This window comes from Muscardinus avellanarius (genome assembly GCF_963383645.1).
Source record: "Muscardinus avellanarius genome assembly, chromosome: 7".
NCBI classification, from domain to species: Eukaryota; Metazoa; Chordata; class Mammalia; order Rodentia; family Gliridae; genus Muscardinus; species Muscardinus avellanarius.
The window spans coordinates 26,401,955-26,474,043 of NC_137793.1; the positions used below are offsets into that span (position 1 = coordinate 26,401,955).

The 72,089-nt window shown below is 43.0% G+C and overlaps 4 protein-coding genes across 4 annotated transcripts; 2 read left to right on the forward strand and 2 right to left on the reverse strand.

Annotated features, from left to right (window-relative positions):
- Nucleotides 1-5,118: 5,118 nt before the first annotated feature.
- Nucleotides 5,119-14,705, reverse strand: LOC308265011 (olfactory receptor 2T27-like; the record flags this gene model as incomplete). The annotated part of the gene is made up of 2 exons (XM_080698642.1): nucleotides 5,119-6,085; nucleotides 14,677-14,705. 2 exons carry the CDS (start codon nucleotides 14,703-14,705, stop codon nucleotides 5,119-5,121), a joined length of 996 nt encoding a protein of 331 aa, XP_080554768.1.
- A 10,409-nt stretch (nucleotides 14,706-25,114) lies between these two features.
- LOC308265012 (olfactory receptor 2T29-like) lies at nucleotides 25,115-26,050 on the reverse strand (the record flags this gene model as incomplete). The annotated part of the gene is made up of 1 exon (XM_080698643.1): nucleotides 25,115-26,050. The coding sequence occupies one exon, from the start codon at nucleotides 26,048-26,050 to the stop codon at nucleotides 25,115-25,117; it is 936 nt and encodes a 311-aa protein (XP_080554769.1).
- A 1,558-nt stretch (nucleotides 26,051-27,608) lies between these two features.
- LOC308265013 (olfactory receptor 2T3-like) lies at nucleotides 27,609-49,025 on the forward strand (the record flags this gene model as incomplete). Its single annotated transcript, XM_080698644.1, has 5 exons — nucleotides 27,609-27,642; nucleotides 33,118-33,252; nucleotides 33,842-33,982; nucleotides 43,947-44,928; nucleotides 48,746-49,025. The coding sequence occupies 5 exons, from the start codon at nucleotides 27,609-27,611 to the stop codon at nucleotides 49,023-49,025; spliced, it is 1,572 nt and encodes a 523-aa protein (XP_080554770.1).
- A 4,960-nt stretch (nucleotides 49,026-53,985) lies between these two features.
- On the forward strand, nucleotides 53,986-54,927 carry LOC308264779 (olfactory receptor 2T29-like; the record flags this gene model as incomplete). Its single annotated transcript, XM_080698277.1, has 1 exon — nucleotides 53,986-54,927. The coding sequence occupies one exon, from the start codon at nucleotides 53,986-53,988 to the stop codon at nucleotides 54,925-54,927; it is 942 nt and encodes a 313-aa protein (XP_080554403.1).
- Between the last annotated feature and the right edge of the window lie 17,162 nt (nucleotides 54,928-72,089).

Sequence of the window (72,089 nt, forward strand, 5' to 3'; positions counted from 1 at the left end):
CTTACATCGATTGGAGGGGCTTGAAACATAAATACCCACAGACATCGGCAACTGATTCAAAAAAGATTGTGCATGCCTGTCGATCCTGCCAATGTTTCCTTCAAATAACCCCCCTACAAATCTCGGGCAGCAACCCTCGAGGATTGTGCCCCAACAATGTTTGGCAAATTGATGTTACCCATTATTCCCCCTTTGGCAGACTAAAATATATCTTTGTTTCAGTTGATACCTTCTCCTGGGCATGTTGGGCATCAGCCCATGCTGGGAAAAAGACCAAACATGCTATTAGTCATATGCTACAATGTTTTGCCACCGTTGGGTTGCCTGACCAGATAACGGACCATGTTTTATGGGCAAGGCCTTTGCTGTTTTCCTCCAAACCTGGAATATCTCCCACACTATGGGCATTCCTTATAATCCTAGAGGACAGGCCATTGTACAAAGATTTAATCATACCTTAAAGGTTGAATTACAAAAACAAAGGGAGGACTCATTACCCCCACTTAATCAGCTTAGAATATTAAATTTTTCAAAATACAGCCCAAAACTTTCACCATTCCAAAAACATTGGTCGTCCTCAATCACATATACATCTGTCTTGGTGAAATGTAAAGACACACTCAAGGGCATATGGAGAGGGCCAGATCCATTGATTATGGCTGGAAGGGGATTTGGATGCGTCTTCCCTCTAGATGAAAAAAGACCCCTGTGGGTGCCAGCAAGGGACATTAAATATCTTCCTCCATGCACTAATAATTGTGATTCCAGGGGAAAAGAGATCCCTGATATTAGCTCTCTCTTCTTAATTACAAAAAGAGAGATGAAAATCCTCATCAGTCTAATCCTATTAGCACAAATAAGGGATGGTATACAAGGATTTGGAGCCTCAGGTAAGGCAAGAGAGATCCTTCATAAAAGGATGGGGCAGCCTTGTGATTGTGGAGGGGGTAACTTCCCAGTACTCCCAGTAGATGGACAGGCTGTCCATCCATTTTACAAGCCACCTTTAGACTCCCTTGCAGAGGTAGTGTTACAAAACCAGAAAGGATTAGACTTATTAATGGCCGAAAAGGGAGGCATATGCTTGTTTTTACAGGAAAAATGCTGTTTTTAACCTTAAAAAACGCCAGCAAGATCTACAAGACAACTCATTATGGACAAGCTTCAATGGACTTTTTGCCTTATTTTTTCCCTCTATTGGGCCCCCCTGTATCTCTCCTGATTGTTTGTACCCTAGGTCCCTGTATCCTCAGTAGATTAGTTCAGTTTGTAGGAAAATACATCAAGTAGAGATCCAATATCAAAGCTTACTGAGAGAGAGCCCAATCAGTATGACTGGCATTCTATGAACATCCCTCCTCTGCTCCCCATGTACCCAATGACGGGTAAGATCCTCAGAAGAGGACAACTTAAGACAGGGACCATGCATTTCGCCCTCATATATAAAAAAAGAAAGGGGGAGATGTTGGAGTCTGCTCAAATTGCCTGACAGAACTTCCGATGAATTAGCTACATGTAGCGCCAAGTGCATTGACATCTGCACAACCGCCTGACAGACTTCCAATGAATCAGCTACATGTAGCATCTAACGCAGGTCTGCACAACTGCCTGAACTTCCGATGAATGAATCTGCAACATGTAGTGCCAAACGGATATGGAGGGCGTAACAACTCTCCTTGCCCCCACTAGCCCAATTTGGTAATGTTGAGCCTTATTGGCTCAAATAATGCTTCCATGCTTGTGAACCGTTCGTGCATTGGATAATGATTGGCTACAAGTTATGTGCTTTGCACATGCAAGGGTGACCTTTAGCTTGATAGGCTAGAATAGTTTCCTGTTGGAAATCCCCCTTGCGGTTTTTTGCTTTAAATTGGGTTGCCTGAGAGAAAGAAATGAGATCCTGCTTGACATGTCTCCTGGCTCCGTGTGGTTTTGTTCGGGGCTGTTGGCACTCATTTTTCTTCTCAGCCCCACCGCTGATGGGCTGGACCCATCACTATCTTTCTAATAAACTTCTTTAAATCTTCAGCAACTGTCCAAGCTATGCATATTTATTCTTAGCTTAGGCAAGAACCCATGGTAATTTTCTGGTTTTGGTCATTTTGGGTTTTGTTATGGGTTGGGGATAAGTGTGTCCGGGACCCTAGCAGGGGTTCCCAGGGAACAGTTTCCCAAACCATATTCTCCCAATCCGTAACAGTTGTGATATGGTGTCGCAGTGAGTTCTTCTTCAGCTAATTTAGAAGAAGCTGGGAAACTTGCAGAGACTCAAACAAAATTTTATTATTACGGAGAGAAAGGGGGAAAAAGAATGGGACAGAAAGAGACTGCTGCAGAAAGGTGTTGTGTCAGTGTTCTGAACACAAAGAAGAAGCCCTGATTTAAATAGGTTTCCACTGCTTTCCTTATATAGTTGTGGCTTATTTTCTCACACAGGCAAGTACAGGGTTATTTTGTCTTCTAAGTGTTTGAGGTGGGGGGAAAGGAGGAGAAATACTGTCAGGCCTCTATGTGTATAATCTCTCTCTGCCTAAAAGCAGCCTCATCTGTTTTACAGGCTGTGTGTCTGTGTGTAATCTCCCTGCTTGAAAACAGCTTTTGTAGAGACCTCTTGTGATTTCTGCTTCAAGGACAGTGCAGCCTGCACACTGGCACACAGGGCTTTTCACTCTTTAAGTACTGAAATGCAGCTGCCTAAATATAACAAGAGGGGCTCTATATACATTTGTTCTTTTAGTAATTAATGCAGAATCAATTCCTATCAAGATTGTACATCTTCTGGAATGTATTTTTATTTACTAAAATAGCAATAGTAGTCGCCGGGCATGGTGCACACTTGTAATCCCCGCACTTGGGAGGTTGAGACAGGAGAATTGCATGGGTTTGAAGCCAGCCTCAGCTACTTAGTGAGGCTCTCAGCAACTTAGTGAGACCCTGTTTCCAAATAAAATGTAAAAAAGGTCTGGGAGTATAGCCCGGAAGTATAAAGTCTCTGGGTTCCACCCCCAGTACCACAAATAAAATAAAATAAAATAGCAATAATAATGAAAAATAAAAGACTCCTTTGCACCATTTCCTTCATTCTTTGTGGTAGATCCACCGGCCATTTGTTTGGGCTTCCTTGAAGACATAATACCTACAATAAAATGGGAAAGATGTGCAGGGGATATTAAATACAAGGGAACAGCAACATCCCAGGAGGAGAAGAAACTCTGCTGATGGCCTGAAAGACGGATGAGGTCAAGAAGGCTGGACACTAAAGGGTTTTGTAGAAGATGAAAAATATTCTTTTATCTCAGGAGCATTCATGTAGGTATTCTTCAGTGTTTAATACATGCATCTCATGTGTCAAGTGCAAGGACAAAAACAACTATGCTCTTGGAGCTTAATTTGAAGCAGAATACAGACAGTAAACAATGTAATTAATTAAATCACATCATATACTAGATGGTGATACAGGGTCCAAGCAGTGTGAATTACTAAAGGATAAAGGATAAAGGGGTTTAAAAGAAGGTGAAAGTATAGGGTTGGTTCATATATTTTGATTTATGTTTAGAAAGTCTTTTGGCTAAACATTATAAAACAATCTGTGACATATGTGTGTGAGTATAGGGCAAGAAAGGGTTCCAAGAAATCAGAAATTCTTGTATCACATAGGTGAGGGATGATTCTATCAGGAAATTCCTATGTCACTCAGGTGAGGAATGGCTGTATTAGATTCCTGTATCACCCAGGTGGGGGATGACTAAATTAGGAAATTCTTGAATCGTCCAGGTGAGGGATGATTATATTAGAGAATTTCTACATTGACCAGGTAAGGGATCTTTGGGCCACAGGGGTGACAGATATGACCCTGAAGAATTTACCCTGTTGAAAGGCTTGGTGTGGGATTGGTTGTGGTGGTGATGGAGAGCCATTAACCTTGTGGGACATTAACTCAGTTACCAACCTTGGGAGAGGCTCAGGCTTCAAGTGGGATCAGAATTTTGTTTCCTGGCATGGTGAACTTGAGATGCCTTTGTAACACTCAGTGTAGGTGTTGAGGTAGAGTTGGGTTGTAATGAGGAGCTTGGAGATGTCTGGCTGGTCTGTAAGTATGTATGGCTGACTTTGGTGTCAGGTGGTACCTGAAGCCACAGCTTTTATTGAGGGTGACAAGAAAGAATCTGGGCCAAGAAGAGAAGGCTCTAGCACCTTCATAATTTAATGGAAAGGAATGGGTCAGATGTAGTAGGAAAAATAGGAATGTGGTATCATTGCCAGGAGAAGACCAATCTTCAAGAAGGAAGAGCTAGAAATAAAACCACACTGATGAGATTGGGTAATAACATATTCTTTGAATCTATTTGTCCAGTAGTACTTATTGATTGACTCCATATGCCAGGAAATCTAGGAGTTGATACAGTATTAAAAAGTAAAAGTCTTTGCCTTCCTGATCTTCACATTCTCTTGAGAAAAAAAGAAGTATCAAACATGCAAATGGGATTAGAGGATGATAGTGGGATGAGCTGGGAATGCTGCTGTGGACAGGGCAATCAGTGCAGGTATTTCTGATATGCCACACATGAGCACTTTCTAAATTAAATGAAGGAGACATCCAAGGAAAAAGGTGAGGAAAAGCCCCCAGATGTGGGGACTCTGCATTGGAGGACCCGGAGGCAGGACTGTACTTAGCAGTTTTGAGGGATAGCAAAGAGGCAGTGTAACTGGAGGGAGTGAAGGAGAGGGTGCTGACAAAGAAGACTGGGGGAACAGGAGAGGGTTAAAGGGCTTTGTGGGGCCATTGGCATCTACCGGGATGGGAAAAGGAGGCCTTAGACATTCAACAACACAGAGGTGATGGGCTGTTGCTGCAACCACAAAGGAAGGCTGGAAAGAGAGTGGGGAGTTGAACAATCTAGACAACTCTCTGAAGAAGGAGAGGGGCAGTAACTGGGGGTTTCTCCTTTCACTTATCTGTATGTAGATCGGGACTTGACTTTTTTTGCCCCAGAAGGGAACACTAGAATGAGGGAATTCTATAACCACAGAATAGACAAGTCCTCTGCTTCTCAACCCCCGTGCCTTATTGCATATGACTAAACTAAGTTCCGGTGTCTGCAGTCCCCTCTCCTGGTCTCAGGCACTTCTACTGGATCCACACCTTCCTATGACCTTCTTCATTGCCCCTGTCACCTCCTTGTTCCTGAGGCTGTATATGACAGGGTTAAGCATGGGTGTGAGAACGGTGTAAAAGACAGACACTACATCATCCTGTCCAGGAGAGTGGTAGGATGCAGGTAACATGTAGGTGTAGACAAGTGGTCCATAGAAGAGGTTGACGACTGTCAGGTGGGAGGAACAGGTGCCCAGGGCCTTCCGACGGCCCTCCACGGAGTGCATCCGGAGCACAGTCAGCAGGATGAGTGCATAGGAGGTGGTGATAAAAGTTATGGGCACTAGGAGGACCACCACACCGGTCAGGAAGAGCACCCGCTCGTAAGCTTCTGTGTCTGCACAGGCCAGTGCCAGCAGCGAGGGCACTTCGCAGAAGAAGTGAGAGATCTTCCGTGAGCCACAATAGGGGAACTGAAGGGTCAGTGAGGTCTGGATGGAAGCATTGAGGGACCCTCCCAGCCAGGAGGCCACCACCATGAGCAGGCAAACCCGGTGGCTCATGAGCACTGGGTAGCGCAGAGGATTGCAGATGGCCACATAGCGGTCGTAGGCCATGAGGGCCAGCAGGAGGCACTCTGCAGCTCCCAGGAACATGAAGAAAAACATCTGTGCCCCGCATCCTGCAAAGGAGATGCTCGTCCAACCAAAGAGGAAACCGACTATCATCTTGGGAACTGTGACTGAAGTAAAGAAGATGTCCAGAAAGGACAGCTGGCTGAGAAGGAAGTACATGGGCGAGTGCAGGCGGACATCAGCCCAGATCAGGAGGACCATGGCAGTGTTGCCGGCCATGGCGAGGACATAGACCATCACCACCATGCTGAACAGGAACAGGTGTGTTGGGCTCCGGTTAAAAAGGCTAGTGAGAACAAAACCAGTGCTGGAGGAATGGTTCCAGTGCCCTCCACCAGCCTCCTGCAGGGCCTCACTGTGGGGAGGAAAGTGAATCAGCTCATCAGGGGTGCAAAACCACTCAGAGAGAGAAGAAAGGGTAACAAAAGAACATCAACTGGGGAGGTCAAAAGGACAGCGGGAGTTCTTTGTAGGATTTTTTGCAAAGTTTTGTAGGGTATTATTTCATGATAAAAATTATTATTAAATATGTAACATGCAGCCAAAGCAGTATTCAGGGGTAAAATTATGACCCCAAATGTGTATATCAGAAAAGAAGAAACACAAATTATCTGAGTTCCCATCTCAAAAAACTAAAAAAAGAGCAATACATTACAATGCTCTCCCCGTTAATAAAATACACAGAGTTGTCATCATTTCCCTTGGGAATGATTTGGAGCCCGACAGGCTTCCTTTCCAAAATTACATGGATTCAGGTGAGGTAAAATCTCAGGGAACATCAAGATAAGCTATGATGGTAAAGAAGTCACCTAAAGGAATTTTAGGAGGTGTGGAGGATGGGTGAGGTCAGCCCAAGTACTGTGCCTGTGGATGAGGCTGTTAGGGAGCTGGTGAACACCTGCTCATCAGGTAGATGCTCCCAGTCATAACAGAACATTGGAACCCTTGTCCCTGCATCCTGAGTCTGAGGCAATGCCCTATACTCTAGCTTATTTCTGGGCTTGGGTCTGATAGCAAAGGGAGCAAAGGGAGCAATTGAAGGGAAATAAAATGAACTGCCCAGTGTTCTATGACGAAGTTGAGAATGTGAGAGAATGCTGGTGCTGGAGGGCACCACTGTGTCACTGGGACAGTGTGAGAAGTCAACAGAGTGTCTTGGAGGCATGCCAGGATGTGACAGACAATACCCAAATCCTGCTTGCCTGCTACAGTCACCAGTTGGGGGGTGAACCTGTTTTCTATTTCCCTGATTCTAGCCTCTGAGGGTAGCCTGCAGGAACCTGTGCTGCTCAGTACCTCCACACTGTGCTGATGGGTGGTCTGTGCTGAAACCCACTGGCCAGAGCACTGTTCACTTCTCATCATCTTACAGTAGAAGGTGAAGCTGGGATTGGCCTTGGATCCCACAGCTAGATAGCAGGAGCCTTCCAGGAAGCAACTCCCTTGTTGCGCTCCTCCAACTGTGCCAGAAGTCTCCTATAACTGCAGCCTTTAATGCCTACCATGCCTAAGCTGCTCACTCTGGGCATGCAGGTTTCTTAGATCTTAATCAAATAAATCCAAAGCCTGAATATCTTAGGGGCTCAGAGTCCATTCCCAAAGCCTGTCACAAACACTGTTAAATCCAAGCATTCTACCCGGGCCTCCAGTTGAAGATGTGACAGTTCATCTATTTTCTATACTTACGATGTTTTGACATCTTAAAGTCTTGAGGACCTGGAGGGGCCTGCACCTCCCAGGGTTAGTTAAATTCTAGAGACAGCAAATCACTCACCTGCCAGCATGCCTTTGAGATGCAAACTATGCAATGTAGAGTCTAGACCCCTATCTACCTTTTTTTAATCCAAGCTCCTACAGTTTGAAACAGTATCTTTCTGTCCTATAGAATAAAGAACCAAATTCTAACAATTAGAGACCACACCATAACACAGAGCCTGCTAAATTTATTCAAGTTATCCAATCTAACACCTGCATAATTACTCACCCTTCCCACAAGAAGCCCATTGAAGGTTTCACTTCTGTATTCTCACTGCTGCCTCCTGACCCATCATCCCCAGTGCCTCCCCATGTGGCATGCTTCCTGTGCTTGAGAACTGTAACAATCATCAGCACTATGGCCACGGTCTTCTGATCTGCTGGCCTTACCCTACCTGAGTAAAAATGAAGTCTCAGATACATTTTTTTTTTTTTTTTGCATGTCTGGGGTTGAAACCCAGGGGCATTTGACCTCCAAGCTACACCTCTTGCCCTACTTTTTATTCTTTATTTTGAAACAGGGTCTCACTAAGTTGCAAAGGGCCTCAATAAATAGCTGAGGCTGTCCGTGAGCTACAATCCTCCCATCTCAGCCTCTCAAATAACTGGGATTACAAGTGTGCGCCACCATGCCTGACCTCAGATAAATTTAAAAACCTTACCCCTAGAGATAATTTTCTTACATTGTCCCTGGCTTAGGTGCAACTTGGGTCTCAAACGTCTCAAAACCACTAGATTTTTGCACCTGGAAGGAAGCAATTTCAACATTTTATTGGTGAGCAGTATGGACCTTGCTTGGACCACAAACTTTACCTTCCAGACCACATATGAAACCCTCATACCATTTCTTTTTTTTTTTTTTTTTTTTTTTTTTTTTTAGATTTTATTTTATTTTTTTTAATTAATTTATTTTTTAAATTGGTGCATTGTAGTCATATATCAATCACATTGGAGTACAAGACTTGAGAGGATATACAAGCACACATCATCCAATTAGCCCTCCTCCAGCCCCCATCCCATTCCCTCCCCCTCCCTCCATCCCACACTTCTTTGGTGATTTACTTTGATACATTTGTTTATGTACCTCCTGCATTTTAAAGAGGCTCCGTCCTCCAGTATTACATACCCTCTGATTGATCACATTAGTTGCTTCACTATAGGGCCCTTTCTATAGCTCAACCTCTTCCTGTTGCCCTTTTCCTCCTAGTTATTGCTGATTAAGAGAAGCGTCTGATTTATATTTTCTGCGATATTTCTCTGTGCATGCTGCGTTGCAAGTACCAATCCCACTCTTGATGGTCCCAGTAGTGGCCTGGCTACTCAGTGGACTGATCCAGACCTCGCTGGCTCACGCAGAGGCCTTGCCTCATGGGAGGACCCAGTTCTGGTCTCGCTGGCCCCTGAACCGGTCAAACCCCTAAGCTGGCTTTGGTCCCGACCTTGGAGGCCGCAGGAGTGAACTTGCCTCACGCCAGGCTCCGATGCTGGCCATTGGCCCCTGCACCGGTCTAACCCCTTGGCAGGATTCCAATCCCGGCCTCGGAGGCCCCAACACTGGTAATGCCTCACGGCAGGCTCCGATGCCGGCCTCACTGGCCCCAGCACCGGCCTAACCCCATGACAGGCTCTTATCCTGGCCTCAGAGGCCCCAGTACCGGCCTTGCCTCACGGCAGGCTCCGATGCCGGCCTCACTGGCCCCAGCACCGGCCTAACCCCTCGGCAGGCTCTTATCCTGGCCTCGGAGGCCCCAGCACCGGCCTAACCCCTCGGCATGCTCCGATCCCGGCCTCGGAGGCCCCAGGACTGGTCATGCCTCACGGCAGGCTCCGCTGCCGGCCTCGTTGGCCCCAGCACCGGCCTAACCTCTCGGCAAGCTCTTATCCTGGCCTCGGAGGCCCCAGTACCGGCCTTGCCTCACGGCAGGCTCCGATGCCGGCCTCGCTGGCCCCAGCACCGGCCTAACCCCTCGGCAGGCTCTTATCCTGGTCTCGAGGCCCCAGTACCGGCCTTGCCTCAAGGCAGGCTCCGATGCCGGCCTCGCTGGCCCCAGCACCAGCCTAACCCCTCAGCAGGCTCTTATCCTGGCCTCGGAGGCCCCAGTACCGGCCTTGCCTCACGGCAGGCTCCGATGCTGGCCTCACTGGCCCCAGCAGCGGCCTAACCCCTAGGCAGGCTCCGATCCCGGCCTCAGAGGCCCCAGTACCGGCCTTGCCTCAAGGCAGGCTCCGATGCCGGCCTCGCTGGCCCCAGGACCGGCCTAACCCCTCGGCAGGCTCTTGTCCTGGCCTCGGAGGCCCCAGTACCGGCCTTGCCTCACGGCAGGCTCCGATGCTGGCCTCGCTGGCCCCAGCAGCGGCCTAACCCCTCGGCATGCTCCGATCCCGGCCTCGGAGGCCCCAGCACTGGTCATGCCTCACGGCAGGCTCCGCTGCCGGCCTCGTTGGCCCCAGCACAGGCCTAACCCCTCGGCAAGCTCTTATCCTGGCCTCGGAGGCCCCAGTACCGGCCTTGCCTCACGGCAGGCTCCGATGCCGGCCTCGCTGGCCCCAGCACCGGCCTAACCCCTCGGCAGGCTCTTGTCCTGGCCTCGGAGGCCCCAGTACCGGCCTTGCCTCACGGCAGGCTCCGATGCCGGCCTCGCTGGCCCCAGCACCGGCCTAACCCCTCGGCAGGCTCCGATCCCGGCCTCGGAGGCCCCAGCACTGGTCATGCCTCAAGGCAGGCTCCGATGCCGGCCTCGCTGGCCCCAGCACCGGCCTAACCCCTTGGCAGGCTCTTATCCTGGCCTCGGAGGCCCCAGTACTGGCCTTGCCTCACGGCAGGCTCCGATGCCGGCCTCGCTGGCCCCAGCACCGGCCTAACCCCTCGGCATGCTCCGATCCCGGCCTCGGAGGCCCCAGCACTGGTCATGCCTCACGGCAGGCTCCGCTGCCGGCCTCGTTGGCCCCAGCACCGGCCTAACCCCTCGGCAAGCTCTTATCCTGGCCTCGGAGGCCCCAGTACCGGCCTTGCCTCACGGCAGGCTCCGATGCCGGCCTCGCTGGCCCCAGCACCGGCCTAACCCCTTCGCAGGCTCTTATCCTGGCCTAGAGGCCCCAGTACCGGCCTTGCCTCAAGGCAGGCTCCGATGCCGGCCTCAATGGCCCCAGCACCGGCCTAACCCCTCAGCAGGCTCTTATCCTGGCCTCGGAGGCCCCAGTACCGGCCTTGCCTCACGGCAGGCTCCGATGCCGGCCTCGCTGGCCCCAGCAGCGGCCTAACCCCTCGGCAGGCTCCGATCCCAGCCTCGGAGGCCCCAGCACTGGTCATGCCTCAAGGCAGGCTCCGATGCCGGCCTCGCTGGCCCCAGCACCGGCCTAGCCCCTCGGCAGGCTCTTATCCTGGCCTCGGAGGCCCCAGTACCGGCCTTGCCTCACGGCAGGCTCCGATGCCGGCCTCGCTGGCCCCAGCACCGGCCTAACCCCTCGGCAAGCTCTTATCCTGGCCTCGGAGGCCCCAGTACCGGCCTTGCCTCACGGCAGGCTCCGATGCCGGCCTCGCTGGCCCCAGCACCGGCCTAACCCCTCGGCAAGCTCTTATCCTGGCCTCGGAGGCCCCAGTACCGGCCTTGCCTCACGGCAGGCTCCGATGCCGGCCTCGCTGGCCCCAGCACCGGCCTAACCCCTCGGCAGGCTCTTATCCTGGCCTCGAGGCCCCAGTACCGGCCTTGCCTCAAGGCAGGCTCCGATGCCGGCCTCGCTGGCCCCAGCACCGGCCTAACCCCTCAGCAGGCTCTTATCCTGGCCTCGGAGGCCCCAGTACCGGCCTTGCCTCACGGCAGGCTCCGATGCCGGCCTCACTGGCCCCAGCAGCGGCCTAACCCCTCGGCAGGCTCCGATCCCGGCCTCAGAGGCCCCAGTACCGGCCTTGCCTCAAGGCAGGCTCCGATGCCGGCCTCGCTGGCCCCAGCAGCGCCCTAACCCCTCGGCAGGCTCCGATCCCGGCCTCGGAGGCCCCAGCACTGGTCATGCCTCAAGGCAGGCTCCGATGCCGGCCTCGCTGGCCCCAGCACCAGCCTAACCCCTCGGCAGGCTCTTGTCCTGGCCTCGGAGGCCCCAGTACCGGCCTTGCCTCAAGGCAGGCTCCGATGCCGGCCTCGCTGGCCCCAGCACCGGTCTAACCCCTCAGCAGGCTCTTATCCTGGCCTCGGAGGCCCCAGCACCGGCCTAACCCCTCGGCAGGCTCTTATCCTGGCCTCGGAGGCCCAAGTACCGGCCTTGCCTCATGGCAGGCTCTGATGCCAGCCTCGCTGGCCCCAGCACCGGCCTAACCCCTCAGCAGGCTCCAGTCCCGTCCTCGGGGGCCCCAACACTGGCCTTGCCTCACGGCAGGCTCCGATGCCGGCCTCGCTGACCCCAGCACCGGCCTAACCCCTCAGCAAGTTCCGGACCCGACCTCGGAGGCCCTAGCACAAGCCTTGCATCATTGCAGGCTCCAATGCCGGCCTCGCTGGCCCCAGCATCGGTCTAACCCCTCTGCAGGTTCCAATCCCGGCCACGGAGGCCTCAGTAGTGGCCCTGCCTCACAGCAAGCTCCAATGTCGGCCACTGGCCCCGGCGCCCGCCTAGCCCCTCAGCAGGTTCCGATCACTGTCTCTGTGGTTAGTATTTCAAAGGTTCCAGTTGTAATGTATCAGATCTCTGCCTCCCCCAAATATTGGCCACTGGCATTGCCACTGCCTCCACCGTTTCAAATCCTTCCCAGGCTCTTTTTCCACTCTGAATGTTGTCCAGTGTTCCTAAGCATGCGTGATGGTAGCATTCGACATTTGGTGTAATTTCTCCAAAAAAATAAAGTTGGTAAGATCCGGTTTCTGCTTCTCCTGAATACAAGTCTCTACCACCATCGCGAAGAACTCTTTCAACACCGCATTTCTCCTTGGTCTCCGCTAAACTCTCTCCTTATATGTGATGTCTGAGATTCTTAACAATATAGAGAAATAGCAGTCCTCTTTCACGGCGAATTTTTCCATAAGTTCCAGTGCATTTAGATAAGTTTTGTCTGCATCTCCAGTGTCCTGGCATCCATAACGGCTTTCTTACCACCTCTCCGATATTTTTCTTTATCTTTTTCTGTTCTGGGCCCGGTTTCTCCAGGGGTCTGGCGTGCTACTCGCAGTTCGGCCTGGGGCCCAGAGTCCCGCGACCCGGGCCCCATCTGGCGTGCCCAGCCCGCGACCCCTGCCCAGAACCCAGCGTCTTACTGGGTCTGGTTTCTCCAGGGGTCTGGCGTGCTACGCGCAGTTCGGCAGGGGCCCAGAGTCCCGCGACCCGGGCCCCATCTGGCGTGCCCAGCCCGCGACCCCCGCCCAGAACCCAGCGTCTTACTGGGTCCGGTTTCTCCAGGGGTCTGGCGTGCTACCCGCAGTTCGGCAGGGGCCCAGAGTCCCGCGACCCGGGCCCCATTAGGCGTGCCCCGCCCGCGACCCCTGCCCAGAACCCAGCGTCTTACTGGGCCTGGTTTCTCCAGGGGTCTGGCGTGCTACGCGCAGTTCGGCCCGGGGCCCAGGGTCCCGCGACCCAGGCCCCGGCTTTTGTGCGCCGTGCGCGACCCCTGCCCAGAACCCAGCGTCTTACTGGGCCTGGTTTCTCCAGGGGTCTGGCGTGCTACTCGCAGTTCGGCCTGGGGCCCAGAGTCCCGCGACCCGGGCCCCATCTGGCGTGCCCAGCCCGCGACCCCTGCCCAGAACCCAGCGTCTTACTGGGTCTGGTTTCTCCAGGGGTCTGGCGTGCTACGCGCAGTTCGGCAGGGGCCCAGAGTCCCGCGACCCGGGCCCCATCTGGCGTGCCCAGCCCCCCTCATACCATTTCTAGAGCAGCCTTTCTTAACTTCAGCATGACAGGCATTTTCAGCTGGACGATTCTCTGCCACTGGGGCTGTCCTGTACATTGTAGAATATTTAGCATCATCCTGAATTCTCAGGTTCCTCATCTCAAGAACTGTTAGGACTGTTGGGAGCACTAAGTGGTTTATGCATGCAGTACTTGAGACTAGGGATTAGGTCTTTATATTCTCCACAAAATGCAGTCCATGGTGGCCTTTAGCCAATGCTGGGGAATTATAGGTTTTATATGGTAAACAAATGAAACACATACTTGTTCTAAAAAAATAGATTACCTCTATTCCCCCCCCCTCCATGGCCATCTGAGCTCAGCATCCCCTCTGGGGGGCTGTGTATGGGTGTCTGACCCCAGGAATGCTTCCTTTGTCATTGGGCACTGTTGATTTTCTTCTCATAGTGGGTTCTTAGCTTCAAGGCACACACCTGCACTGAAACACATGTAGTATGCGTGCCAGTATGTGTGCATTTATATATGTGTTTGTGTGCTGGTGCATGTGGTATGTGTCTCAGAATAAGTACTTAAGAAAATTATTTTTTTCACAGTGTTCCAGAAAAAGATGCATTTTTAACATTTTTATCTCTTCTAGCATGTCTACATTAGAGTTGGCAATGAAGAACTACTAGAAAGAATGATAAAAGGAATCCTGTGCATTCTGTGCTATGTGAACTATATCTAGCCCAAGGTATTTTCTTTTTTGTATTTTTTTTACCCTGTGGTTTATTTCCTTATGTTTTAGATTTTTCCTTCCCCTCCCTCCCATTCCCCCCTCCCCTCCCCATCCCCCCTCTCTTCCTCTCTCTCTCTCTCTCTCTCTCTCTCTCTCTCTCTCTCTCTTTCTCCCCCCACCCCTTTGTTTTTTATTTTTATTTTTACAATTTTTTTGTGGTAGTGGGGATGGAACCCATGGGTATTATACCTCTGAGTATACCTCCACACCTACTTTTTATTTTTTATTTTCAAACAATGTCTCACTAAGTTGCAGAGGGCCTCATTAAGTAGCTGAGGCTGGCTGGGAACCTGTGATCCTCCTGTCTCAGCCTCCCAAGTACTAGGATTACAGGCATGTGCTACCATGCCCAGGATTTTTTTTTTTTTTTTTTTTTTTACAAATTTAAAGCATTTCATTTATAGAAAAGGGCAGTGTTAAAGTTAAAAAAAAATCAGACTGTCAGAGATTCTAAATGCTAGAAAATTTGACAAAAGAGATGCTGTGAAGCTTCCCTGGTGAGTCCATTTCCACCTGTAGGACGTCACGCCTGGGGCAGGGGTTTAGGTAATCTCTGGAACCTCTGTTGTGCCTCCACTCACCTCACGTTGTCGCTGTCCACGATCGCCATCAGGAGTCATGCCCTCACGCTGGCTTTTTTATTTTTTCCATATGCTTCCTGAGTTCCAGGCTGTGTCTCAGAAACCAGAGCTGTTCCCATGGGACGTCTACATGGCTGACTGTGAAAGCTGAGATGTGAAATTTGTCTCCTTTGACACAGGGCACCACACCCCTGAAAACTTCTTCTTTTTCCTTTAGGGTCCCTCTTTTCCTTTACTGCAATTAGAGTGAGCTGCTCCCTGTTGCTAGAACACTTCTGTGCTTCATACTGATGGGAATGGACAGCTTTTGTGTTGAACCGACCCTACTTTCCTGACCCCAGAGACTGGGGTTGAGAGTCCTGGTTAGCACTTAGCTGTGCAATGGAGGCTTAGTCTCAGGTCACAGATGCTATGAAGGGCTCTGTAGCAGAAGTCCTTAGGCCTGTCTGTGTGTTGAAATGATGTGTGGAGCCCAAAGAATACAGGTACTCATGCCTCACTCCCAGAACTAGTAATCAGATTGGTCTGGAATGTAGCTTGGTCTTGGAAAGGTTTCAAGGATTTCCAGATGGTTCTAATCTGCAGATGAGTCTGGGAACTGCTGAGTTAGAGATTTCACAGACAGACAATGACAGATGTGTCAGTTGCTGATCCCCAGGCTTCCTTAACAGCAGCAATTCTTTGATCACAGTGAAAATTCTCCTCTATTCTTGATTTACCAAACCAAAGTCTCTGGGCAGGGCTTAGAAGGCTTGTTCTATCTTTGAAGGCCTTCAGCTGATCCAGTATTCAGAGTGTTGAGAACCACTGCTCCAGCCCAGAGTTCTCACCCAGAGGTGATTCCCCCCAGGGGCATCAGTCAATGTCAGAAGGCCTTTTGGGGTTTCATGATGAGGAGATGGGGATGTTAATGACATAGAGTGGGAATATGCCAGGGATGCTGCTAAACACCATACTGTGCACACAGTAGGCCCTCACAGCAGAAAACTAACCTGCCCCAAGTGTCCATAGTACCGAGGTTGAGAAGGTCTGCATCTGCCTTCTTCTTGTTTCCTGTGGTGAGTTTGGTCTGTGTTCCAGTCAGCATTCTTGCAGCTATAATCTAAAAGATTGACCATGTAACTTAAATTTTATTTTCTTATGGTTTCAGGTTCAGTCCATGCGAGACCAGGTACTGCAGACTCAGGGCATGGTGGCAGGAAATGGAGAGAGGAAAAGCACAGAGACTGTGCTCACATCATGGAGGCCAGAAGAGAGAAGAAGAGGAAGAAGAAGAAGAAGAAGAAGAAGAAGAAGAAGAAGAAGGAGGAGGAGGAGGAGGAGGAGGAGGAGGAGGAGGAGGAGGAGGAGGAAGAGGAAGAGGAGGAGGAGGAGGAGGAGGAGGAGGAGGAGGAGGAGGAGGAGCCATACATATATAATCTCCAAGGTCCCAGCTAGGGATCCACCTCCTCTAGCCATTCCATACCAGTTTACTGGGTACCACCCAGGTAAATTCGTTACAATGGATTTATCTATTGCTGGGATCACTGCACTCATAACTCCAATATATCAGCCCTGAATATTAATAAATGAGCTATTAAAGGGATATTTTATATCTAACTCTAACACTATGCATCAAATTCATGCTCCTGCAGGCATTTTTATGCTAGGGCCTGTGGAGCAGGGAGGAGAGCAGAACACACTGTACTGAGAGAGGCCAGGGGCCTGCTGGGCAGAGGGATGTGGCCACCCCCCAATTGCAGAAGGAAAGGAAAGGTCAGCTCACTCATCAACTGGAGAAACTTTAGAAGTAATGGAAAGTCACATCATTTGCAGCATGCGAACAACCTCAGCCTGGGCATTAGAGGATACAAGACAAGGCAGGTCTAAGCTTCCTGCAAGCAGCTGCCATGGCTGATGTGGGTACTTGGGGTGTGAAAGGCACAGGAAAAACTGCAGGTCCTTTCACTGTGTGATACTGGGTGGCATTGAGGTCCCACACACATAAGCTCAGTGCCCACCAAAAAACAGCAGCAGCCAGGTGGTTGCTCAGTAATGGTCAAGGGAAGCACCTGGCTTATGGATGGAATTTCCAGAGTTCTGCTGGATCATCTCATTGTTCTGTAACCATGGTCCAAATCAGAACAAGAAGGTTATGAGAGCGACTGACCTGTGGGCCATTTGTCTCCAGCTGAGACAGGCATGGGGGAGAGGCAGGTATCTCTGATCCACAGTTTTCCATGACATTGGGATTTCTCAGCTCTGCAGTCTCTGTTCACACAAGTGGCCCTCACATTTCTGTCAGCATTCTGTGTTCCCAGACCATGCTAGGTGTGCCTTTTATTAGCCAGTAGAAAGCCAGGACTCACAGATGGCAGTGGTGAGTTCTAGCTCATTCTGACCCAAACCCACTGCAGGCTTTGTGTGTGTGTGTGTGTGTGTGTGTGTGTGTGTGTGTGTGTGTGGTACTGGGGTTCCTAGAAGCCCTTCTACCTCCAGGATACACTCCAAGACCTATTTTATATTTTTATTTAGAAACAGGGTCTCCTAAGCCAGCGCGTGCGGCTGGCTTCAAACCTGCGCTATCCTCCTGTCTCCACCTCCCAAGCGCAGGGATTACAAGTGTGCACCACCACGCCCGGCCTCCACTGCAGGTTTTGATTACATTTTAACTGCTGTCCAAAATCTTACATCTCCAAAATTGTTAATGACTAGTGACTAAATGATAATCTAATTCAAACAATTACTTTTAAAATGTCAATTAATAGACTTTCTTTAACTCCATACCATATAATTTATTGATACTGATCAAATAATACCTGGGTGAAAACATCAAAAGAAACAGCATATATGCCAGAAAGAAAAAGGCAGATGGAGGAAAATTAGTGACTCCCTAGTTCTCTTCCCTAGCCACCCAACTGGCCAATAAATACTTGAACGGACGTCCCATGGCTAATGAATATGGGGTGAGATGGGTTACAGGGAGAATATCCTGGTAGAAAGAGTTGCTTGTTTTTAAAATGGGGCTAGCCTGGCGGTGTGGCACATGCTTGTAATCCCAGTATTTGGGAGGCTGAGGCAAGAGGATCACAGGTTCATAGCCAGCCTCTGGTACTTAGTGAGGCCCTCCACAACTTAATAAGACCCTGTTTAACAATAAAGAATAAAAAATAGGGGTAGAGGTGGAGCTTGGAGGTAGAATGCCTCTGGGTTCAATCCCCAGTACTGTAAAAAATAATAAGTAAGTAAGTAAATAAATAAATAAATAAATAAGAACTAGGGCTGATGGAGGGGGATTTTGTCTCTTTATCCTCTGGGTTCTTTACAGATTGGGGTGGGGTTAGCCTCACCTGTGCATTACCTGAGGCTCTGTAGCTGGGATGGATGAGTCTTCCAAATTGAAAGCTGAAGAATTTCCTCTCTGCTGGCTCTCATTTTTTTCTCAGGGTTCTCTGTGTAGGAAATTTTGTGATTTCAGAAAGAAGCTCCAATATAGATTTTAATGAATTAGAAGGAAGAGCAAGGGTCAAAGTCTGAGATTAAGCTCCTGAGAGGTGGGAACCACTCTCAGAAAACCCACATATACTTTCTCTCTGTAAGGAAGTGCCTTCAGGGCACCAGGGCCCTCAGACTATTGTTGTAAACCTTTGCATATATTCACAAAACTCTTGTAAGGCGGGCTGGGGCAGATGTAAACAGATCAACACAGCTTCGTCATCTTGGTGTCAGGGGAAACTACTTGCAAGGTGGCAATTAGAGACAGGAAGCTCCTTTCTCCCTCCCTCCTACCCTCCCTCAGTCCTAATTTCAATAATAAAGTTGATTTCAGTTATTGCGTTTAAAAGATCTTATTGTTCTAATGTACTTCCATCAATTTGAAAGAAATTATAATGGAAAGGAAGCTAATATTTCTCTATCTCCTATTTCATGTTAGCTATGTAGCATACTTCCTCATTGTAGGGTAGTATTTTGAAGGGGCTAATAACTTATTCTCTTATACATGAAAAACAAATGTCCAGAAGGTTAGTTAGCTTAGTGCTCAAGGTCACCTACTCAGCAAAGGGCAGGTCTAGGGTGTAAGCCCAGGTCAGGTCACTCCCAAGCCCTTACCACCCAGTCTACTGTGCATGTACCATACTGGCCATACTAGCCTTGATTTATACTTGAGAATGTAGGTCATTTGACATGCACAGATGCTGCAACAGGTCTGTTTGGGGGTCAGGTCTACACAGGCCTAATAAATCATGAAATCTATGACTTTGGTCTATTTCCCAACATAAGATGTGTGATCATTTTACCAATAGTAAAATAATGCTGTTAGAGCTGAGGATGATGTCACTGTTGTGTCTTGTTCTTGGCTAGCATTGAAATAAAGCCAGAACTACTGCAAGCTTAAGCCTGAGCTTAAAGAAATTTTCTGAAAATGATAAAATTAAAAGCATAGTATAAAACTGCTGTGATTACACTGATTAAAAATAATATATTTTATACATTCAGAAAGGAAATGAAAGAAATTTGGATCTTGAGCTGATGAATGATAAGTGTTCCTCTTACATTTTATTTTTATTTTTACTACCACAAGCTTATCATAAATCTGTTATTTATAGTAATAAATGCAACAATATTAAATTGGTTGTGGATGGTCAAGTTTTAATAAAATTCAAAATGGCAGGTTGTTTGGTTAGACTTAACCACCACTATAATCTATTAGAAACTGGATTTTACTCTGGCTCCCCCTAAGGAATTTAAGAGAACTTGGAGTTGGTTTTATACTCCCCTGTATTGGAGACAGCAGGGATAATTATTTATACGATTGTTCTCCAAACTTGAATTCACAGTGGAGAGAACCAGCTCCCAGAAGGGCGAGGTACTTTCCATGGTTGGTGCAGACTCCACAGAGAACTCTGGGGCTCTCCATAGCCTTTGCCCCGGGGGCTTCTCTTCTGCTCACCGGAGCCTGCTGGGCATCTCTGACAAATAGGATGGGTTCCCGGGCAGGTGGCACAGATTCTAGATAATCAGCACCAACTGAGGAATGCGCTGCTGAGGGGGTTATTAGTGCGGTTCCGGGGACCATCACCACCAGGGATCTGGGGAACCACGGACCTACTCCAAGGCTCTCCTGCAGAAGCTTCATAATTAGAGAACTCACTAGGTGTTAACACTGTCACATGGATAACTGAATGATCTTTCTTAAAAAAAAACAAATGGTCTTTTTCTTTGGAGATTTTATTCTCAGGCTATCTCTTCTTTGAGTAGAGGCCTATGGCCTGGCCAGCCAGATTACACGTAGGCCTTTGTGTTACTTCTCAGTGAGTCTCCTTAACAACCAATATTTATGCATTTGGCACATATGAAATCTTTTATTTTTAATTAATTAAAAATTATATTTTATTTATAATTTGATAAATTACAGGTGTGTATATTCATGTGGCACAAAATGACTTACGGATAGTGACTAATTTCATAGTAACGTGGAATCATTTAATGCAGAATAGTTAAAGCAAGCTAATTAACATCTATCACTTCACTTATCATGTTTTGATAAACATATGAGAACATTTTACTTATTTTATTTTATTTTATTTTATTTATTTTTTGCGGGTCTGGGGATGGAACCCAGGGGCATTTGGCCTCCGAGCTACACCCTTGCCCTATTTTTTTTTTATTCTTTATTTTGAAACAGGGTCTCACTGAGCTGCAAAGGGCCTCACTAAGTAGCTGAGGCTGTCCGCGAACCACGATCCTCCCGTCTCAGCCTCCCAAATGCCTGGATTACAAGCGTGCGCCACCACGCCCGGCTATATGAGAACATTTTAAATTTGTTCTCTCAGTGATTTTGAAAGGCATCATAATTATTTACTGCATTCACCATACTGTGCGATACACCTCAATGGGAAAAACACTGTTAATTCTCCCTAATCCAGTCTTTGTACCCTTTGGATGTTATCTTCCTGTTCCCTTTCCTCTCCCAACCCCAGCCTCTGGTAACCAGCATTCCACCCTTTGCTTCTCTGAGTTTGCTTTTAGTTCCACTCATAATGCAGCATTCGTCTTTCTGTGTCTGGTGTATTTCACTTACCATAATGTCCTCCAATTCCATCTTTTGGGTTGTTGAAAAATAACCCAGAGACATTCTACCTCTGAAATACACTCCAGCGCTATTTTTTTTTTTTTTTTTTTTTTGGTGGTACTGGGGTTCCTGGAAGCCCTTCTACCTCCGGGCTACACTCCCAGACCTATTTTATATTTTTGAAACAGGGTCTCTTACGCCAGCGCGGCTGGCTTCGAACCTGTGCGATCCTCCTGTTTCCGCCTCCCAAGCGCGAGGATTACAAGCGTGTGCCACCATGCCTGGCACTCCAGCGCTATTTTATTTTATTTTATTTTATTTTATTTTATTTTATTTTATTTTATTTTTTACTTGGAAACAGGATCTCACTAAGTTGCAGAGGTCCTTACTAAGTTTCTGAGGTTGGCAATGATCCTGTGATCCTTCCGTCTCACTCTCCCAAATACTGGAATCCTTTCTTTTGAGTGTGTGTGTGTGTGTGGGGGGGATACTGGGGACTGAGCTCAGCATGGGCATTCTACCTCTGACCTATACCCCCAGACATTTTTTAATTTTTTAAATTTTGAAACAGGGAGGGTCTCTAGGTTGGTGAGAGTCTCACTACTTACTGAGGCTGTCCTCATCCTGTCTCAACCTCCCAGGTACTGGGATTGCAAGTGTGCACCACCATGCCCGGCCCTTATTTTTAAGCTAAATAATAATATTTCATTCTGTATATATGCCACTTTTTGTCCATTTGTCTTTTGATGGACATTTAGTTTGATTCCCTACCTTGGTTATTAGTGAATAGTGCTGCACTGAACACAGAAGTATAGATATCTTTTTGCCATACTGATTTTACATTTTTAGGATAAATATACATCAGCAGGATTTCTGGGTCATATGGCAGTTCTATTTGTAATTTCTTGAGGAACATTTATGCATATTTGCTTTATTATGGTTGAACTAAATTTATTTTCTTATCAATAGAGTACAATAATGTGTATATCATCACAAATACCTTTTAACTTTCATCTTTTTGATATTAGCCATTCTAATATGTGTGAGGACATTATATATATATATATATATATATATATATATATATATATATATATATATATACTTTTCCTCAAAACCTTGTGCACAATTATTGAATTGGCATCAGAACAGATACCACAGTCGAACATGATATTGATTTTTATTTATTTATTTATTTATTTATTTTTATGTGGGTCTGAGGATAGAACCCAGGGGCATTCGACCTCCGAGCTACCCCCGTCCTATTTTTATTTATTTTGAAACAGGGCATCACTGAATTGCACAGGGCCTCACTAAGTACCTGAGGCTGTCTGTGAACCACAGTCCTCTGGTCTCAGCCTCCCAAATGCTAGGGATTACAAGTGTGTGCCACCACGCCCAGCTGATAGTGACATTTTAACCCAATTACTCTGCTTGTGGAATATTTTGGAAAGATGTGTTGATTAAGGTGGGTTCTATAGTTTTTGCCAAGCTTTCTCATAATCCATGTCATCACTCTGAGTCTGCCCCCCACATACTCCTCCTCTATGCTCTCACCCCAGAAAACTGGACTCCTTGCCTCTGAAACACTATACCTCTTGTCTCACCAGTCTTCCACATGATGGTTCTAACATTGGGAGCTTAAAATGGTTCTAATATTGGAAAATTGCCTTCTTTCTCTGATGTTAACTGCCATCATTGTAAGGACTCTACCAATCTATGGTCTTTACAGATTCAGTGTTAAAGGCCCAGTAACGTCTTTGGTGAACAAGGGGTGGTGGTGTTTGCTTGTAATCCCAGTACTTGGGAGGCTGAAACTGGAGGATCCGGGTTTGTGGACAGCCTCAGCTACTTAGTGAGACCCCCCACAACTTAGACCCTGTTTCAAAATAAAGAATAAAAATCGGGCTGGGGGTGTGTGTCTTGGTGATAAAATGCCCCCAGGTTCAATGCTCAGCACCATAAAATAAAAAAGTTGTTAGCTTTAGACAAAAGTCCAGCTTTATATAGTGTGAGCGGGGCAAATGGCTAAATACCTTTGTGGCTTAGTTGCATTGTTGTCACATTGAGCATATAAAAGAATGCACAGGGAAGAGCTGCTTCCTTTGCTGCTTTTCAGTAAGTGATGGGACAACAAGGCCTCGGGATTCCTTGAGCTTTATTCTTTTCTTGGAAGTCATCTGAGGACTAAGATTTTGGAATCACATTGTCAGTATCCTGAGTTATGGAGGCAGTTCCCTCCATGGGGTACTTTAGCATTGGCAAGAAGTTCCCTGATGCCAAGTCTCCTCTCTTATGGCTATAGCCCTTTAGATACTTTTTAAAAATTCTTTTAATTTTTTTATTGGTGCATTATATTCATACAACTTATTGGGGTAAAAAACTTGTGTGTACAAACATGTACTCATCGCTGATTTAACCCCTACCCAATTCCCACCCCATTTAGATACTTTTTATTTGCAATTTGGTACCCATAATTTCACTATGGAATAACAAAATTTCAGAATTGAGAGTGTCACCAAAAGATGTCACTGTTAGCCTAGCTAATGAAAATTAGGCCCGTGAAGGCTAATTGTGGTATCTTTTAAATTGCTAATTCACATAACTACATGGTGATGAAGAAATGCTGCTTAATTTAAAAACAAAAACTATACGTGAGGAGTTACCGAACCAAGTATGAAAAAATTGTTCCTAGAGTCCTTTGAAATGGATGGAAAAGTATAAATAAATGAGAGGTGGTGGTGACTCTAACTAGGGTTGTAACCATGCTGATAGACTAGTCATTATAATCAGCATTAGAATTTGGCCACTGTGACTTAAGCCCAGTGTCCAGAGCCTCTGAGGGACAGGCAGTCTTTGGGTTTTGAGGACCACTAAGTCACTCATTGAACTAGGAGTACTGGTGGTGTCTGCTGAATTCTTCTTCTCTTTAGCACTTCTAGACATTGTCAACAGCACACACTTTAAACTGAGGTGGCCAAAATTTGGAAGATATTAATTAAAAGAGAACACTTCTTCTCTCCTCCCTCATTAAATTAGCAACTCAAACTGAGCTGACGTCAGTGCAGGGGTCTGGCCTTACCTCAGTTTGCTTTGAGGAATGGGGTCTGTTCATAACCTCACACCTTAGTAATAACATTTGCTAGCCATTCTTCTGGGGAGAACAAAGGCAGCAGAAGGGAAAACATGAAGAGGAAGAAATCCAAGGAATTATCAAGGAGCAAAGCTTAATGTATTCATGATGTCTATATTGTGGTATACCTCTTTTTTGTCCTCCAGAATACAAATTTTGAATATAACAAAAATTTTGCATATATTTTATTTGAGCAGACTACTTTGATGAGCTGCACTCACAGAGTGTCTCTGAGGATCCACTGAGACGGTTATTGCAGGAGGAGCTCTGCTCATCTGGAGGTAGCCAGCCCTACAGCTGTGGCCGGCAAATCCAGAAGTAGCTCACCCACTGGCTGCTTCTGTCACTTCTTCCCACTACTGCTTCTCCTTCCATTATTGCTTTCTCATAAGGCACCATTCATCAAAACCAGACAAGTTCTTGCATCCGTTTTCTGTTCTATAAAAATAAGAGGTTGTTTCTAAGATCTCCCAGGGAATATGTCTAAGTGAGTCGCAGAGCACAGTCTCATGACTGGTTCTCAGGATGAGTTGCTTCAAAATGTGAAGGCCCTTTGTTTTCTTTTTTATCTTGTTATTAATGAACTTGCCATAGGCAGTTTTGTAGGGAATCACTCATGTAACAAAAATGGGATGGAGCCATCCTCCAAAAACCCAGAGCAAACGAATAATGGATAAATGAAGACATCAATATTTGCTATTACACAGAATTATTATATTTGTGGCACTAGGATTTCAATTCAGGGGCATCCTATCACTAAGCTACATCCCTAGCCCTATTTTATATTTTATTTTGAGACAGAGTCTCACTAAGTTGCTAAGGGTCTCATTAAATTGATGAGGCTGTCCACGAACCTGTGATCCTCCTGTGTCAGCCTTCCAAGTATTGGGATTACAGGCATGTACCACCACCCCCAGTCATGATGACAATTTTTAAAGAATGAACTTCAAAAACTTGGAAACTAGAGACTGAAACTGATCTAATCCTTGGTGATGTCACAGAATCAGGAAACATTTTACACCTAGAAATCAATCAAGGCCAGATTCAACTTTTTACTTGACACAGAAAAGTTAAATACAGCCTCTTATTTTCATGCAGCTGGCAGGTGTCCATGTAGGATCCTGTCCACACTTTCAGATCCTGAGATCTGAAAGCTCTGCTAAGTTATAAGTTAAGGCCATAGGGATAGATGCTGCATGTGTGGAAGTTTAGCTCAACATCTCTCTGGTGGTTCCAGAGGCTGCCTGCTTCTACTACTTTAACATGGATCTTTGACTCATGACTTTTCTCAGTGCAGCAAGCACCTCCTTGTTCCTCAGACTGTAGATGAGAGGGTTGAGCATGGGGGTGAAGATGGTATTGACCATGGAAAGTACCTCGTCCTGCTCTGCGGTGTGGAAAGAGTTGGGGGTCATGTAGATGATCAGGGCTGGGCCATAGTAGAGGCTCACCACAGTGAGATGAGAGGAGCAGGTGGCCAGGGCTTTCCTCTTGCCTGAAGGAGAATTCATGTGTAGGACTGTGAGGAAGATGAGAACATAAGAGGACACGATGAGTCCCAAGGGGAGAAGAACAAAAACGATGCAGACAACAGACACCACTGTCTCGTACAACGATGTGTCCTCACAGGAGAGCTTCAGCACGGCAGGCATCTCACAGAAGAAGTGGTGGATCTCCCTGGAGCCACAGAAGGGGAAGTGCATGGTGTAGATGGTGTTAATGAGGGAATTGAGAGCACCTCCACCCCAGGACACGAGGGCCATCTGCAGACAGACTCTGGAGTTCATGATAACTGGGTATCTCAGAGGGTTGCAGATGGCCACATAGCGGTCATAGGACATGAGGGTCAAAAGGAGACACTCACCACCCCCCAGGGCAAAGAAGAAGAAAATTTGAGTCCCACAGGCAGCTTTTGAGATGTCTTTCTTCCCAGAGAAAAAGTTGATGAGCATCTTTGGGACTGTCGTGGAAATTAAGGCCAGGTCAATGAGAGAGAGGTGGCTGAGCAGTGTGTACATGGGGGTGTGCAGGCGAGAGTCTACCCAGATCAAGAGGATCAGAACCGCATTCCCAGTGAAGGCGAAGATGTAAACCAGAAGAATGAAAGTGATGAGGATGCTGATGTGGCGCAGCGCTGGAAAAAGCCCCAGGAGCAGGAAATCTGTCACTGTTTCATTCCCGCTATCCATGTTCTGAACTCCAGACTTGAAGGAGAGGGTGTGTACAGAGCAATAAAAAAATGTGCAATGCTAACAAGGTGGGCTGGCTTTTCTTTTTTTTTATAGTTGTGTCAAAAATACTTCCTTTGAACCTCAGTATAAGTGCAAGGAAAAACAATAAAAAAATGAACATTTGGCACCAAAGCTTTTACTAGAGAAAAAGTCCTTCCAGTGGGGAAAAATACTTTTAGATATGAAAGGTGAGAGCCAGGAGCCAAAGGCTGGGATATTTAAAAACGTTGTGTGGCTGGATGTGGTGACCCATGCTTGTAATCCCAGTACTTGGGAGGCTGAGACAAGAGGATTTGGGTTCGTGGCCAGCCTCAGCAACCTAGTGAGGTACTCCACAACTTAGTAAGACCCTGTTTCAAAATAAAGTATAAAAAATAGGGCTGGGGGTGTAGCTCAGAAGTAGAATGCCCCTTGGTTCCATCCGCAGTACTGCAAAAATAAAAATAAAAATTTTGTGTGCAATATTAACATGGACTTGGGGATTGTGCAAACATGAATAGACCAAAGGAGAGAGGTAAAAAGAAGTGACTGGATATTTTGGAGAATAGTAACTGATAAAAAAGTTCCCAGGATTAGGTGGCCAAAACTCTTTGAAGAACAGGAATGCATGTCATTCATATTAATATCATGTGTGCATTTGCTGGGATGCAAATATCTCTCATTATTCTTAAACTCTGGATAATCTGCTATGCATGTGTCCTTTTTGGCTCTCTGCTTGAACCAGGTGATGCCAGCATTACATATTTTCACCAAAACTTGAACAATCCAATGAAAAAACTTACTTAAGGAAGAAAATTAAAGAAAAAGTTACAAAATCTAAAATAACTCTGGAGGGGTAAAAATGCCAACCTGCAGAAAGAAAGAAAGAGTTGAAATGGTAATAACCTACTTCTTGAGCACTGATAGGAGGGATCACAGCTTTATATACTTCACTAGCTACTCTACCAAACGTGTGCTAGGTTTCTATGCAACAGTAGAGAGGTGACTCCCTTTGCCCAAGATCAAATAGATAACAATCAAGGGTTGGGGCTTGAGGCACACAGTCTTGACTCAGAGTCCAGGCACCGTCCCTTACCTGCGGATGACCACTGCAGCTCCATAATCCCTCCTTGCTCCCTCCCAAAAAGGTGTCTTCTTCCATGAACACCATCACATCAGGGACCACCCGCCCCCACACTTCTGGGGTCCCAGAAAGAGTACAGGCTGGTGGTGTGCACATGATCCCCCCACCCTTTTAGCCCATGCAGCTGCAGATGTGCACCCAGCCCCCACTCAGCCTGTGCAGCCGCAGATGTGTACATAGTTTATGACAAGGCAAAATGCAACACACAAATGCATGCCACACTGGTGTGAACATAATAATATTTTGCCCAAACCCCTATATAAGGGGCAGGTATGTAGCATGAAGCTGCAGTTTGTTTTCCTCCGGTGGTAACTCTGCATGCTTTCTTTTTGCTGGGGATCTCACCCTGATAGCCCCCCCCCTCACCCCCGTTTCTCACCTTGACCCGGAACCATGTCAGGAATGGAGCATCTGTGTCCCGTTCCAGGTGCGGACAGGTGAGGCTCCAGCCCCGACCTGCAGGTGAGGCTTCAGCCCTACTTCATCTCTGCATTGCCTAAGAGAATGAATGTTCCTGCTCAGATTAGATGTCTGGGATTTCCCTAATGGTAGATCTCTCTCAAGGCCCGTGGAAATGAAACGCTCATAAGCCGCTAAAGAGTACCCATCACTACACCTGGCAATTTTTACCTGCTCAATTAAGATATTTAAGTACTGTTCTCTGAAATCTCTCCCACTTGATTAGTCAATTACTCTGGAATCTGGAAGAAATTCATGCCGTTATCTGAGGAATAGTTGATTAATGTCTGGGGATGGGATTCCCAGGGGACGTGCATTGAAGCCTCAGGAGTGGCTGCATAAGAGTGGCGTTCATTTCATCAGGCGGTCTCTCCCTTGACACACAGGGTCACACTTATCCCTCATTTCCTGGAGGGTCACAGTCTCATTGCAATGCGGTCTGCACTGGTGAGGCTACGTTCTCTCCTGTGAATCTCAAACAAGCCAATAATCTCAGAGCTTTTCCACAAAGAATAGGCCTGATGTCCTCTGGGAGGACACATTTCCCAGAGATAAATCCCAACTGAGCATGATGTGAGATAGCTTTTAAATATACTTTTATTGGTGCATTGTAATTATACATCCTGGTAAAGTGTGTTGTGATACAAACACACATACACACAGTGCCAGGTGTGTTTTCCTCTGTATATCACCCTGTTCCTCCTTCCTCCCTTCCCATGCATGTTATGGTAGTGATACCTTCACAGATGGACATAGCATTATTCTGTTTCCTTTATCAAGCTTCCTTTTTCCCTCTTCATCTCCCTTCCCTTATCCAGTTCCATGATTCTAGCTCTCTCTCTCTCTTCATTTATCTGCTGTCCCTTTTGTTACACATGAGAAAAAAACACATGAACCTCAGCTTTGACTAACTGATATCACTTAGCATAATATTCTCTATTTTCTAATCCTACCCATTTTCTTTTTTTATTTTGATAGTTTATTTATCTGATTGCAGAATACCAGGAGGCAAAAAAGTACTACCAAGGTCTGAGGAAGCAGATAATTGACATTGATTTTCAGTGCAGTTCCAAGGTTTTGTTTTCTTGTTTTTTTTTTTTGTTTGTTTGTTTTTTGGTGGTACTGGGGTTCCTGGAAGCCCTTCTACCTCCAGGCTACACTCCCAGACCTATTTTTACATTTTTATTTGGAAACAGGGTCTCCTAAGCCAGCGCACGCGGCTGGCTTCGAACCTGCGCGATCCTCCTGTCTCTGTCTCCCAAGCGTGGGGATTACAAGCGTGCACCACCATGCCCAGATTTCTTGTTGTTTTTAAGTCTGCATTAAGATACATACGGCCATGCATGGTGGCATGCTTGTAATCCCAGCATTTGGGAGGAGGATTGCGGTTCGTGAACAGCCTCAGTTACTTATTGAGGCCCTTCACAACTCAGTGAGACTCTGTTTCAAAAAATAAAAAGACTAAAAATAGGACTCATGGGTATAGCTCAGAGGTAGAATGCCCCTGTCTTCCATTTCCAGTACTGCAAAACAAACAAACAAACAAACAAAAAACACAAAGAAAACATACACTCCAATGTAAAAAAATTACACACACTGAACTAACTGCACAATGACCTCATTATTGGAACATTAAGCATGGCTATTTTAATATTCTCACAGCTTTGCAATTTTGAGACTGTATAGGCATAATTTAAGGAGAAAGAGCAGGTGGAAGGGTTGCAGAAAAGAGCAGAAAGAAGAAAAATGTAGTAAGAGTCTTAATTATATTGTTGTTGTTGTTGTTATTATTATTATTATTATTATTATTATTATTATTATTATTTTGCAGTACTGGGGATTGAACCCAGGGGCATTCTAATATTGAGCTACACCCCCAGCCCTATTTTTTATTCTTTATTTTGAAATAGAGTCTCAATGAGTTGCGAAGGACCTTACTAAGTGTCTGAGGATGTCCTTGAACCATGATTCTCCTGTCTCAGGCTCCCGAATGCTGGGATTACAAGCGTGTGCCACCATGCAGGGCTAAGAGTCTTAATTAAATATTCGTTGCCAGCAGTAGTAAACAAGGACTAAACAAACACACTGGCGGGATGCACACACTACTAATGCATATAACAGAGAGTGAACTGATGTGGACTCCCACAGAATTCCTCTGCTATGACTGAGTTCTAATTTTTCTTGAACGATTGAAAGGTCATCACGATAAATAGTGCTTTGGGTCTCTTTATTTTTAACAAAGAAAACTAAAGTTCTGAATGTGAGCATTTGTATGTAATATGCACAGCTACTTAGCATCCATGAGATAATCTATGCTTTAAAAATAAAAATATTTTGCCGGATGTGGTGACACACCCTTGTAATCCCCGTGCTTGGGAGGCGGAGACAGGAGAATCATACAGGTTCAAAGTCAGCCTCCCTGGCTTAAGAAACCCTGTTTCCAAATTAAAAGTATAAAAAATAGGTCTGGGAGTATAGCCCAGAGGTAGAAGGGTTTCCAAGAACCACAGTACCACCAAAAAAAAATTTTTTTTTGATATTTCATGTAAAATCCAAGAACTAATGCACGATCTCAAAGTGCAGATTCGGTCACAAAATGCAATAACACATTTACCCCTGGGAACATATAAGAAACATAGGCTATAGTTTTTGGTTATCCATGTAGTAAATGCTTACAAAAAACAAGCATATCTATCTACTAGAACTTGCCATCCCAGTCATAACCAAATTAACAGCTTTGAAGGTTGCATCCAAACCATGCTGGACAGAGTTAACTCTACTTGAAAGAACCGTAAGGGAAGCACTAGTAGCCATCAATTTCTCTTGTCACATGAGACTCTTCTCTTTTTACATGGCTTTTCCCTACATGTGAGCCTTGGCTAAAAAGGCATTTCTGACTTCAAATTAAAACAATCAACCTTTAGTGAAAAAGCTGAGAAATGCTTTTCTTGAGTTTTCAATCCTGGAAGCAGCTTGCTACCGGTCCTTAAGGCAAATGCCAGAAAACAAAGGAATTGTAGAAGAGTCTCATGATGTAAACAATAAAGTCACTGACCAAGGAGTTTTTGCCTTGGATGAAAACTCTTCATGAGAAGGCCTACTGGATAGGACCAGCCTTTTTCTGTATTTATGTGTTGTGAACTTTATATCCTAGAAGCACTGCTTATTTTTTCTACTGTAGAAACTTCTGGAATAGATAAAAGTTCATGATATTAGTTAAAAACAAAAGTTACATAGCATGAAGAAGCTACTCAATTATGAAGCAGTTTTCAAGTTTTTCAAGTTTGGTTTTTTTGTTTTATCTTCATATTTTGCTTTTGTGGTTAGCATACAGAAACCCAAACTATGAAATCATTATGTTGGAGTATTTTAAAGGCATGGTGTCATAGATATTAACGAGCATATTTATACAATAAGACCTCTGCATATAGCGCTCAGCTCGATTCCAGAATAACCACTGTTGGTTTCTTTTTCTGAATTTCTCATGTTTACAGGTTTCACAAATATCCCTGAAGTCTTCCCAGTGTGCTTGGTGATGATAAAATTCATAGCAATATCATTATAGTTTTTAATTAATCTCTCAGTGCATGGACGGCTGCAGGTCGTCTCTGAAAGAGTTCAAGGTATTTGCTAGTGAAGAATGAGGCTCCAATCAGCACCACAGAGTACTGGTTTCAAAGCCCTGGAGTTTATAGTTCAAAATCTCCATAACTGTGAAACGGGGGTTTCTTTGAGAGAAAACCCCGGGGAGTTCTTGTCTACGGACAGCGAAGAATGACACCCGCAGACCTCAGGAAGGGGAGTAAAAGGTTTATTGGAAGCAGCAGGGAATGGGGCAAGGGTGGCTGAACACCCCCAAAGGGGCTGGAACTCTGGGTCCAGCAGCTGCCTTCAGGACAATACTTGAGAGTAGCTCAAGCCGAATTGCCTTCAGGTGCAGGCTGCTTTCTTCCGGAGTCCACGCGATCTGCCAGAAGGGAATAGAGAAAAGTGGCCGAACACCCCATAGGGGCTGTCGGAACTCCAGGGTCCAGTAGCTGCCTTCAGGGTCACTACCCGAGTGTTGCCTGAGCCAAGTGCCCATCAGTTGCAAACTACTTTCTCCCAGAGTCCACGCGATCTGCCAGAAAAGAGGTGCAGGTCACCCCTAGGGGCCTGGTCAGCCATGATGTCCAGCAGAGGCCTTCAGGTCACTACTCGAGAGTCGCCCAAGCCACGTGCCCTCAGATGCACTCTGCCTTCTCTCAGGGCCAACACGACCTGAGAGAGAGAGAACAGCTCCCCAAAAGGAGAGGGGGTCCCGAGAGGAAAAGTCCTCTTCTTTGCCATCTGACTGCCAAAGGCCTGACTGCTTGCAAGTGCTTGCAAGTCCGTTTTGGTTAGGGTGACTTTGGGATTACAAGGAGAATTTGCATAGGTTATTTGCAAGTCCTTTGAAGGGTCTCCTTTCATTCAGTAGGAGTGTCCGACTTGCTCTGTGCTGGCTCCTGGGTTTGTTGATTAGTAAACAGATGGCTTTGTGAAGCTCTGGCCCTCTTATCTCTGAGCCTTTAGAGTTTCAGGCATTTGTCGCCCCTCAGGAAACTCAGGAAACTCAGGAAATTAACTTTTTTCTACCAAGGCCTTTTCTGCCTATTTCCTTTCTATCTCCTCACTAAAACAAAGTGAGCATCTTTTCTTCTTTGATACTGGGGAGTAAATTGGTCGAAGCCCCAGATACCAGAGAAACGAAGCACTGGAATCCCCATTACTTTCCCAGGGCATTTGCAAATGTGGCAACACCTCATTGTGTTATTAATTAAAAAAAAACTTTCAAAACTGGCTTCATTTATTGATATGAACAGGCTCTACTGGCACTCCCTCGTCCTTTCTCTCCCCCTCTCCTCCTCCTCCTCCCTCTCTCCCTCTCCCCCTCCCTCCCTACTCCAGCTATATTTTCTTTAATTTGAAACATGGTCTTTACCGAGTTGCAAAGGGCCTCACAAAGTAGCCAAGGCTATCTGCGCAGCGATCCTCCTGTCTCAGCATCTCAAACACGCCACCACACCTCCCTCCCTCCCTCTCTCCCCCTCTCCCCTCCTTTCCCCTCCCCTTCTCCCTCTCCCTCTCCCTCTCCTCCTCCCTCTCCCTCTCCCTCTCCCTCTCCCTCTCCCTCTCCCTCTCCCTCTCCCTCTCCCTCTCCCCCTCTCTCTCTCTCTCTCTCTCTCTCTCTCTCTCTCTCTCTGCCTGCATCCACCTTGTCTCATTCACCTATAACCTAGGAATCATGTGGCCACATCTGGAGCACCCTGAGCCTGGGGATGTCCCAAGCAGCCGTGCCTCCCTTTCGGTGGCGCTGCGCTTCCTGTTAATCTAAGAGGCATTCTCAGGAAGATCGGCTTTCTAGTTTCTAGTCCACCTCCAGAAGGAAGCCAGTCCTTCTTTTCCCCTTTTCTTCACCAAGGTGACAACGGTTCACGTGACGTATCACGTGACCTGACCCAAACAGACTCGGGGAAGGCGCCCGAGGGAGCTGCAGACCTGCCTCCCCTGAGAGCCCTCGCCACCACCCGGCCCGCTGCTGCCCGCACTGCCCCGGGTCGCGGGAGCTTCCATCCTCCGAGCGGGGCTGCTGTCGTCCCGGGATAGCCTGGGAGCGAAAGGGACCTGTATGAACTGCCGAGTTTGGGGCTTTGGGGACTGAGGTGGTCTGGGAAGCCAGGCATTAACCAAACCTCATAGGACCTCTCTGTAAAGGGCATCCTCCTCCTCCTCCTCCTCCTCCTCCTCCTCTTCCTCCTCCTCCTCCTCCTCCTCCTCCTCCTCCTCCTCCTCCTGCTTCTCTCCCCCCCCTTTTCCTTCTTCTTTTGATGGAACCCAGAGTTATTCTATCTCTGAGCGACACCTCCAGCTATATTTTATTCTTTATTTTGAAACAGGGTCTTAACCGAGTTGCAAAGGGCCTCACAAAGTAGCCGAGGCTATCCGCGAACCGCGATCCTCCTGTCTCACCCTCACAGACACGCCACCACACCTGGCTCTGTAAAGGGCTTCTTTAGGAAGACTTCGAGTGATGGCCTCCCGCGCACCAGGAGAGCTAGGCACTATTTTCGCGGACAGGATGCACGACTAGGGTTCGGGTCCCCAGAGCGTCCACCCAGCCCCACCATCGCTCGCACTGCCAGCAGTGCACTGGCAGCAGAACACATGGCTGCCGGCCTTGTGTAACACCACCTACTGCACCCGGATTTCAGGCCCAAAGCAGCTTAATGGCGAAGAGGCAGGTGCCAGACTCCAGGCATCCCTGACCACTGGTGGTGGGCGGTCGGGTGGGCTCAACCTCTCAGCACCCAGGCCCAGGTAGTCACTTTAGCATCTCCCTCCAAAGTCCAGGTGGTCGGGCTCCACCCACATCAGCTCCACAGATCCCTCAAAGTTCATCCATTTTCTTACAAATGACATCGTGTTGCTCTTTATGGCTGAGTAAGATTTTGTATGAATACACAACATTTTATGTACCTATTCATCTGTTGACCAACACCTGGGTTGGTTCCATAATTTGGCAATTGTGAATTGTGCCCTTATAAACATGGATATGTGTGTATCCTTATAGCATTATGACTTAAATTCTTGTTGAAAGATACCAAGGAGTGGCATGGCTGGGTCATACAGTGGTTTCATTTCTAGAATTTTGAGGAACCTCCATACTGATCTCTATAATGGCTGTATTAATTTACAATCCTACCAACAGTGTAGAAGAATTCCTATTTTTCCAGTGCTTTGCCAGCATTTGTTATTGTGTTCTTGATGATTGCCATTCTAACTTCATTTAATTTGGTTTGCTAGAATTATTATTTAGGATTTTTACATCTGTGCTCACCAAGGATATTGACCTCTAACTTAATTTTCTTAGAGTGTTATTTTCTGGCTTTGGAACCAGAGTAATGTTGGTCTTGTAAAATAAGTTTGGAAGTGCATCCTCCCCTTCAACTTTTTTGGGAATAGATTGGGAAATACTTGGGGTAATTCTTCATTCAGCTTTCAGTGTCAGTCAACAGCAAACCTATCTGGTCCTGAGATTTTGGTTGTTGTTATTATTGTTGGGAAGTTTGGATTATTGAATCAAACTTTTTTTTTATGGTACTGGGGTGGAATCCAGAGGCTTTCTACCTCCGGGCTATACTCCCAGACTCATTTTATATTCTATTTGGAAACAGGGTCTCACTAAGTTGCTGAGAGCCTCACTAAGTAGCTGAGGCTGGCTTCGAACCTGTGTGATCCTCCTGTCTCAGCCTCCCAAATGCAGGGATTACAAGCGTGCGCCACCACACCTAGCGGAATCAACCTTTTTACTCAATGTTCATTTATTTGGATTTTCTATTTTTTATTATATTTATTATTGTCTTGATAAGTTGTATGTTTCTGGGACTTTACCCATTTCTTCTGGGTTATCCAATTAGTTGACATATAATATTCACACATTATTTACTTAAAGGGAAAATGAAAGTTTTGACAATTATTTTTTGTTACATGTTGGCCTTTGAAAAAACATGATCCATAGGTTGTGTACATCTGATGTTTTCTTAGGATGATCACTCTTGGAACTCAACTATAATGCCATGAACTAGCCCAAGAAACCTGTGGAAAGATCCACATGGGAATAACAGGCCCTTGACCCTAACTGAGCTCAGAGTCAATAGTCAACTGCATTCTGAAAGCTATTTGATTGGGGTGCTATATTAAAAGTGATCTATCCCCAGTTAAGCCATACTCTATCATATCTTGTGGAGAGGAGATGAGCTATTTCTGCTGGGCTTTGACAAACTTTTAATCATGTTTTAAGACATTAAGGTTTTAATACTTTGTTCAAAGCAATACATAATTGAATGTGATTTGGGTACCAGAAGTGGTTTGACATTGAAACTAGACTTAAATTGTATGTCACTGGCTATTAGATTTGGTGCTGGGTAGAAGCTGTGAGAGCCTTCAATCTACTATAATTTAAAGATTAAGAAACCTCGAGAAAAATATTAATGCAAACAAAGTATCTCAACAAGATTGCTGTTTAAGACCTCCGTACACACACACACACACACACACACACACACACACGCACACACACGCACACACACACACGCACACACAAACACGAAAATGTTAATGGATATGAGAAGAAAGAAAATTCCATGTGATGATGGGCAACTTGGCAATATTATTAATTGTGGTAACATAGGAAATAATAACTATGCCTTATAAATTTTATGTTTGAACTCAGGAAGGTTTCAGGTGGATTACTGAGGAAATCACCAAAATTTTTTATTATCTGTGATAAAATGCATCTGTATAGAAGCTGGGCATGGCACACACCTATAATCCCAGTATTTGGGAGGCTGAGGCAGGAGGATCATAAGTTTGGGGACAGCCTCAGTAACTTAGTGAAATCCTCAGCAACTTTGAGACGCTGTTTCAAAATAAAAATTAAAAATAAAAGCTGGGTGTGGCGGCACATGCTTGTAATCCCAGCATTTGGGAGGCTGAGAGAGAAGGATTGGCAGTTCATGGACAGCCTCAGCTACTTAGTGAGAGCGAGCCCATTTGCAACTCAGTGAGGCTTTGTTTCAAAATAAATAATTAAAAAATAGGACTGGGGGTGTCACTCAGAGGTAGAATGCCCCTGGGTTACATCCTGAGTTCAAGTCCCAGCATATCTCTCTCTCTCTCTCTCTCTCTCTCTCTCTCTCTCTCTCTCTCTCTCTCTCTCTCTCTCTCTCTCTCTCTCTCACACACACACACACACACACACACACACACACACTCACACGAATCTGTTCAGTGATACATAAAACCTATTATATGTAATAGCTCCTCCTCTTTCCCCTCTTCTCTTTTTCTAATGCAGTTTATCAAAATGTTTGATCTTTCTAGCAATCAGCGTGTTAGCTTTGCATTGCTGTAACATAATGCCTGAGATGAACAAACTAAAAGGACAAAAGATTCATTTTGGCTCAACGTTTTGGAGGCTTCAGTCCATGGCTTCTTGGCCCATCACTGTGGCCTGAGTTGAGGTACAGTACCATGGTGGGGAGCACATGGTGGAAGACAGGGGCCCACCTCATGGTGGCCAAGGGTGGGGGAGAGAGAGGAGAGAAAGTGCTGGGGTGTCAATATCCCCTTCAAAGGTCTGCCTCCAATGACCTAGCTTCCTCCCCGAGACCCTGCTAGCTCCCAGGAGTGTCACCCTGGGGAACAAGTGTGGGGTCACATGGGTCTTTGGGATATTCTCCATCCAAGGTATAGGAATCATATTTTAATTTTACTGACTTCTCTATTTTTTTATTGCTTTAAAATTTCAACCATGCCGGGCGTGGTGGTGTGTGTTTGTAATCCTAGTACTTGGGAGGCTGAGACAGGAGAATTGCACAGGTTCGAAGCCAGTCTCAGCTACTTAGTGAGGCTCTCCGCAATTTAGTGAGACCTTGTTTCCAAATAAAAATATAAAATAGGTCTGGGAGTGTAGCTCAGAGGTAGAAAGCCCCTGGGTTCCATCCCTAGTACCACACACACACACACACACACACACACACACACACACATGCACAATTAATCATGCCTTTCTTTTAACTGGGATAGAAAAATGCAATAACAATATTCATACTCAAAACTAGCTTGAAAATTTCTTTATCTTTCAAGGTGATTAAATGGGAAATTAATCAAAGTCACAGTTAATACAGCACTTATCTGAAGATCAAATTGGTCTTGCAAGCAAAAATATATAAAATCTATCTTAAAAGGAAGAAAATGGAAAAATGTTTAAGGTGATAAACTTTGTAAAATTTCATAGATAAAACCCTGAATATTTTACTTTACGTGTGTTTAGTGACTCTAGAAAAATATTTCTTTTTTTTATGAAGAATATTTAATTCATTTATTTATATTAGTACAATTTAATACTTGGATCTAAAATACATTTACATTGTCTATCTCTCATTTCTATTAGACTTTGTTTCCTATATATATTTTTTTAATTTTCTTTTTTTTTATTAATTTATTTTTTAAATTGGTGCATTGTAGTCATACATCAATCACATTGGAGTACAAGACTTGAGAGGATAAACAAGCACACATCATCCAATTAGCCCTCCTCCAGCCCCCATCCCATTCCCTCCCCCTCTCTCCATCCCAGGCTTCTTTGGTGATTTACTTTGATACATTTGTTTATGTACCTCCTGCGTTTTAAAGAGGCTCCGTCCTCCAGCATTACATACCCTCTGATTGGTCACATTAGTTGCTTCACTATAGGGCCCTTTCTATAGCTCAACCTCTTCCTGTTGCCCTTTTCCTCCTAGTTATTGCTGATTAAGAGAAGCATCTGATTTATATTTTCTGCGATATTTCTCTGTGCATGCTGCGTTGCAAGTACCGATCCCACTCTTGATGGTCCCAGTAGTGGCCTGGCTACTCAGTGGACTGATCGAGACCTCGCTGGCTCAAGCAGCGGCCTTGCCTCATGGGAGGCCCCAGTTCTGGTCTCGCTGGCCCCTGCACCGGTCTAACCCCTAAGCTGGCTTTGGTCCCGGCCTTGGAGGCCGCAGGAGTGAACTTGCCTCACGCCAGGCTCCGATGCTAGAAAAATATTTCTGCTTATGTCTGTTTACCTAGAAGGGAACTTAAAAAGATATTAAGTATTATCCCTGTTTGCTGTGGATGAAGGCAGGGATCTAAAGTGGCTTCTTTTAGGCCATACAGATAATTAGAAAATTTCTATTAGAATCTACATTTTGCCATTATATGATTAGACTGTAACTAGAAACCTATTAATACCTGATTTTAGCAGTAATTAAGTATAAATATATATCAAAAGTTTAATTTTTCAAGGAGTTGCTTAATTTCAGAGATAATTATTAAGCTGGGCATGCTGGTATAGGCTTGTTATCCCAGTTCTCAGGAGGTTGAAACAGGAAAATCTCAAGTTTGAGCCAGCGTCATCAACCTAGTAAGACTTTTAGCAACTTAATGAGACCCTGTTTCAAAATAAAATATAAGAAGGGATGAGGTGTATCTTGGAGACAGAATGCCCATGGGTTCAATACTCAGTACCAAAAAAACAAAAAACAAAAAACAAACAAAAAAACCACGTTTGAACCAGGCATGGTGGCGCACGCTTGTAATCCCTATGCTTGGGAGGCGGAGACAGGAGGGTCGCACAGGTTTGAAGCCAGCCTCGCTGGCTTAAGAGACCCTGTTTCCAAATAAAAATATAAAATAGGTCTGGGAGCGTAACCCAAAGATAGAAGATGAAGATAGAAGGGTTTCCAGGAACCCCAGTACCACACACAAAAAAAAAGTTTGATGTTTGATCTGAATAAACAAATAAAGGAGCTCAAATTACATGTCTTCATTCTTTCTATTCCATTAATAACATCCTATCTTTATAATTTCTAACAAATAATTCTTGCTTATAAACTTCTGCCTGCAACAGAATGGAATCTTATGCAGTAGGTTCTGTGTCCTGACCAGGGAAGAGAATCAGCACCTCACATGGCCCTGGGCACCATTATCTCAGTTAGGGACAGCCTATCTCAGTTATGCAGCCTGCAAAATGGACAAGGAGATGGTTTGCAACACAGACTGCCAACTACCTGGTAAAGACATTTATATTCTGATGTTAACTATGCATAATTTCATAAAAGATTTAAAATTGGGCAAAGTCTCGAAGACACAGAAATGGGCAAAATTATGTGAAAACTTTCAAGAGAACTGAATATATTTAAGTGACATATAACCCCCAAAATGTAAGCCAACATATTTGGCATGTGATTTTATTTTTAGAAAAATTTCAAGTGCTCTAAACAACCTGGAAATCAACACTTTCTATAAGAACTGAAATGCCCCGAAACACCAATTTATAAGATACATACTGTTTTCCTAGAATACATGAAATTTCTGTATGAAACTAGCTCTAGGTACATTAATCAGAAAACATAATTCATGTCTAAATGTCCTCTACATAAGTTCCGCAGACCCACTGGCACCAACTCTTCATTCCTGTGGCCAGTAACTGTTAAAACTCTTCATTGTTAATTTGCTTTTTCCATGATTAGGGAGGGGAAGGAGAGAAAAAAGTAGGAAAAATAATTTTGGTTTTGAAATAAGCCAACCAACTGGCTGAAAAGCAAGGCTTATGTTCAAAGAATGAAATAGACTCTTGTTACAACATGATTAAAAATGATCACATAACAGTAAGCTTTGAAATTTAATGAAATATTATTTCAATGATGACTTATTAATGAATTTCTACAAAAGAGGATAAGAACTACTAGTGTTTATATAGTTTGATTTTTTTTTGGAGGGGTGGAACCCAGGGGCTTTCTACCTCTGGACTATACTCCCAGACCTATTTTATATTTTATTTGAAAACAGGGTCTCACTAAGTTGCTGAGAGCCTCACTAAGTAGCTGAGCCTGACTTGGAACTTGTTCGATCCTCCTGTCTCAGCCTCCCAAGTGTGGGGATTACAAGCGTGCGCCACCACGCCTGGCTATCTTTTGATTTTTGAAACCACTTAACAGTTTTTATATTCACCATGTCTAATGATTCACATACAATATTGTTTACTATAATTGTACTTTCATAAAAGCAAATGCTAGTAACAATAGTCTATACCACCAAAACCAGTCACAAGTATTTTTGCTTTTAAACAGAATAAATATATTTCATAGCTAAATATTATATATACATAATAATATAGTGTTTCCTATGACCCAATTCAACTCTGAAAAATCTATTTATTTCAAAATATTTTTTTCAACTCTTAAAATATGTTGTAGACATAAAACTCTTTCTGAAATCAAGAACCACTTCATACTGAGAACTAAAGCTCCAAATTGTCTTAGCTTCTGAACTTTGTCTGCATTTCTTCCTACTGAGAATAGAGGCTGAAGGGCTACTGCCTGGCTCGACAGGTGCCAAGGATGCTGAAACCCACAGGTTCTCTGGCTGCCTAAGTCTGCGTGTACAGATACCTACCTTGTGTCCACTTTGCCACTTCTCTTATAGAAGCTTTCTCGTGCCCTGACTCTTCAAAAATGATTTGGAGCATAAAACTTCCCTCTGCTATAATGCACCAATTAATAAAAGTATAAAAAAGGTTCCCTCTGTGTTATTTCAAAACCTATTTTCCTATCAAGTTGACACTGGATATTTATTGCACACGAGAAGTAGCAGAGCCCGGCCTCTTGTCCCGCGCGGTGACAGCCCTACCGGTCCCCTTGCATTCCTCCTTCCGTGTTCTCAGGCAGAACATTTTCCTCATAGTAGGTATGCATCATCCATATCAATGCTTCATAATTATTACAAATCCATGTGCTCAGACTATTTAGCAAGATAGTTTTTCTTCAATAGTAGCACAGTGATCGTTTTTCAATATATTTTTCCTTCAGTCTTGTTTTTCAACATCCCCCAAATATATATTAATATTGACTTTGTATGGATGCATTTTACCACTGACAAATAGTTAGGTTTCACACTTTTTTATGGTTTCTGAGATGCCACAGTGTTTATCTTGGTATACTGTCCTTGGAAAGTGCAAGTTGTAGAGAAAGAACATCGTTAATTTTATAGGTTATTACCAAATTTATCCCCAAAGGAGTTGCACTAATTTATTCTCTAATCATAAATTTCTCTTTTTCAGTTATTTATTCATTTATAATATCTGCTAATTTATTCATTTAGCAGGCATTAATTTACTATATTCCAAAAGACAGTAGAGAACTAAATAGTGCATGCAGCCTTCCTACTAATCAAGCAAGTAGCTGAGAAGTAGAACATAGCACCTCATCCTTCCAGATGATGACATAGCTCCTGGTCATGAAGTGAGGCGAGGTGTTTGATTAGGGACTCTGGGGCCTGTTGCCACTTTAAATACAGAGACAGTGCAGCCAGAATGCAACAGGCTATACTGCAGTTGCATCTCAGTGGCCTGACAGCTGGCGCTTATTGCCGTGCCCACATGGTGAGTCTGTAGGTTCCAGGGTGATGGAGAACTCTGTGGACCATTTTGTCATTTTATTTTCTTGAATCTGTTTACATTGATGGTTGTAGATAAATCTCATGAAACATTAATTGAAGTATGCGACTCGTAAGGAAAATGCTCATATCACAAGTGCACCGCTTACGAATGATTTTATATTATTTATAATTGGTGTAGGAGTTTTGTGATTTTATGCATTCAAGTACATCAGTCCTCTACCTTGGAATTTTAGGTATCTATTTTATAATTTTGACTTTTATGCTTACACAGCAGATATCCTTTGAAAATCCTCTTTATTTTAATTGTACATTTATATGTCACTCATGTGGCACTTTTGTTAATATTTTTTCAAATAATGAAAACACAGGAGTAAGTGATGTTGGCTTAGGAGAGGAGCGTAAACAAAGCTCTGTGTTGTCAGAGAGGTGTGAGATCTCTCACTGCTTGTGAGTGCAGTTCAGCTAAGCATTTACAGACTACTAGAATTTAGACAGAAATGGACTCAGTGGATTCACAGGCAACAGCCTGAGGGGGAAGTTATAAAACACATAGGAAAGTGTCTGGCTCCATGGTACCCCAGGATCTTGGAGGAAGCAGCACTGGAGGGTAGGAGGGCAGAGTTGATGGAGGTATGCTGGTTCTGCCTCCTGATGTCAGACTGTTGGACACAGAGATGCATAACCCTGCGCCTGGACCCTGGACATGCGGTGAAGGTCTGAATACCCTCCTGCACTCTGCAACACTGCCAGAACATGGCTCTCTTTCTCAGCCATTTCCATTCCCAAGGTATGTAATATAAATTTAGTGGACAAAGTAACCCTGACGCTGACAGCCCTGGGTCATGCAGCTCCTGACCTTGCAGCAGTCTAGGGCTTACCTGTCTCCTTAACTTAAAAGATTTAGGACAGTTGTGTGAAGGTGACACAAAGTCATTCACCTGAAAAATGAAAAGTGGACATATTCAGGTGAAAGCAGCTCCTGAGCAAAGCTGTGAATTTACAGAGATAGGATTTTACTTGTTTTCTGAATAAACCAGGGCTGGAGGGATGCCTGGGATGGGGTGCAGAGCTGCAGCTGTATGAGTTTTAACACAACTGCTCCAGTTGGTCCTTTAACTTCATTTGTTCATTAGATCACTGTATGGAATGTTGGACTTTTGAAGCATTGTTTTAGAGGTAAATGGCATTAGCAGAAGAAAAAAATAATTCATCTTTCAACTCAATTCATACGTGACACTTAGGGCATCTCTAGCTTTTATTCTGCAGTTTCTTAAAACAATCATTTCCCTGCTGGATGGCTGATAAATTAAACACCGTGGAGGTCGTTTTGGATTGTGGGGCTGGCAGCCCAGCATTGTTCTATGTGCTCCCCGGCTCTGCACCCTGAGCTGTGCTCCCCAGCTTTCTCTCCCAACTGCTCTGTTAAGGAGCTCAGTGGTATGAGGAACCGCTGAGCTGGATAAACTTAATAATTTTAGAGAGAAAAGGGGAATTTAATGGAGATATCTGGTGAAAGGGGATATTTAGGGAGATTTCAAGTTTTCAGAGGATTTCAGAGCCCTTAACATTATTTGTATGACCATTTGCCTTAGCTGCAATTTCCATCAAGATTCCTTTAGAGCTGCTGTGCCTAAAACTGGATGTGCCAGGCATGGTGGCGTACGCTTGTAATCCCCGTGCTTGGGAGCGGAGACAGGAGAACAGCACAGGTTCGAAGCCAGCCTCAGCTACTTAGTGAGGTTCTCAGCAACTTAATGAGACCCTGTTTCCAAATAAAGTATAAAATAAGTTTGGGAGTATAGCCTGGAGGTAGAAAAGCCCCTGGGCTCCACTCCTAGTACCACCCCAAATAAATAAATAAATAAATAAATAAATAAATAAATAAATAAATAAATAAAACTGTATGCACAGCTTAATTGAGCCTCTGTTGTAGACTTGATATACATTTGCTACTTAGTCTCTAACCATCCCCTAAGGCCAGTCTTTTTATGGTCTAAATTGAAGGGAAGATCAATAGGACTCAAAGAGTGTGAATGCCTTCTCTCTCCTATAGCTGGTCACTTCCCCAGATCTGTTCACGTTTTTCTCTAGACCTGTAGCCAACATGCAGCATGACTTCTCTGAGTTTTGAACTCACAAGTCCACTTCAGTATAACCCAGCGCTTGGAAATAAGAGCTCAAAGTGCATGTCTTATCCACAAAAAGCCTGGGAACTCGCACACATGTGATGGATGTATAATCGTGGCTCTTACTGCTTTTCCTTAGGTGAAAACTGTATACTAGACATGTACCCAGGGAATCACACTTCTAGCAGCAGCTTCATCCTGGCTGGTCTCTTTGGTGAGGCCAAGCACAGCGCCTTCCTCTATACACTGACGTTCATCTTGTTCTTGATGGCCCTGACTGGGAATGCCCTGCTCATCCTCCTGATCCACTGGGATCCCCGTCTGAGCACTCCCATGTACTTCTTTATCAGCCAGCTGTCTCTCATGGATCTCATGTACATCTCTGTGACTGTGCCCAAGATGCTGGTGGTCCAGGTTACTGGAGATCACAGGATCTCCCCCTTGGCCTGTGGCATCCAGATGTTCTTCTACCTGACGCTCGCGGGAGCCGAGTTTTTCCTGCTGTCTGCCATGGCCTATGACCGCTATGCGGCCATCTGCAGACCTCTCCATTACCCACTTCTGATGAACCAGAGGGCCTGCCGGCTCTTGGCGTCCGGATGCTGGCTCCTGGGGGCAGCTGATGGTTTACTGCTCACCCCCATTATTATGAGTTTCCCTTTTTGTCAGTCCAGAAAAATCCTGAGCTTCTTCTGTGAGGCCCCTGCCCTGCTGAAGCTGTCCTGCTCTGACATCTCACTCTACAAGTTGCTCATGTACCTGTGCTGTGTCCTGATGCTCCTCGTTCCCGTCTCGGTCATCTCCAGCTCCTACAGCCTCATCCTGCGCCTCGTGTACAGGATGAACTCAGCCGAGGGCCGCAGGAAGGCCTTCGCCACCTGCTCCTCCCACATGGTGGTGGTGGTGCTCTTCTTTGGGGCTGCAGTCTATACCTACATGCTCCCCGGCTCCTACCACACTGCCCAGCAGGACATGATGATGTCTGCCTTTTACACCATCATCACCCCTGTGCTGAACCCTCTCATTTACAGTCTCCGCAACAGAGATGTCACAGGGGCTCTGAGGAATGTGCTGCAGCCCAGGAGGGACCTGAGGAGAGCTGGGAGTGGGAAAGCCTGGAGGTGACCACGTCCCTCTTCCTTCTATCATCCCTATTCTCCCTATCTGTTCTTCCCTGAGCCCCAGAATGGAGCCCATCTACCTTTGGAATTTCTTTTCCATACCACTTTTTATCCGATGTATCTCATTGTATTTTATTTCCTTAGAGTCCTTTTAACTGTTGCAATAGCTGACTTAAAAGAAAACCATGCAAATGCAAATTGCCTTTTACCTTGTCTTCCTCTCATCCTGGGTCTATTGGTCATTTTTCTGTGAGACATAGGTGTAATCATGTTAAGCTTAAAAGAAATTCACTATGATCCAGGCTTGGTGGCACACGCTTGAAATTTCAGCATTTGGGAGGCTGAGACCAGAGGATCGCAGTTCGCAGACAGCCTCAGCTACTTAGTGAGGCTCTTTGCAACTCAGTGAGACCCTGTTTCAAAAAATCAAAAGACTAAACAATAGTGCTGGGGGTGTATCTTGAAGGTACAATGCCCCTGGGTTCCATCCCCAGTACTCAAAAAAAAAAAAAAAAAAAAAAAAAGAAAGAAAAGAAAAGAAAAGAAACTCACTAAGAAGGATACAGGTTCTAGTAAAACTAGAGAAATTTTTGGCTGTGTCCTTACTCTGTAATACCCTATAAGCCATAGTTCACATATGGCTGGGTTTGAAGGAGTCTGATGTTGTATCTCAGGAAATAAAATGGAACACAATTTTTTGAAATGTTAAAATTGAACTCTATGGTATAAGCATCAGTGGTTTTAATGCTATATGGCCATCAAAACTATCTGTACAAAGCATCAATAAATAGTAAAGTCAAGGGAGATAATAGATTCGCCTGTTTCCTACATGATATAAGTAAAAGTAGCTTCACATTTATTTTATTTAAGATTTAAACTATTTTAGGCAATTACATACTATATTCATTCAATTGTAAAAGACCAGGAGTATGTATGTATGTATATATAACATTGTGGCACAAAGCCTTGAGGATAGCATACAATTTTTTTTTATTATGAGACTAATCTTTTTGTTTTTATATATTTGGTAGAGTCATTTGTAAAGCAAGCATATTGTTTTCAACTTAGCCTAAACAAGTTATTTTGTTTTTTAAATTTTGAATAGAACTCATAAATCTTAGTCTTTCCTTTTTGTGGTGTCTGATGGTCTTGGACCTGCAAAACTTCAAGAGGAAAATATTTGTACACCTGGAAAATACAAATATAACACCACAGTTACATAGAAGTTAACTTTTACTTTGAATTCACAGCTCAGTAAGATAATTAGAGGAAAAAGAGATAGCAGAAAACACAGAAAATTATCTTAATAAAGCCTCATGTTAAACCCATTAAGTAATATTTTTAAAAAATATAATCAGCTGTCACACATGCAACATTCCTTTCATAAGCTTCTTCCTTCACAAACAGGGAGGTTATCCTTTTGTGGTATGGTCCAGCTGCTTTGACAAGTAGGTCATTGATTGGGCATGCCTTTTAATGTCTGTGAAAGTACTCTTATGGTTTACCTTGCTTTTTATGTACATACAGTTTGAACTCCTTTTTATTTTTAAAATGTATTTATTTATTTATTTTTTGCAGTATTTGGGATGGAACCCAGGAACATTTTACCTACGAGCTATACACTCAGCCCTATTTTTTATTCTTCATTTTGAAACTGGGTCTCACTGAATTGCAAAGGGCCTCACTAAGTAGTAGCTGAGGCTGTCCGCAAACCTTGATCCTCCAGTCTCAGCCTCCCAAATGCTGGGTTTACAAGCGTGCACCACCACAACTGGCTTGAACTCCTTTTTTAAATAAGGCAGATGTAGTTCAGAGAATGTTATGTCTTTGCTTTAATTTCTGGAATATAGTTGGCAGTCTTAGGTCCAAAGCAAAGGTTTTATTTCTGTTCTTTTAAGGTTTCATATAGAGGTTTCGCTCTTAGTTTCTGATTTGGAACTCAAATGTGGCAGAATTCTGCAGTTCCCAGGAATCCACACAACTTTCTCCAATCTCTGGGTTCCCAAAGCTTAAAACAGGTTGTTTTTGACCTGGCATTAGATATCAGATGCACTAACTAATCTGAAATCCCAGATAGGTAACTTATTCCTTGCAAATACCTTCTTAGGAGATACTTTATCACCACACAATTTCACGTGGTTTAATATCTAATAGTGTTTAAAAAGACAGTATCCACATTCTGGGATGGCTACGAGTAGCTCATCTACATAGTACAGAAAAACTCCATGACCCTGCAAATCTCCCAAGTCCTTCATTAGACTTTTATCAAACAGAGCAGAGGACTTTTCAAATCCCTGAAATAAAATAGCCCAGAAATACTTGGACGTTCCTGGGTTCCTGTCATTTAAAAGCACATAGCAACTTCAATCTCCTTTTTTAGTGGAATAGAGAAGAATATATTTTTTAAGTCCAGTACTGTAAGCCAGCCACAATCTTCTAGCATCATGGTCAGGAGGGTGAAAGGGAACAGGCAAAGCTGAATTAATGCATATTTTAAAATTAGGTATAGAAGAAGACTAGTTACCTGCTAATATATTCTTCTTAAGGAAGCATTAATTTTTCTTGGGAAAGGCTATTCATTTCTTAAGTAAAATATTGATTGGGATAGTGGTGACCATTTTTCCTAGGGTGCTATCAGTCTATACAAACTTACTCCCCCCACCAAGACCTACAGAAAGGTGCACTGTTTTCTTTTTCTTAATGGCAAACAAAAGTCAGGAAAAGAGTACATTTTCCACATTTGCAAATGAAGTCACCGCTTCTTAGGTGAGAAGGTTAGGTGAGCATTTAACTCATACAACAAGTTTTGTCATGGGGAGGGATCAAATAACCTTAATTGAGTCCCTACTGTCAAATTTTTGTTCATGGCTATTGTAGGGGATTAAAAAAAAATCATTTTTCAGAGGCAGCTAACAAATACACATTGGCTTTAGTGTTGGCTCCATCCAGGCATGACACATCTTAAAAGTAATATGAATTATCTGTGAGGGTTTAATGTCAATTGTACCCTCTACTTGCTGAAACATTGTCCTCATTGTCCAGGTGTTCTATTCAATCAAAATTATATTAAACATAGAGATTTTTTTAAAGAAAAGCAGACTGCCACATGCAGCGCCTCATTTGGATGTGTCTGGAGTCTTGGAAGCTTGACTACCCTACGTTCTACAAATGGACCTTGAGAGTTCGTTTGGAGGTTCTAGTAGGGGAGCACAGCTACACGTATACCCTTGACCAAAGACTGGTCCTCCTCTGTTTGAGGAAAGTCATCCTCTTCAAGAAAGCATGCAGCTTTGTGAAGGACACGTATGGAGCACTGAGGGAGGAAGGGGACACCTGCCTAGCCAGCCAGATCAGCTGATCGCTCCCACATCCAACATACAGAGATTTTAAAAAGCTGTTTCATATCAGAATATGCCTGGAAAATTTGTTCTAAAGATCTGGATGAGCTGGGCGTGGTGGCGCACACTTGTAATCCCAGCATTCGGGAGGCTGAGACCCGGAGGATCGCAGTTCGCGGATAGCCTCAGTTACTTAGTGAGGCCCTCTGCAACTCAGTGAGACCCAGTTTCAAAATAAACAATAATAAAAAAAGGGCAGGGGGTGTAGCTCGGGGGTCGAATGTCCCTGGGTTCTATCCCCAGACCCACAAAAAAAGAAAAAATCTGGATGGCTTTTCAACTCTTAAAAAAGTTTAAGAATCTTATGCTAGAATCTACCTTTTTATCACTGTGTTTCTCTCACTCTGCCAAGAGGCAGGTGTTTGTACAGGTGAGGACTGCCAGAGTACCTGGGGCCCTTGGCTATTATTTGATTATAGGGGCAAAGTGCAGAAGTGTCCCAGCCAGAGGTGTCAGCTGATCGGCCTTATGTACAAGAGAGGAGCCACACAGGTGACCTTTCAAACGAGGCTGGCGTTTTCCCCCTCCCTTAATAACGGAGTAGTGGGAATTGCCTTTTCCTTGGAAATTGGTGTTTCCCTGGCCAAATGGATTTTAATGGGAGAGAATATTCAATCTGGTGTTGCCCGTGGAGGGAAGACTGCTGCTTTTCCTTTGCCTGTGGTGAGAGAACACGGGGGAAGTGCAGGGATGCAGTAACCCCCCCCCCCAATATATATCTTTTCAGTTGGCACAGATGGGAAAATACAGGACCCAGGACCAGGAGATGATAGTTTAGTCCTAGATCTACAGGGTAGGGGAACAGCCTTGGCCCCTGGAGACATGGGGTGGTGCATCATTTTCTTTTTTTAATGCCAGGACCACTAGGACTGGAGGGGAACTTCAGATTCTACACAGCCATTAGCTGCAGGTCCACCTGCTCTGAGCACACCTGGGGGAAAGTGCCTGGATGCTGGTGTGCACAGGGAATGAGATCATCAGGGTGCACCCCTGCCATTGCCACCTCCAAGGGCAAAGAAGCTGCCACTTTCATGGCAGATGTCATTGCCCCAAAAGCCACCTCATTGCAGCAGAGCAGACAATTCTATCTCAAGCTTTTTAGATCTTTTTTGACTCTATTCCAGCTATGACACTGTAGGTGTCAACCTAAGTGTTCATCAAGCGATGAATAGATTTTTAAAAAGGTGGCGCATAGGCCGGGTGTGGTGGCGCACACTTGTAATCCCCGCACTTGGGAGGCGGAGACAGGAGGATCGCATAGGTTCGAAGCCAGCCGCACTGGCTTAGGAGACCCTGTTTCCAAAAATAAAATAGGTCTGGGAGTGTAGCCCGGAGGTAGAAGGGCTTCCAGGAACCCCAGTACCACCACCACCAAAAAAAAAAAAAAAAAAAAAAAAAAAGGTGGCACATATACACAGTGGAATACTTCTCTGTCTTACAAAGAATTAAATTCTGTCATTTGAAACGACATCGATGAAACGAAGGCCATTATAGTAAATGAAATAAGCCAACACAGAAAGACAAGTACTGCATCATCTCCCTCACAGGTGGAATATAAAAAAGTTGATCTCAAAGGAATAGAAAGTAGAGTAGTTAGCAGAGGCTGGGGAGAGCAGGGGGAGGGAAGGGTGAAGAAAGATCGATCACTGGGCACTAAATTACATTCAGAAGCAGGAAGTTCTCATTTGCTACTGTGCAATAGGGTGATTATAGGTAGCAATAATGTAGTGTAAGTTTCAGATACCTAGAAAAATGATTTTTAGTGTTTTTATCATAATGAAATCAGAAATGTTTGTGGAAGTACTTATGAATCTATTTGAACATTGCATAATTTCTATAGGTAAAAAAGTATGCTGTGGCAAAGCAACATCAATTACAAATGTTATGATGGGAGAAAAAGTATAATCAGCAGTCTAATGAAGAGATGTGAAGATGACCTTGATTTTAGTCTGATCACAGTACTGATTAGTGGTGGTGTCTTTGACACATCATTTGAGCTCTGAGTTTCAGATTTAATAATCTGTGGAAGAAAACAATATCTTACAAGATGTACTGGAGGATATGATGAAGACATACACACATATACACTCATATGGAAAATATTTTATAAAATGATCAAGCCTTCATAGATAAGATCTTTTTTCAGTCCTGGGGATGGAACACAGGGGCATTCTACCTCTGATCTATACCCCCAGTCCTGTTTGTTATTCTTTATTTTTAAACAGGGTTTCACTGAGTTGCAAAGGGCCTCACTAGGTAGCTGAGGCTTGCTTCAAACTGTGATCTTCCTGTCTCAGTCTCCCAAATGCTAAGATTATAAGTGCACCACCATGTCCGGTTTATAGATAAGATTTTTTTGACAAACATTCGTTAAAACTGGTGGTGGTGGTGGTGGTGGTGGTGGTGGTGGTGGTGGTGGTGTGTGTGTGTGTGTGTAACTGGGATTGAACGCAGAGGCATTCTACCACTGAGCTACAGCCCCAGTCCTATCCTATTTTTATTTTGAAACAAGGTCTAAGTTACTGTGTGCTGGCCTAAAAACTGCAGTCCTTCTATCTCAGTCTCCCACTCTGCTCAGCTAGGTTAACATTTTTGAGTTTAACAGAAAAGGGAGATTTAAAAAAAAGAGAGAGAAGAAAATGAGAACAGTATAAAAGAGATATCTATTAGCTTCTTTAGCTCTTCTAACTACATTCCTCTTCAAAGTCCCAGAGGAGATATTGAAATGGAAAACTTTCATCCAATCCGCTAATGAGCGTGGAAAACTGGTGGTGACGTCAGTCTCCCTCTTTTCTTTGCTCCCTTAACCAGCCACGCTCATCGGCTGGTCTGGATGAAGCTGGGGCATCTTCTGGTGGGAGTTCACCCAGCCTGGAAACAGCACTGCAGGAGCAGAGGGTAACTGTGGTTCTGGTTGATCTGCTTTTGAAACGCTCTATTAATTCTTGACAGTGTATCCTTGTTTTTTCCCTCTGTTAATTTTTCCTTCTTCCTGCAGAACAGAAGATGTGCTTTCTTCTTAAACTTTCATATAGCATGTGTATACTGCCACATATAATAAAATGTGATTTTGATTTTCAATTATTTATACACAAAAGAATACATACTCATTTATTTTCAGATATACACATGATGATGCTTTAGTTTTCCCAAGACTATTTTTTTGGTTTGTTTTTACAGAGGAAGAGTGACTGAGGTTATTTCGGGGAATGACTTCTGAGTGTTACCCTAGTGTTATGCTAGAAAGTACTGTCTCAATCATTTTCATGTTTCTCTGATGAAATAGGGAGTAGATGGTTTAAAACCTGGGCTGTAGAGTGCAGAGGGAGGCTGGTGTTTTGCAAGGGGACTGAGAAAGTTACATGCTCTTCTTCTACTGTCAGCCTAGCCAGAAGCCTGCTCTCAGGTTAGTTGTATGAAGTTAGGTAGGTGCCTGGAGAACCTAAATCTTAATCTGCATAAGCAGAAAATAAGATGAGTAGGTGGCTTGTAAGGTCCTGAAAAGATGAATTGTGGCAAGGCATTCGAACAAATAATGGTTCCATATTATCTGCTACTGTAATCCTCTAAGTTAGGCAAGCACTAAGCTGTGGATAGAGAAGAAGAATGAACAAGTAGGCCAGTACCCCCATGTGTAGAGATACAGTGTTCCCTGCTCCACCTGGTGCCCTGGGTGGCCTGCTATATGTGGCTTGATTAAACTGACTTCCATGTAATAATGTATAAATAATGGAGATTTCCTCAATGTACCTCCCACATGCCATTGTTGCCCCCTCTCTGTTCACTCTGCAAATAGCGTCCGGGTCTTCACATGGACTAGTCACTACTCTGGTCCTTGCTCATTTTTGTTCACAAATATAAACTAGGTAACCAGGTGTATTTTTCAGTTTGTTGCAAAGTTTAAAATTTTTGTACATCCCAGTACTTAGGAGGCTGAGATAAGATCATAGTGAGACCCTGTTTCAAAATTTTAAAAAGAGTAGGGCTGAGGGCGCAGCTCAGAGGCAGAATGCTCCTGGGTTCATTACTCAGTACCACAAAAGAAAAAAATTTTCAGACTTAGCTTCCATCGGTCAGTGGGATATTACTTGATAGAATTACATCTATCTATCTATCTATCTATCATCATCATCATCATCATCATCATCATCTGCCGATCATCTGTCTATCCATCCTTATACCTCCCCATTTACCTATATGTGTGCATGTGTGTGTGTGTGTGTGTGTGTGTGGGTGGGTGAGAGAGAGAGAGAGAGAGAGAGAGAGAGAGAGAGAGAGAGAGAGAGAGAGAGAGAGAGAGAGGAGAGGAGAGGCTGGTGATTGAATCCAGGATATGTTTCTGAGTTACATCCACAGCCCTATTTTATTTATCATTTATTTTTTAATTTGAAACAGGATCTCACTATGTTTCAAAGGGCCTCACTAAGTTGCTGAGGCTGACCTCAAACCTGCAGTCCTCCTGTCTCAGCCTCCCAAGTACTGAGTCTACAGGTGTGCACCACCACTCCTGGCTCAATCTATTTTTGAAGGTATCAAACTAATTTGCAGTGCTGTCTACTCCATTAGTATTCCAGATCATGGCACTGTTAATGAACTGAATATCAGAATCAGGTTTTGGAATTATTATAAGGTATAAAATGTACTTGAAACTTGTAAGTTTTTTAACTATCTTTGCACTATAATCACTGCTAATGATCTCCTATATAGAGAAGATATAGTTCCTTGCTGTTGGTCTGGGCTATCAAAATTTAAACTTTGGCATGTCAAACATTTAATAGTTGAAAAGGTTTAATGTCTTTAAGAGATAATGTGGAAAAAGCTACCACTGACTATTTTCAGGAAGGCTGGAGACATTTTGTAACTATCATACTTTTTATTTATTTTGTAGCTTTTTAAAAAATTTTTTATTGAACATAAATGATATACATTTAAACTATACTCGATGTCCTCTCCCCCCTCCTGCCCCTGTTTTCCCTTCCCTCCTCCCAGCAATAAAACAATGATTGTCCTGGGTAACCATGCCATATTCATAATTTTACATATATTCAGATGTAGACCCTCATTAATCAAGTTCAGCCTTCCTCCTCCTCTATCTTTCCATTCAAGCTTTGCTGGTATTTCCCCTCCATTATCTGGAGTACCACTGGTATCCTCTGGATTCCCTAGTTTGGGCATATTAGCGGAAACATATGTACCTTCTCCTTCTGTGCTTGGCTGGTCTCGCTGTTGGTCTGGGCTATCAAAATTTAAACTTTGGCATGTCAAACATTTAATAGTTGAAAAGGTTTAATGTCTTTAAGAGATAATGTGGAAAAAGCTACCATTGACTATTTTCAGGAAGGCTGGAGACATTTTTGTAACTATCATACTTTTTATTTATTTTGTAGCTTTAAAAAATTCTACCACAAATCATATTTTTAAATATTATTCCCTCCCTACACTGACAGCGATCTCCTTACATGCAATAAGGTTTAGTAAGGCCTTCCTTTGTTTCCAGCATCCAACAGAGAGGCAGCTGTGAGACCCAAGGCAGAGGAGGAAACGGAACAGAATGCAAGAGATGACCCAGTTGTAATGCAGATTTCTTTTCTGCTTCTCAGTTTCAGAGGGTTGCATTACGTTAACTCGATTTTTTTCTTGGTAGCTTAGGTGAAACCCCATGGACATCACACCCTGGATGACCAACCACACAGAATTTTTCTTCCTGGTGGGAATCTTTGCTCAATCCCAGCACCCAGCCCTGCTTTGTGTGGCCATTTTTGTGGTGTTCCTGATGGCTCTGTCTGGAAATGCCCTCCTGGTTTTTCTGATATACTCTGACACACACCTCCACACCCCCATGTACTTTTTCATCAGCCAATTGTCTCTCATGGACATGATGTACATTTCCGTCACTGTGCCCAAGATGCTCCTGGACCAGGTCATGGGCGTGAAGACAATCTCAGCCCCTGGCTGTGGGATGCAGATGTTTCTATACTTGACACTTGGAGGTTCGGAATTTTTCCTCCTGGCGGCCATGGCATATGACCGCTACGTGGCCATCTGCCATCCACTCCGCTACCCTGTCCTCATGAACCACAGGGTGTGTCTCCTCTTGGCATCCAGCTGCTGGCTCTTGGGATCAGTGGATGGTTTCATGCTCACTCCTGTCACCATGACCTTCCCCTTCTGCAGATCCCGGGAGATCCACCACTTCTTCTGTGAAGTGCCTGCTGTGATGAAGCTGTCCTGCTCAGATACCTCGCTCTATGAGACACTCATGTACCTGTGCTGTGTTCTCATGATTCTGATCCCTGTGACGGTCATCTCGGGCTCCTATTCACTCATCCTCCTCACTGTCCACAGGATGAGCTCAGCAGAGGGCCGGAAGAAGGCCCTGGCCACCTGCTCCTCCCACATGATGGTGGTCGCTCTCTTCTACGGGGCTGCGGTCTACACCTACATGCTCCCCAGCTCCTATCACACTATGGAGAAAGACATGGTGGTCTCTGTATTTTACACCATCCTCACTCCTGTGCTGAATCCTTTAATCTACAGCTTCAGGAATAAGGATGTCCTGGGAGCAATGAAGAAAACTTTGAATATGGGGTCAGTTTCTTAAGAAACAATAAAATGAGAAATTTTGGTACTAATAGCATGTTTTCTTTCTCTCTTTATACATGACAGTCAGGATCTCATGCTAATATTACTCTTCAGACTCTCATATTATAGAGGATAAGCTCATATTAATCTTTTTAAAGGAATCTTTTCACTATACTTCACTTGCACACTTCTGGTCTCTCAAATTCTTTTAAAATTGCACCTCATTGATTTTTTTTCAAGCTCTGGTATACTATGGTACCATCATTTAATTATGGCCAAATGGAAAACTGTAGCACAGCTGTATTATTACTACATTACAAACACCTAGAAAAGAAGAAATCTTGGGAGTTTTGTGTGTGAATGGAAACTATTCCAACATTCTGAAAAGTTTAGATACTTGGGATCATTTTAGAATTGAAACATACAGCAAAATTAAAATGACAGAAAAATGTACAACTTCTAGCAGAACTATGCAAATGCCAAAACCACAATCAATCTGGTTTTTATTTACAGTTTCTTTCACAACTTGTATTTTAAAGTAAGTCTGCAGTGATTTCTCTCCAATATGAGAAGTCAGTACACTTTAAAATAGAAGCACAACAGAAAATACTGTTTTCCAGAAACCTATCCTCTTGGAATACAATATTCCCTCAAGTAAGAGATTTATATTAAAAAGCAGAATGTTTACTCCTGAAAAAGTACATCAGGAAAACCCCTGGGGTGGAATTCATGACAAGTATATCATTAGGCACTTTTTAAAATTTCTGATTGCCTTTCTTCAACCATGTTATTGCTTAATAGCAAAAGAATGATTCTATCCCAGCTAGGTTTCTTCTATGGAATACAACAATATCTCTGAAGCTTTGTAATATTTGTAATATTGAGTAAAGAAGTGACTATCCATCAAGTTGAAGGGAGTGAATGAATATGTTCAAGAGTCAGCTCCTTGAGATGATAACTATGGTTACTGTTAAGATTATATTCATTAACATCTCTAAGATACTATCAGCCCTGAAAAATGGCTGCTGTTACAGAACTCCAACAAGTTACATATAGTGGATAAATGGCATATATGTATGTATATATATGTATATATATGTATATATATCTCTGTGTGTGTGTGTGTGTGTGTGTGTGTGTGTGTGTGTGTGTGTGTATAGGGGGGAGTAGTATGGCAAGTTTAAATGGAACAGCCACAAACCAGGTGAGTATATGTGAGCAGCTGAACAACTAAACTACTATACTTAGCAAGGGTTGGATCTGTGATATTATATTTTCTGAAGTTGTAAGCTGGTCTTTAATTGTAAGAGAATGTTCATATAAGAAATACATAATGAGATATTTAGAGTAAATGGTCATGAGATGTTTAGTGATAGGAGGAAGAGCGGGGAACAATAAAACAGCAAAGGAATAGTTAATAGGCGAGTCCAGGTAAGGGTAGATGGGAAGTAATTCTTTGGCTCACTTTCATTAATTTTCAATTCACTTCCATTAACTTTCTGTAACTTTAGCATTGTATACAAATAAAAAGTTAAATAGCCCACTGTTCTCCTGTTTTGAGTTTCTACTTTCTGATTGGTGGCAGCGTGATATTACCATCTTAGAAACCATCTGATGTCAATGTGCCTCACCATTACTGAGATAATTCAGTCACTCCCCTGCATTTATTGAGGGCTACCATCTTTGTGCCTGGTCCAGCTGTGAAGGTATCTAGTGGATGTGGCATCCCTAAAATCAATAATCTCCCCTGGTAGAGGGAGGATTCAAGACCATAAAATGGACTGTGGGGGAAATGTCAATTGTGAGTGGAACAACTATTAGGGGCAATTACATATGTAAGGTGGCATCTGAGCTGAAGTATGTAGCATACTATACAAACACCAGAGAGAAAATAGAAGACATTCAATCCTTCATTTATTCAACACAAGTCTCACACTACATTATGATAAAAAGAACATATAAATGATATTAAAATTTGAATAACATAAGATCCCCTACCCCAGGAATTTAAATGGTAGATATGGTTGTATCTGCAAATCTATGTAAATAATATACAAAAGTTGTTTTGACAGTCATGTGCACAGAAAATAGCTCACGAAAGGACACACCAATTCTACCTGTGACATCTGAGCTCAAATAAGAGAGAAGTTGAGAGGAGACATCATTGCTCAGGGGTGAGTGGTGACTAGATGTTGCCCCAGAGGAGCAGGGAGGCTGGAGCAGGAGAGCATGCTCGGGGACAGGATGCCAGGAAGACTCAGGAGCAAAAGGCAGAGGGCTGTCCAAGCAGGAGAATGTTCCCAGGGCTCCTGCCTTCACACTCTACTTTGTAGCCAGTTTCCTGCGCATTTAGAATTACAGGTTCTACACAGAGTACTGAAATGATCAAGATTTTGGTAATAGTTCTCTGTGGTAAGTAGTTGGAGATGTACATGCCTGTGGGTCTGAGAATGAGAGAATGAGGACAGGGAATGGAATGATGCTTATCTAAGCTTTATGGACCATTCTGTAGCACCAGTTTGAAACAGGGAGTGTTTTGGAACCTTGCTGAACCTGCTACATAAAGCCCAAGCATGGTAGCTGTATTTCTCCTTAAGAAAGGAGAATAGTAAAACACTGTGTCCCTGAATGCTCCCTTTCCATTTCAAAAACCTATGCAAGTTAAGAAACTAATGAGAGCAAGCCCAGCCTGGAAAGTCTAGATATCCATTATATTGAAGGATACTGCTTTCTCTCATGCACACTGGGAACTAGAGCAAGCTAGTGTTATTTCTAGAAAGCTACTTTCTTGCATGTGCACCAGTACTGCTGCTCCTTGGGATGCTATTCACATAAGCAAATGAAGCTACAGGGTTTTGGGGTTGCTCTGCTGTGTTAAATGAGCAGGTGACTGGGCGGTAGCACTTGTAGATAGATGTTTATGTCAAGAACCTGTCTGTATCTCAGGCTGTGTGGAGGTGTAGCTCTTCAGCCAAACCCAGGGAGACTTGGAGGGTTTGGTGTCAGGTGCAGGACACTTACAACTTTCCCAGGCTATACAGGGTTGGGGCTGTTAGGACTGGCCCAGATGTGCACTATATGGCTTGTGCGCATCAGGGCTGATGTGTTCATCCATTTGGCCATGTCATACATGTGTGTGGCCACTAAGGCAGGCAGAGCAGCTGTATCACAGTGTGGGTGGCACTGGGAATGAACTGACTGATACTTTTAGGTGTCTGTATTTACTAATGGGGCTGCTGGGGACCTTGGTTTACTTTTTGACTTTTATAGGAACCAGCTTCTCCACTTCCCAGTTGATCCTATTGGCACGACAAGGCAGAACCTCTTGAATCTGTGTTCCATAGCTTCGGTTTCATCCATACTGTACACAGTTTCTCTGGCTCACATTCTCAAGTTGTATAGAAGCTCCTTTCTGTATAGAAGTTCTGTTTTCTCTATCTTGGTTCTTCTTTGTGGGGAGAAGGTATGTTCAGCAACTGCAGTCATCTATCTAGCTGGAAGTATCTGAATGCTTTCTTTTTTTAAAATAAAATTTTATTGGTACATTTTAGTCATACTTCTTAACAGGATAAAAAAAATGAGATATACACGCACAGATCACCCAATCAGCCCTTACCCAATCCCTAACCCCTACCCTGCCCCTCCCTCCTTCCCATGCTTGGTTTCCTGATTAACTTTGATATGTTTGTTTAAGTACATCATTTGCTTTAAAGAATTTCCCTCTTCTTCCTCCCATCCCCTCAGACAGGTCACTTTAATTGCTCCTCTATAGGATCTCTTCTTCATCTAGAGTTCCTCCTGTTACCCATTTCTCCCTAGTTTTTGTACTTTAGGGAAAGCATCTGATTTCTTATTTTTTGTGACATTTCATTGCAAATGCCATAATTTTGTTCTCCTTTATGGCTGGGAAAATTCCATTGTGTGTACACATCCCAGAGTTTTGTAATCCACTCACCTGTTGAAGGACATCTTGGCTGGTTCCACAGTTTGGCAGTGGTGAATTGTGCATCTATGAACATGGTTGCTCATGCATTAGTTTGGTATTTTGGTTTTTATTCTTTTTGGTAGATACCCAGAGGTGGTATTGCTGAGTCATATGATAAGTTTATTTTCCTTCTTCTGAGGATCTTCCATACTGTTTTCCAAAGTGATTGCATTATTATTATTAATTATTATTATTATTATTATTATTATTATTATTAATGTTTGGTGTTCAATTCAAACTTTCTTTTTTTTACTTTATTTTATTTTTTATACATTTACTTACTTATTTATTTTCAGAAAAAATCTCTCCTAACATGAAATATGAACTCTAAACACCTAAAACAATCTCGAAAAAGAACACAGGTAGAAGTTGCACAATTTCTGATTTCAAACCTTATAAAGCAACAATAATCAAAACAGTGTAGTACTGCTATAAAGGCAGATATATAAACCAGTGGAATAAAATAAAAAGCCTAGAAATAAATTCTTCCATATATGGTCGTTATTTTTTTAAATTTATTTTTATTGGTGCATTGTAATCATACATCACATTGGAATATAAGACTTGAGAGGATATACAAGCATACATCATCCAATTAGCCCTCATCCAGTCCCCATCCCATTCCCTCCACCTCCCTCTATCTCATGCTTGTTTGGTGATTAACTTTGATACATGTGTTTATGTACCTCCTGCTTTTTAAAGAGGCTCCATCCTCCCCTATTCCATACCCTCTGATTGGTCACCTTAATTGCTTCACTATAGGGCCCTTTCTATAGCTCAACCACTTCCTGTTGCCTGTTTCCTCCTAGTTATTGCTGATTAGGGGAAGCATCTGGTTTTAATTTTCTGCGATATTTCTCTGTGCATGCCGCGTTACAAATACCATTCCCACTCTTGACGGCCCCAGTTGTGGCCTGGCTACCCGGTGACTGATCCAGACCTCACTGGCTCAAGCAGCGGCCTTGCCTCACGGAAGGCCCTGGTTCTGGCCTCGCTGGCCCCGACACTGGCCTAACCCCTCAACTGGCTCTGATCCCAGCCTCGGAGGCCCCAGCACCGGCCTTCCTCATGGCAGGCTCCAATGATAGCCGATGGCCCCGGCATTGGCCTAACCCCTCGTCAGGCTCCGATCCCGGCCTTGGAGGCCTCAATAACTGCCTTGCCTCACGGAAAGCTCCGATGCTGGCCATTGGCCCCAGCACCGGCCTAACCCCTTGGCAGGCTCCGATCCCAGCCTCGGAAGCTCCAGCACCAGCCTTGCCTCACAGCAGGCTCTGATCCCAGCCTCGCTGCCCGGGCACCAGCCTAACCCCTCGGCAGGCTCTGATCCCGACCTCAGAGGCCTCAATAGCGGCCTTGCCTCACAGAAGGCTCCAATGCCGGCCAGTGGCCCCGGCACCAGCCTAATCCCTCAGCAGGCTCTGATACCGGCCTTGGAGGCTCCAGCACCAGCCTTGCCTTGCAGCAGGCTTCGATCCTGGCCTCGCTGGCCCCAGTACCGTCCTAACCCCTCGGCAGGCTCTGATTCCAGCCTCGGAGGCCTCAATAATGGCCTTGCCTCACGGAAGGCTCCGATGCCAGCCGTTGGCCCCAGCACCGGCCTAACCCCTCGGCAGGTTCCAATCCTGGCCTCAGAGGCCCTAGCACCGGCCTTGCCTCATAGCAGGCTCCGATCTCAGCTTTGCTGTGTCCGTCGCCGGCCTCATCCCTCGGGAGGCTCTAATCCGAGCACCCTCTTTGCCCAACTATTTGTCGCATGTTCTCGAGGGTGCATGGTGGTGGTAGCATTCTGCCTCTGGGGTCATTACTTCAAAAGTTCCAGGTGTAATGTATAAAATATCTGCCTCCCCTGAGTACTGGCCACTGCCATTGCCATTGCCTCCACCATTTCAAATCTTTTCCAAGCTCTTTTTCCACTCTGAATGTTGTCCAGTCTTCCTAAGCATGTGTGACGGTAGCATTCAACTTTTGGTGTAATTTCTCCAAAAAAAAAAAAAAAATAAGGTTGGTAGGCTCCAATTTCTGCTTCTCCTGAATACAATTCTCTACCGCCAACGCGGAGACTGCTTTCAGCACCGCCTTTCTCCTTGGTCTCCGCTAAAGTCTCTCTCCTTACAGGTGATGTCCAAGATTCTTAACAATGTAGAGAAGAAGCAGTCCTCCTTAACGGGGAATTTTTCCAATAATTCCAGTTCATTTGGATAAGTTTTGTCTGCATCTCTAGTATCCTGGCATCTGCCACCTCCTTGACACCTCTCCGATATTTTCCTTTTTTCTTTTTCTTTTCCTTTCTTACAGGGTCCTTCCGGGTGGAGAGGGGTTTGCCTAGGGGCGCCCCACCAGCACCTGCCCACCCGCCCAGGGTCAGGGGCCCAGGGGCCCGGACCACGGGGTCCTTCCAGGTGGGGGAGAGGAGGGTTGCCTAGGGGTGCCCCACCAGTGCCTGCTCACCCACCCAGGGTCGGGGGCCCAGGGGCCCGGACCACGGGGTCCTTCTGGGTGGAGGAAAGGGGGGTCGCCTAGGGGCGCCCCGCCAGCGCCTGCCCACCCGCCCAGGGTCAGGGGCCCAGGGGCCCGGACCACGGGGTCCTTCCAGGTGGGGGAGAGGGGGGTCGCCTAGGGGTGCCCCGCCAGCACCTGCCCACCTGCCCAGGGTCGGGGGCCCAGGGCATGGTCAAGTTATTTTTGACAAGGTTTCCAAGAACATTTGGTGAAGGAAATAATAATCTTTTCTCTAAATGTTGTTAAAAAATAACAATTACATGAAAAGGCATATAATTGGACCCTTATATAACACCATATACAAATATTAACTCAAAATAGATAAAAGACCTAAATGTAAATCTTAAGACTATAAACTTTTAGAAGAAAACCTGGGCCATAAAACTTCACAACATTGAAATTGGCAGTGATTTCTTAGATATGAGTCTAAGGCACAGGCAACAAAAGAATAAACAAACAAACTTCATAAAAAATAAAAAAAATTGTACATCCAAAGACAATGCAAACAGAATTAAAAGTTACTGATACAATGGGATAAAATATTTCCAAATGCTATATCTGAAGGTATATTAATATTCCAAATAGAAATCTTAAATTTAGCAACAATAAAAGGAAACAATACAATTTAGAAATAGGTAAAAGATAAAATAGGTAATGAATCTCCAAAGATTTTTATATGATCAATAAACACATGAATATCATTCATAATTATCATAATATAACTAATCGTTAAGTAAATACAACTAAAAACTATAGTGAAATACTACTTCACATTTGTTAGGATGGCTACTTAACATGAATTAACTTGCTCCAGCCCTTTACCTTGAATTTGTTATTATCTTTACTTGTAAATTGTGTTTCTTGTAAGCAGCAGATGGATGGATTCTGGTTTTTAATCCATTTTGCCATTTTATGTATTCTTATTGGGGAATTGAGGCCATTTACATTCAGTGTGATTATTGAGAGATAACTTTTAATTTCTAACATGTTAAGATTTTATTTCTGTTTGAAATACTGTTCATTTTTCTTTGCTTAGTTGTCTGCTGGATGGAAAATTTTGTTTCTCTGGTTCTGGTGTGTATTACCTATTTCTTCTTTGTACTTAATCTCCTTGAGTATTTTCTCTAGTGCTGGTTTTGAAGACATAAATTCCTTCTGTTTCTGTTTGTCATGGAAGCTCTTATTTTCCCATCTAATTGATAGTTTTTCTGGGTAGGAAATTTTTGGTTGGAAGTTGTTTTCTTTCAGAGTTTGGAATATGTTACTCCAAGCCCTTCTGCCTTTCAGGACTTGGTTTGTGAAGTCTGGAGTAATTATAATTAGTTTGCCTCTGAATGTCACTTGGTCTTTTGTTTTTGTTGCCTTTAAGATTATCTGCTTGGCTTCTACATTGGTCATTTTGACAATTATGTGTCGTGGGGATCCTCTTCTCTGAGCCTGTCTTAAGGGAGTTCTATAAGTTTCCTGGACCTGTGTATCAACCTCTTGCTCTATGTTTGGAAAAATTTCTGCTATTATTTCTTTGAAGATATTATTGAACCCTTTGGTTTCACCTTCTTTTCCCTCCTCTATTCTGATTATTCTTAGGTTAGCTCTCTTAAAATGGGCCCATATTTCTTCAGTGTCAGATTCCTGCTGTCTTATTTTTTTTCTAAGTTAGAAATTATGTGTTCTTTTTTGGAGTGATCATCTTCTGGGAGCGAGATTCTATTCTCCATGTGGTCTAATCAATTGTTTATATTTTTAATTGATGCCTTTACTTCAATGATTGCATCCTTTATTTCTTTTAGACTCTCTCTAAATTCTTTTCAAAAGTCCTGTATTATTTCTACAGTTATATTCCTGATTTGATCTTCTGGAGATCTCTGATTTTCTGTGTTATTAGGTTCTGATAATATGGGGTTGTGGGCATTCATTGCTCTATTGTTGTTCCTGTTTCCCGTGATTTCAGAAGTTTGTGCCTTCTCTGGGTTCTTCCCCAAGTCACCAGGACTTCACTTAGGATGCTCTGAATCTGGAGTTTGTGGTAATCTCAGCCACCACTACTCCTTTACTGGGTTGTATCATAAAGTCTCAGACCCAGGGAGTTCATCGAGGCTGCACAAGACCATGGGGGTGCCAGCCTGGGCGTTTTCCCACAGGGAGCTTCAACTAGGGTGTGGTATCTCTGCCACTGCAACTCCTTCACTGGGTTTGTCTGTAAAATTTCAGACCCAGGGAGATTATCAAAGCTGCACAAGTCCCTGGGCATGCAGTGCCAGGATTTCTCCTGTAGGGGCTGCAATTTCACTTACGGTTATTGTGTGCACGGATCTGGAGCTGTCATGGGCCTGGTACATGCTGAAACTGCTGGCAATATGGAGCCACTGCCATGCCCTTGGCCATGAGGCTGGCATATTTTCTTTTCTGGTTTTGAGCTCCATTCTGAGTCTCTGGAAGGCGTGATGATCTTGTCACTGGGAGTTTTAGATGTTCTTTGCGCTGGAAGAACTGCTGAATTACACCCAAATGATCCGCAGCTGCTCACTTCATCTCCTTTTTTACCTTTTTTCTTTGGAGACTGGTGCTGTGAGGGAAGATGGCACCAGCATGGCTCCACTGCTGCATTGTGGGATGGATTCTTTCCTGGTCTCTGGTTGTTCTTCTAGTCTTCTTTTTCTCTGTCCCATGTGTTTACATTTTTAATTTCTCTGCTGATAGCGTTTTATGGCTATGAAAAGCACTGATTTTGTGGCAATAGAGATCGAGTGTTAGCAGGGCTTGTAAACGCTGCTTTTCTCTGTCACCATCTTCCTGGAAATCCCTGAATGCTTTATTTCTAAAGGCATCACACATTTGAATGTCTTTTTTCTTTTTCTTAAAATTTGAAGACTATTTTCTACTTAAGAGATAATCTATTAAGTGTTGGCAAATGTTCTTTTATTTCTTTTTTGTTTCATATTCTTAGAAGACATCTAGACATGATATTTGCCTCCTTAAAGGTGACTGGATGTTTATGATCAGATTTCCAAGGCATTTTTAATTAATTTTTTTCTCATTTTTTTTTTCAGGACACAGATTGCAGGCTTGTTTCTAGACCACTACCTTTATCACAATAATGAGGTCCACTTTAAATTTTACCTTTCCAGTGCATATAAAAGTTATGTATATTATATATAATAATTATTTCATACAATATTATATTACATAATTCTCCAGAAAATATGTATAGTTATTACATATTAATAAAATAGTCTTTTAAGTTTAGAGAGATGGAAATGCTAGCTGTTCAGATTTGATCATTACACATTATATGCACATATAGAATTATCATGTTACACCCATAATTATAAACAATTTTTACATAGTTATTCTTAGTTTGCAATTTTTCTATTGTGCTTTCTCTAACCTTTCTTTTCATATTTCCTTCAACTATTTGTTTTAATTTTTTTATTGGTGCATTGTACTCATACATCTTGATGGGGTACAAGATAATAGAAGCATAAATGCACACATCACTTATTTATCCCTTCCCAAATTCCCACCCCATTATTTCCCCCCTCCATCCTTCTCATGTTTGGATTACTGATTGATTTTTATATGTTTATGAATATAGGTCATGTACATTAAGAAACTTCCCTCTTTCCCTTCTCATCCTCCTTAGTTAAGATGCCTTATTTGCTCATCTATACCTTCTCCTCTTTCATCTAGAGTTCCTCCCATGACCCTTTTCCTCCCTAGCTTTCACAGATTTAGGAGAGCATCCTATTTCTTACTTTTTGTAACTGACTAATTTCATTTAGCATAATATTCTACAGTTCCATTCATCACCCCCAAAAGCATGTAATTCTGTTCTTCTTTATGGCTGAGTAAAATCATATTGTGTACATATCTCATAGTTTTATAATTTGTTCATCTGTTGATGGATCTCTTGGTTGGTTCTATAGTTTGGTAATTGTGAATTGTGTGGCTATGAACATATATATATGCATGTATTAGTTTTGTAGTCTTATTTTAATTCTTTTGAGTAGATACCCAGACGTGGTTTTGCTGGATCATATGGTAGGTTCATTCCCATTCTTCTGAGGATCATCTGTACTGTTTTTTAAAGTGGTTACACTAATTTGCAATCCCACCAACAATGTATTAAGAGTCCCCATTTTTTCCAAATCCTCACCAGTATTTGTTGTTTGTGTTTTGAATGATTGCCACTCCTGTTGGAGTTAGGTGAAATCTCAGGGTAAATTTGATTTGCATCTCTCTGATTGCTAATAATGTTGAATATTTTTTCATATATTTATTGGTCATTTCAGTTTCTTCTTTGGTGAAGTGTCTATTTAACTCACTTGCCCAGTTTTTAATTGGTTATTTTGTTTTCTTAATGTTGATTTTTGAGTTCTCTGTATATTCTAAATATTAGTTCTTTATTGAAGGAATAGTTGGCAACATTTTTCTCCCATTCTGTCAGCTCCCTATTGAAGTTGTTTATAGTTCCCTTTGCTGTACCAAAGATCTTAAGTTTAGTGAAATCCCATGTATTGATATTTATTTTTTTTGCCTTTGGGGTTTTGTTGAGAAATTTTTTACTTGTGCCTATGTGTTGAAGTGTTGGACCTCCACCCTCTTCAAGGAGCTGTCAGGTCTCTGGTCTAATTTCCAAGTCTTTGATGCAGATTTGTTTCTGAGTCTTCTATTCTGTTTCCTTGGTCTATGTGTTTGTTTTTGTGCCAATACCATGCTGTTGTTATTACTATGGCTTTGCAATACAGTTTGAAGTCAGGTATTATGATGGCTCTTACATGGTTGTTCTTGCTGAAAACTACTTTGGCTTTTCTGGGTCTTTAGTTGTTCCAAATGAATTTAAAGACTGATTTTTTCTGTATCTGTGAGGAATATCCTTGGTAATTTAATGGGTATTGAGTTGAATCTGTAGATCACTTTTGGAAGAATGACCATTTTGACGATATTTATTCTGCCTATGCAAGAACAAGGGAAATCTCTCCATTTCCTAAGGTCTTTTTCAATTTATTTTTTCAATGTTTTGTAATTTTCTTTATAGAGGACTTTTTCATGCTTCATTAGGTTTATTCCTAAGTATTTTACTTTTTTGTAGGATATCCTGAGTAGAAGTGTTCTTTTGGATTTTTTTCCAGTGGATTTATGGTTGGCATACAGGAAAGGTTTTGATTTTTTAAGATTTATTTTGTATCCAGACACTTTGCTGAATTTGTTGATCAGTTCTATAAGCCTTTTACTTGAGTTTGTTGGGTCTTCTAAGTATAGAATTAGGTCGTCTGCAAATAGGGATAGTTTTAATTGGTCTTTTCCTATTTCTACTCCTTTGATTTCTTTTTCTTGACTTATTTCTCTGGCTAGAGTCTCAAGCACTATATTGAAAAGAAGTAGTGATAATGGACATCCTTGTCTTATTTCTGTTTTTAAGGGGAATTCTTGCAGTTTTTTCTGTTTAATAAGATGTTGGCTGTGGGCCTATTTTATATTGCCTTTATGATATTGAAGTATTTTCCTTCTATCTCGATTATCTGTAGTTTTTTTTTTTTTTAGCATAAATGAGTGTTGGATTTTGTTAAGTACTTTTTCAGCATCTATTCAAATGATCATGTGAGTTTTATCTTTCATTTTGTTTATTTGATGAATTACATGGATTATTTTTTTTTGTTTGTTGAACCAGACTTGCATCCCTGTGATGAACCCTACTTGGTCATGGTACTTAGCAATTTTATGCGTAAGTTCATCAACAATATAGGTGTATAGTTTTCTTTTCTTGAGCTGTCTTTATTTTGTTTGGGTATGAATGTGATATTCACTTCATAGAATGTATTTGGGAAAGTCCCACTTTCTTCTATCTCACGGAATAGATTGTGAATATTGGGCTTATATGTTCTATAACGGTTTTATTTATTTATTTATTTATTTATTTATTTATTTATTTATTTATTTATTTTGGTGGTGGTACTGGGGTTCCTGGAAGCCCTTCTACCTCCAGGCTACACTCCCCCTATTTTTATATTTTTGAAACAGGGTCTCTTACACCAGCATGGATGGCTTCGAACCTGTGTGATCCTCCTGTCTCTGCCTCCCAAGCGCGGGGATTACAAGCGTGCACCACCACGCCCGGCTTCTATAAAGGTTTTATAACATTCACTTGAGAAACCATCTGGTCCTGGGCTTTTGACTGATGGTGGGCTGTACCATCAATTGATTGATGTCTCATCTATTTGATTGCTATTAGTTGGTTTAAATTTGTATATCTTCTTGGTTCAATTTAGGAAGATTGTATGTGTCTAGAATGTTGTCTATTTCTTCTTGTTTTCCATTTTGTTGAAGTATAGTTTTTTAAAGTAGTTTCTGATAATCCTCTGGATTTCTATGATGTTGTTGGTAATATCTCCTTTTTCATCTTTTATTTTAATAATTTGGATTGATTCTCTCTTTTGGTTAGGTTAGCTAGTGGTTTATCTATTTTGTTTATTTATTAAAAACCAGCTTTTGGTTTTGTTGATTTTCTACTTTTTTATTCTCTACTTCATTGATTTCTGCTCTGATTTTAATAATTTTCTGCCTTCTACTGGCTTTGAAGTTAGACTATTCCTATTGTTTGAGGTGTGTCATTGGGTTTTTATTTGGTGATTTTCTGTTCTTCTTATGGGGGTACTCACTGCTATAAATTTTCTTCTTAATATTGTCTTCAAGGTGTCCCAGAGGTTTAGATATGTTGTGTCTCTATTTTCATTTGTTTCTAGTAATTTCTTAATTTTACCCCTTACTTCTTCTGTGACCCATTGATCATTCAGCAGTGTGGTGTTTAGTCTCCTCATGTTTATGTTGTTTTTCTGGGTCTTATTATTGTTGATTTCTAATTTCATCTAATTGAGATCTGAAAAGACACAGGGGAGTATGTCACATTTTTTGAATTTGCTAGTGCTCTCTTTTTGACCCAGGATGTTATCTCTTTTGGAGAAATTCTATGATCAACTGAGATATATGTGAATTCTGCTATAGTTAGGTGGAATATTCTGTATGTGTCTAATAGGTCCATTTGGTTTATGGTGTTCTTTAGGTCTGAGGCTTCTTTACTTGCCTTTTGTCTATATCAGTCTAGTGGTATGAGAGGGGCATTCAAGTCACCCAGTATTATTGTATTGGGATCTATATGTGACATATATATATATATATATATATATATATATATATATATATATATATATATGTTGCAAGAGACTCAGTCTCCCCCTCTTCAGTTTCCCCCTGATTCCCAAGAAAGGATTTCCAGAGGCTGAAATCAGATACAATTTTTTAAAATGTATTGCCAGCAAATGGCTCAGTTGACAAACTCACAGAACTGAGCCTTGAACAAAGGGCTCTGCTGATTTTTATAACCTTGGTCTCTTATTTTGGAGAGGGGAGGAGTAAGTCTTAAATTTATTGTACCTAGCAAGACACTGAAGTTACATACCATCCTCCAGCTCTATCCATTCTTTTAACTGTCTTTCTCTTGTTTACATTAGGAAGAGCTACCGGATCATGACTCTGAGTTGCCTAAGGAACAGCTCCCTTATCTTTCAGAAGTGCCTGCTTGCTTGCTCATGGGCAACTAGGGGAGGGCTTGGGAAACTTTTACTCTTTTTCATCTTTCTAACCTCCCAAAAATATATCTAAGGCTTTGACTGTGTGTCCTACCTCACTTATGTTATGCATCATTGTATGCTTGAAATAAACTTGGCTGTTTATATTTTCCATCTTATCATTAAATTCAAAAGATACATGTGAAAATCTATTTTTTCATGTAAGCATTGCTTTTCATTACTCAATCTCTTCTACTTTTGGTCATAAAAATATGTGTTAACATGTGAAAATATGTGAAGCATGTGTTAACATGCAATTTAGGAAAGACTGGTGAGAAGGTTGTTTAACTATTTTTTCTTTTGTCTCTCCTTTGCCTTCAGTAACTATCACAGGAATTGGTACTCAATACACATTGGTACTGTGAATAATCAACTGACTGCTGTAACATTTAGAATATATAATCAATAAATAAACTGATTAATTATGTTAATTGGGAGCCAATTTACACTGTCAAGTGAAAGTGAAAATACAGTGATATGCTTTTTTTTTTTTTTAACTGAAGATAGAAACTACACTTTGCAGTGTTTGGGGACTGGTCACTAATTACTGCAAGGAAGAGGAAGGCCCTAGAGACAGTTCCTTCTGATCCTCTTGCACTTTTTTTTATTTATGGAAAAAAGTTATTGCACTTTTTAATCTCATACACTAGTGTCTGAACACTCTCTTATACTTAGAGAGTATTTACTGAGCCTGAGACAAGTCCTCAGAATGAGGAAGGTCTAAAGGTAGTTCCTGGCAGGAACACTTGCTCTGCCCAACTCTGCCCCTGACCTGCTCTCCAGCCTGGGTAAGCTGCCAGCATTCTGAGATGGAAAGTAGAAAATGAAGATAGAATTACTCACACTAGATTAAACTCAGAAGGTGTAACATGCCCCCGGACTTAAAGGCAATGCAAGTTAAGGAGAACCTATGAAGCAATATATATTAAAAACGCAGACATTATTGTACTTTATTTAACCTCAAGAATACTGTACTTTTGTTGCAAAATTTGTGTGTTATAACACACATGTTTTTACAGTTGTAGAAATTCTTTAGCATAGTATTTAATTTCCCATTTCAAAACAGTGAAGTAAACATATTTTATATTAAAAGATATAGTTAAGTAGTAGATTATTTAATGAAGCATTAACTTTCAAATAACCCTTCAGATGAATTACTACACATTTGGACATATGTTTGGACACATTATATAGACACATACATGGACACACAATAAGAATCAGATTAGCTTTAATAAAACTGAATATATACATTTCTTTATTTAACACCACTTAATGTAATTGATGAGAATCTTTAGTGTTATAATTTGATAAAAATTACAGAGGGGGGGAGAGAGAGAGAGAGAGAGAGAGAGAGAGAGAGAGAGAGAGAGAGAGAGAGAGAGGGAGTATTTATATTAGTTTGGAGCCATAAACATGAAATGTGCAGCATTTAGCCTTGATTGTAACAGAACATTTAGAAAATATCAACATCAAAATGATCATTGTGTTTCAGTGAATTGAAAAGAGTCCATTAGATTTTATGTTTAACATTCAAAATATCCAAATGATTAAAAGTTTAGATGCAGAAAATAAAATTATAAAATAGAGAAATGTATTGATAAAGATTTACCTAAATTATCAATGACAGCTACTAAAATATCAACAATAATTAATTAGGTATGGAAAAAGAAAAAAGAAGATTGATTACCTCTCTTTTATCACATAGAAAATAAATGAGATCAACAATATTAAATATGTTTTAATTGGAGAATTTGTGTTGGTTATATAAAAATCAAAGTTTAAACATAATTAAAATATAAAACTGAAGTAAGTTAATGCCTATTGAAAATAGTTAACTCAAAGTGAGGCTCTCAGCAACTTAGTGAGAACTTGTTTCCAAATAAAATATAAAATAGGTCTGGGAGTATAGCCCAGAGGTAGAAGGCCCCTGGGTTCCACCCTCAGTACCACAACAACAACAACAAAAAACCTACCACAATCACAGATAGAATCAGGAATTCTTTACACAGAGAGTCTTTCCAGTATGATGAAAAAAAAATTACAAAGAATGAGAATGATGTATTCAAAAGAGAAGAAAAATTGTTACATAAATTTTATATGAAGGTAAAAATTTACAAAGCTTTGAACTACACTTAACAATTCTTATTTATAAAGTGATAATATAAATAATTATATTATTTAAGGATACATATCAATATAGACATGCTTATAATCTATATCTGGTATCTTTTATGAAGTACAGCTGTCTATACTACATCATTAAATTTTGTTTTAAAAATAAGAAAACTGCTGGGCATGGTGGTACACAGTTGTAATATCCGTGCTTGGGAGGCTGAGACAGGAGGATCTCACAGGTTTGAAGCCAGCCTCAGCTACTTAGTGAGGCTCTCGGCAATTTAGTGAGACCCTGTTTCTAAATAAAATATAAAATAGATCTGGGAGTGTAGCCTGCAGGTAGAAAGCCTCTGGGTTCCACCCCCAGTACCACCAAAAATACATACATACATACATACATACATACATACATACATACTAACTTATATAGTAAAGATTTTATTTGATTGTGGGATTACAGTTGTCTTTAGTATTTCTTTATTCACATGTGTCTTAAATATCTATAGTACTCAGAAAATTCATTTAGAGTGATATAACTTTTGCAAAAAATTCAAGTAATTTTAAACAAATAACCATATAATACCATTTTTTCTAAATTTATTTTTTCCTTATCTATGAAGACAGTGAACCTGTGATATCAGTTCAAAAACAACCAATGGATAACTTGAATGTTCTTGTCTCAGTGGCACAGTTTCAAGTATTATCACATTCTGTGCCAGGCAAAGGTGAGTACGTCAAATAAAACTCTGGAAACTCAGAGAATTGGAGAAGTGGTGCAGTCTGATAGAACGGAATGGGAATTACTTTAAAAATGTAGATGTCTTATTGAAAAATAGAAAAAAATAAAGATTAGTTCAGTGATGTGATCATGGGAACTGGGAGTGAGAAGCTGAGTTCAGCTGAAGTATCTGGCCAAGCCCAGCTCATGCAGCCCTAGCTCCTCTCCCATCT